Genomic DNA, 54,730 nt, shown 5'->3' with positions numbered 1-54,730 from the left:
ATTTCCACAGTCACTTTAACTCAAACACACGCTAGAATTCACAACGATTCACGAACTTAATTTACAGCTTGAGTCGATTATCTGTCTCTATATCTCTCTGTCTGCAATCTTCTATCCCGTCACTTCTTGCCGGTCTTATATATATAAGAATAGAGGGCGCGTAGAGAAGACTAGAGTTGCCAGGAACAGACATGATCCTTCTAGAATCTCATGACGTGTTACTAGCGTCACGTGACTTCCGCAGTCGGAAGAGTATTTACTATACATTTAGAATGCGTTTGTACAATCTTTTGTCTTTCATTGTCCGGCCTAACTTATGAGTTTTTGTATTGAACAAAAATATTATTGGGAGTGACTTGTGGGGGACAAAAGATAGACTTAAAATTATAATTTTTTTACACTCGTCTGATTTCGAACTGCAATAGAAAACTTAAATGGAATGTGAAGAAAAAAATTGTGTTTAACTTATTGTGATAATTCTTAGGCATATTCGCTTTTAAAACATATCGCTAGTTGTTTTTTTCGTTTTTTTTTTTTTGCGTTTGAACCGTAACTTATAATACTTATTTTACACTCTTGTTGCTTGAGCTTATATTTTCTGAGAGTTTCTCCAATGATCTCATTAAGTTACTAGCTCGAGTAGCCTTCCCCTGGGCGGAAGTTATGTAAATTCATGATTAATAAAAGGTTATCTTAGGATACGAAAAGTTGCTTCCCTTATATGTAATTGTAAAAAACGAAAAAGCACCCATGAAAACAGCAAAGCACAAAATGTGAAGCTGCAAATCAATTTGAATTTACCCAAATCAATCTAAGTTATGATATCTTTTTGTTGTCGGTCGTTTTTTAATTTATTGGATTCAGTTTTTACTACACATTTTTGTCAATTGAGTTTTATTTTGCATTCTTTTTTGCTAAGAGTTTTATCAGACAGTTATAATTTATATTTTCTATAAATTATTAATTAAAGACAAGTTTCGTAATAATCTTTTTACTTTTTAATTAATAAAGTGATCACCTGGTGATAATTTCTGGCAATTTTTACGTCATATACTAAAAACCGCGTTCTTCTATAAACTCTTTAACCTTAGATTCATGCTTACGCGAAGTTTGAGAAAAACTTAATTTAGGGTTAACCCAAGTTTGAACTGTACTTGAAGTTTAACTAAACTTTAAAGAATGACTTAGAGTTCGTTTAAATAAAAATCCGAAATTTCTCTCTTAGGTTAATTTTAAACTTTGTGTTACTCGTGGAAGAATTTAATATGCTATTCATATTGTATATATTTTCAAGTGAAAAGTTTCTCTAGTCTGAGGCTGAAGTCTGTGAAGATATTTTTTGAAATTATTGTGATTTTCGTTTTAAGCTGCGGTAACTTAAGTAAGTGACTAATATAATAATTTTAATAATAGTACTCGTGTGCGTACTATGCACTATGTTATAAACTTGTAATATAAAAGTTGTGTAATTAAAAAAAATCATTTAACGAGTAACGTGATTGTATAGATATAACTAACTTATAACAATTACTTAATGTTATTGTTAGGACTATTGAAGTTTCATAGATTTAACCGAATTTTTCAGTCATACTTTACAATTTACTTTTCTAACAAAGCTAAAGCAACTGCAGTAGTTATTAGTCCTGGTATTTGAATTTAAATATATAAACCTGTTTGATCTGTTAGTGCTAAACAATGTGTTTAATTTTAAATCTGTTTTGACAGCCCCCCAGTATCACAGCGGTATGTCTGCAGACTTACAACGCTAGAAACCGGGTTTCGATACCCGTAGTAGGCAGAGCACAGATAGTCCATTGTGTAGCTTTGTGCTTCATTACAAATAAACAAACTGTTGTGATAAATCATCTTAAAAGCTAAAAGTTGAATTTTAAATTGAAAGCTATTCTTATCTTAACAACTTGGAATATTTTTATAATTACATTTGGTGAAGTATATTGTGACTTTAAAAATATATTTGATAGAATGATGCATCAGGATTTAGTGAACTTGTGGAATAGTTAGAAAGATTTTGAACTTTGGTGTTAATTGCTTTAGTAGTAAGAAACATAGTATGCTAGTAAATAGGTATTTTTCAGATTGATAATTTGAGTAATGGGGCCCTCTTATACTGTTATAGGTTGTATTACTGCTTTCTTGTGTAAACAAGTTAGCAAGCTTCTTTCAACATACTTCTATTTCTATTAAGAAAAGCCGATTCCAATGAGAATAGTTAGTTTGTACAATAGCAATGACTAGTATGTGAAAGATAAGTTTTAATATTGAAAAATGTAAAGATTGGTGTTGTGGAAAAAAAATAATGATTTATTTGTAATTGTTAACCCTATGTGCATGGGTGGAAGTCAGAGTGTGCATATCATGACCTTTTACAGAGTGCCATTCAGAATGATATTTATTTAATTTCAGAAATTATCAACTATTCATGTTTACCCTACACTGCTGATTCAACAACAGTTCTTGATAGAGGATACAGGGACACTGAAAGAAACTACTATCCATTTCTGAGGCTCTAGAGGGTATGCAATATGGTTTTCTAACTGTACAATGAACAAAAGTTTTTTTATTCTTTGTGTGAACATCACCTTGCACTCTGACTTGTCTGAGTCAGACTGACATTATCAATTCACATACAAATCTTGAGTGCAAATACTTTTGTAACACATTAATTTTTTTGTGTAGGACAAACTTTCAAATTTTCTAAAAGTGTGCCATGCACAGTTGGTTAAGCGTCAGAACCAGTGTGAAGGTACCCAATTGATGACCAAGGACAAAGTAGTCCTAGAAGCATTTTGAAGTTTACTTGTTATCCATAATTATGATCTGGTAGAAGCTATTACATAATTCTATTTGAGAACAAAAAGGTTATTGTATCCTTATACAAAAACTGGTGAGGCCTAATTTTATTTACTGTGATTTGGAAATATTACTTGCAAAATATGTCTCCTTGGAATACTGAACTCTTTCCTGATATAAGTCATGTAAGGTATCAAGAAAGGCTTAGAAACTCTTGCACTTTTTTATAATGGAGAAGAGATAGAAGATTTGTGTTAGCAGTTTGAAATGTTATCCTCATCTTAATGGGCAGATTCAATCCACAAGTTTCCAGTTAAAATTAGAGGAGACCTATTCAGATGTTAAAAATTGGTCTGTTGGTGTTGAAAAGTTTGAAACATAGACAATAATTTCAAGGGAAATAGGTTTAATAGTAGAAAAGCTAGATACTGAGTTACTTTTTTTCCTTGTGTGCTCTTTTAATTGTTTAATAATGGTTGGTTAGGTGAAAGTGAAGGCTTTCATTTATCATGAATGTTTTTTGCTAGTTTTTGAGGGTGGCTATTGTGGGTAAAATTCTATTCTGTCAGCTTGCATACTTGCTCTTCTGTAATTGTTAATTAAATTGCTGAAATCCTAACAAAATCGTTAATGCCATTCAGAAAGAAGACATGCTCGTGAGTTTGAAGCTTAATGCTGAAAAAAAAAAACTGTTTAGAGAATATGAAACTACAGCCCATCAAGTTGCTGGAAGACATACCAGAAATCTGTGGAACTAATAAAACAGTGAATTACTCACCACTTGGTAAGTTTATTTGTTAATAGAATTGTCCAAAAGGTTATTGAACTACACACTTTCATTATATATGCTTGTTGACACTATATGCACATTCACTACTGTTTGGGCCAACATTTTCTAATCATACAGAGCCATCAAATATAAAATCAGACCTCTCCTGCCACGCCCACTTGTCATATCCTCTGTTTTAGGATTTGTCAGTAGTTCTCTCTTACGTATATGATTATATTAGTTATAACCAATTTTGATATGAGTGGATACCTGATTTGATTCATTTTTCCCAACTCCACTGTAAAAAGGGTAGAAGACTTTTTATTTAAGTAAATAAATTGTGTTCCACGAGATTAGCAAGACTTGGTTATTTTGTAACAACCAGTTTTTTTCTTATATTAATTGCATGGTGTATTTCCTATAAACTTTATCATTCCCTCTGTAACAGATTATATTGTCACACATCCAGATATAATCTGTGCATGTTGATAAGTGGGCAAGTTGATATAACTTAATTAGATTATCATGTGTAGTGCATACTCTTTTTCTTATGCAATATATATAATAGACAAGAAAGAAAACATGCTTAATCATCTACATACTGTCCTCAGATTTTGCATTTATAATCGAGTTATAGCAGTTAATTGTATGAATTCAAACATTTCATGCTAGAATATTATCAAACTAAAGAAATTTAGTTTAATTGATTTTGTAGTATATAATTTTTATTGCATGTAAATACATTAATTTTTTTCATATAAAGGAAGTGATTTATTTGCCCAAGAGAAATAAAAAAAATTTTCACACACTCAAAGCTGGTGGTAAACTTGAGGTAGTTTCCTTGTCTGTTTGAGACCTACGTGCCCTAGAGTTTCAACAACGTACCGCCTTTAATGAATTTACCCATTTGAATGTGGTGTAGCTTAGGTTTTTTTGTGGTGAAACCCAGAAATGGAAAATAGTTTTTAAACTGAAATCCTATTTTTAGCACATAATGTATGTGGTAGAAGATAGTACTTAATGGAGTTTGTGCTAGTTGTTTATTTTACCTTTTTGCAGGCTTTGAAGCTTCCTTAAGGCTTGCTTTATTTTGTTGCGGACATTTTTTAAATGCTGCAATTAAAGTGATAATTCTTCAAGTACCATATGCACGTATGTATTTTAAAAATGGTAATATTTTCTTGCAAAAATTTGTTTTTACATATGACTGTATATTTTGCGTAGTATTAAGTGTTTCACATTTTACAATGTCAGAGTAAACAATGTGGCTTGATATATTGAAATGAAAAGCTACTTGTAAACATGCATAAAGAAATACCTGTGTTATGTCAAACCGTTATGAGGAAGTATTTTTAAATTTGCTTTAAAATGTATAGCATTCCAGTAAGAGTACAAGAATTTCATAAATACAGATAAATGAATTTCAGAAATTATGAAGATGACTGTTGTCTTCACTTGAAGATAACTGAAGTGAGTACAGCTGAAAATGAAAGTTTTGAAGACTGTTGCTGAACCAAATGTGTCAGTAGATGGAGCCACAACTCAAGAATAAATATGCTCAAGTAAATTTTAATACCTTATGAGTATTAAAGATTTACAACATTGGCTTCCATAATTTGCTTAATGCAATAATATCTGCATATTTATATCTCAATCAGTTATAATAAAGGTACCTAATGTTGCAATGTTTTTTAAATATACAGTGCAAAATAATATATGGTAATAACTATATTCATGATATTAGAAAAACACGTAGGTTCAAGAAGTCTTGATAGAAATCAATAAAAACCCTATAACCCTAGCACTTTCGAAAGGTCCACCTTTCGAAAGTGTTCAGGTTATAAGGTTTTTGTTCATTTCTGGTAATAACTATACATATTTAATTTTTAAGTTAGGAATGTTTATACTATGATGCATTTGTGTGTGTGTGTGTGTGTTTAGTAGGTTCATAAATTTTATTTGTTTTTAAACAGTAACTGAATATTTATTGAATGTATGTTTTAAGTTTTATTACAAATTATGAAAATAATCATGGCTTCAGCAAAGTTTGGAAAAGATAAGATTTTACTGTTGAAACTTGTGAAGAGCCAAATGTAGCTTGTTGTTTGGCTAGTAAACAATCTTGTGATTAAATTAGATACTTGTCATTGCCACAAGGTTATATAAAGATAATCTGTTTGATTATTAGATGGTAATTAAGTTATTTTGTTCACATTATTCCAACTTTGTGTGACATGGAGTCGGCTTAAGTGACGTAGGCCTAATGTACTATTACTTTCCCCTGTGCATTTTATCATACTTTGAAGTATAATATCTCTAAATGAATGTATGTTCATTGTATTTTATGGCAACTCTTACTGACAAGCTTCACCACAGCTGCTGCCTTCTCCTCTGCAAAGCTATACGCAGCATGAACTTGACTGTGTTATCTCATGTTCGAAACTGCTAGCTCTGGCAAACCAAGTTCTGTTTGGTAGCACATCAGGACAGTCCACGAGGTTTATCTGAGCAAGAAACCATGAAAAATATACGGTTATTTTGACCATGTTTCTTCTGCCTCAGGTAGGATTTCTGTAGGAATGGGATTGTGTATCTTTAAAAATAAGTGTGGGAAGAGATTCCAAGATAAATCATTTAATTTAATTCTTTATTGCTTATGAATGGTAATGAAGCTATTTACAATAATAATGTATTAAAATTTTGAAATTTATTCTTTGCTCTTGTACTTCTAAAAAATAAAATATCTTCCAGCTACTCATTTTTTAAATGTATTTCATATAATTATTTCAGAATTACTAATCTTGCATAGTAAACAACTGGTAATTGCCAGCTTTTTTTATTACCTTAATGATATTTGGAATTATAGTTGGAAGAAGTGAAGTTTAACAGGAATTAGAGAAGTCACTTTTATGCCATTAGTGCTAATTAAAATTAGAATAAGAGCAGCGTGGAGTCGTTAAATGTAATGTCTTAAAATTACATTTAGAAAAATTAGTTAATTCTGTTCAAATCTAGAACTAAGACTGCTTCTAACTTGCCCAGACCAAAGTAATTATATGTATTTTTAACGTATTACCCCTCTTTGTACTACGTATCGGTTAAACTATTTTCCAGGTATGCTGGTTTTTTGGGTAAAATTACCACTTAGTAAAGTTAGCCTCTTAGTTTAGAAACAATACAAAGAAGCCTTGTTTATACTCAGTTCACTTTCTTATTTTTATTTTTCCCACTTTGCATGTATTTTGAATAAAGCAGTTAGTGCATGTGATAAATAGTGAAGTTGATGTGTGTAACCAATTTGCATATTAAATTGGTAGATATCTGCTATAATGGAAATGGATGTTTTTATCAAGTTATGCCTTTGCATAAACAATGATTGGCAAGTTTTATAAAAGTTTAGCTTTTGTATTGTGTATATTAGTCATTTACTTAATTAGTCTACAAAAGACCTAGTAAAATAAGATCTCATCTAAGATGCAATAACTTTTCAATAATAAGTAGGTATGTATAAAGCTCTTTCCTCCACTATGCTGATGACAGTTACTGCCGTAATTCAGTCATCTTGTTACAAAAAGAAAACTGTCTTAACATAAGCCCAGCTTGTTTTTTTGGTGTGTTTTTTTTTACTTGTCTTTCAGATATAGCACATAAAAATTAATAAATTTGCCTTTTACCCTTCTTTTTCTCGAAAGAAAATAACTTAAGAGATTGAATTGTATTCCTGTAAAATAATTATATCATTCCTGGAATAATCCTGATAGCCCTTTTTTGAATCCTATCTAGTTAGACAGTATAATCCAAATTGTTCTTCAATAACTCATCCTCAATACAGCTATAAATACCTAAAAGTTTACAAACTAACTGACCTGTAATTCCAAAGCAATTTTTGTCACCTCATTTAAAAATAATAGTTAGATAAGCATCCCTCCAATCATCAGTCACCTGCCCACTCTGTTGACCTACCATTCCTGTTATGTCAGCAACCTAATGGACATGTTATTAACACCAGATCAGTGCTATAGACCTGTTGAACAACTGATTTCAAGTCTGTGATGCTGCTATCCCATTATGATGTGCATTAAGATTTTTACTCTTTAAAATATGATTAACCAATCAAATCAGTACCTATTGGTCTTGAGCTTACTAATGTTGAGGTATGTTTTACAATTACTCGCATCTAAAAGTATCCTACTCATAGGCATAAATGATGGTTTAATTTTCTCTGTGATACACAATAACCAGTTATTTATAAGCACTAAAATGATACTACTTGTTAAACTGGTCTTTGTAAAAACATATGAAAGCCAAATTTTTATCTACAGTTGAGCATCAACTTGTTTAATTATTGGTTTGAATCTTTAACCATTTCATAACATTCATTGTAATATGTAAAACTTTTGACTTGCTAGGAATGGAAAACTTGTACTTGTTTTCTGCTATGCACATGTCTTAACTGTTAGGTTTTCATAGGAAAAAACAATTTTAAATCTTTGAGACTTCTGACATTAAAGACAAATAATCAAATTAGCCTAAATAGATGACACTATGTACTTATTGCTAGTTATTCGCAAGTAACCTAACCTGTTGGATTACCTTTTGTTCGTTGGAATTTGTGACAATCTTATCAGATATTATCTTTTAGTATTGACTAAATCTCTGAAATTGAATATGCTTTATGTATAGAATACTGGCACACTCATTTTTAATATAATTTAGATTTTTTTTTGGAAAGTGTAGCCAAAGTCTGTTGTGTGTAAGATTTCTTTTTTGATTATATTGAATCTTGCATGTAACTCCTCTCACTGAGTAGTAGCATTAAATGAAGTGGCTCTGCAGGTGAATGAAAGCCGAGAAAACAGTGCAGTAATAAACGTGTGACTTTTAACATTATAATTTATCTAGCTAATGTGTTTTAATTATTTCATTGCCCAGAATTGTAATTTTCACAGTTTACTTTGTGAATCATTAGTTGATGGATTAGCTAAAGTCTATTAAGATTAATCAGGTATGTCATGTAGCTGGGCATTAAAATGAATCAAGCATGTCATCCTGCTAGGTGTTAAAATGAATCAGGTATGTCATGTAGCTGGGCATTAAAATTAATCAGGCATATCATCCTGCTGGGCATTAAAATGAATCAGGCATGTCATCTTGCTGAGGTTTAAAATGGATTGGGCATGCCATCTTGCTGAGCATTAAAACGAATTGGTCGTGTCATCCTGCTGGGCATTAAAATGAATCGGCCATGTCATCTTGTTCAGCATCAAAATGAGATGGAAATGTCATCCTGCTAGAGAAGCATCTGTCATTTAAGAGAAGATTTCAGGTGGGAGTTATTCTCTGATCATGACATATCTAGTGGTTCTGAAGGTGAATTATATACGTATTTTGTATATTTCATGACTAACAAAAAAAAATTGCCTAAACAAATACAAATAAAATTTGAATCTTGTGTTCACAGATTTGACATTTTATGCAACTGAAGCTGCTTTATGGTAAACAAGGAGTGTTGGGGAAAAAAGGTTTTATTTTTCTGATGAAAGATAGAAATATCTAATAAAAGTGAATTTATAAGAAATCTTAAAATATTCATCAGTTTGCTTCAAGATTTAAGTTCGTAAAGTTTAGTGAGTGAAATACATTTTACAGTGTCATAGAAATTATATGCACCAGTCTTTGACTTGTAATGAAGAGCCTGTTTTAATTAAAAACATAATTGTACGTGTGTCATAAAAATTATATGCACCAGTCTTTGACTTGTGATGAAGAGCCTGTTTTAATTAAAAACATAATTGTACGTGTGTCATAGAAATTATATGCACCAGTCTTTGACTTGTGATGAAGAGCCTGTTTTAATTAAAAACATAATTGTACGTGTGTCATAGAAATTATATGCACCAGTCTTTGACTTGTGATGAAGAGCCTGTTTTAATTAAAAACGTAATTGTACGTATGTAATATGAATTACTTTTACACAATCACGTTTACATTCATGATCAAATTTCTTCACATTTTCTTGTAAGGTTTATACTATAGCAAGTACCATTTGTTCTACATCTATATATAGTATTCATGTCGTTTTTTTTTTTATATTTAAAATTGGTGGTTAATTTTACTCTTGCTTCATCTATTGAGCTGCTAACTAAAAAATGACTAATAAACATTTTTTTCTTTATTTCCGATCCAAACTTTATCACCGGAACTTTTATATAGATGTTTTTGGAATACTGCCATAATACCTTTATATACCACTTTTATAAAGAGTTAGTAATGTAATTGTAAAAGTTCTTGACTATTACACAGAATACTGTCCTAAAAACCAAGACCTAATAATGCAGAATTGGTTAATTTAAGTTTTCTAATGTTTGAAAGCCAACTTAAACCATGTTGTTGTTTTTTCTTTGTTTAACAGATTCCTTAGCCTGAACATAAAAGTCACTAAATCTTTTTCATTCAACACCATTTTTTTTTGTTTTACTTAAAACAGCTGTAGGAAATTTACATTAAATATATAACAAGAATTAACAATTATGTATTCCAGTATAACAGCCACATAAAAAGCATGCATCTATTAAATCATTATATATTAGAACTAAGAACGTCTATTACTGTATGTAAACACTGCAAAATGCAATTATCTAATAAAACAAAGTAGTCAAATGGGTTGTTTAACTTGTCTCGTGATTTAGAGTTGATATTAATCAACTTTATAAGAACTTTTTCAATATATTTAGGCTTCAGTAGTATTGTAGAAATAATATTTGTCTTGGAACATTTTCATAGATATTAAACCATTCATATAGATATATGTATTTTATTGTTTGATTTTATATATTTATGAGATTACATCAGTACTAGGATAAGACATGAAATTTATCTTATAGTTGTAATTTAAATGTGTTGTTAACAATACAAAAACTGCTGAATTACTGTTAGTTAAGGTAATAACATTAATAGTGTTTGTCTATCAATATGATCATTTAAGTGTGTTGCATAATGATGCCTCTTTCAAGCAGTTACGAAGGTTGGTAAAGTAATGGCAATAAGAAGTCAATAAAATCATGATTCATGTAATACTGAGACATTTTCAGCTAAAGGAACAACAGAATATGAGTGTTTTAGCATGCACACCTATACAAATGGACTTCCCCCCTTTAGATTAGACTTTGTTTAGGATTAGGAGATAAATAAGTACATTCATACACAGTGTATGGTTTATCTGAAATTACTTGCCTATGATTATAGTTTTCAAAAACATATGACTTAGTGGTCAGCATGTCAAATGGGCAGTCTAAGGATCTCGTGTTTGATACATGGTGCTGCATTGTGGGTACATTATAAAAATGACAGTGAGTCCTGCTGTTCAGCTAAGAGTAGCTTCTTCAGGCAGCAGGTTATACCGATTTGGTTACCCTTCCTTTGTCTGGTTTACAGATGATTATACCTAAACTGTAGGGTCTCTAACTTGGTCGTTTAGCCCCTTGGATGCGTAAGGTGTTGTTCAGGTGAACAAATACCAAAACATTTTGAGATCTAATTAATCATATATGACCTACTTTTGGACTTTGAGAATCTCAAAGATGTTTGTTACATTTGACAATAGAGTAGTTAACCTCAAGTTTCTGGATGAATATAGATATGAAGAGGATCTTGATGGTGAAAAACTCTGCAAGAAGATTTCTAATCACAAACATACAGACAAATGTATTGAAATATTTCTGTTGTACTTAATGTTGAAGTATAAATTTCACCAAACAAAGCACAGGCTGTAAATTACAGTGCAAGTTCAATGGCTTAATAGCTATGATTTTATATCAGAGCTAGTTAATATTAACTGTTTTTCTTATTTAAAAAAAACTTTGTTGAAATGAGATTCTTAAGTTTATAATATTGTCATTCTACTTTTGTATAATAAGATTCAAGCAATTTTTATTCTGTATTAAATAAAGTTGAATTTATTGTATTCTTTTAAACACTTTTCACCTTGTGTCTGACAATACACATCATAAAAAGTAGAAATACTGGATGCTCTAAGGTGTGACCTGTAATTAAATCAGTTATGAAAAATAATTTCACAATATTGGATTTCTTAAAGCCACCATGTTTTGATCTAATTGTCATGTTTAGTTGAGTTTATGCAAGAAGCTTTGCATATATTTTGTGAAGAACCTGATTACTGTTACAATATTACATGTATTAAATAAGTTATATAATTGGGAAAGTATTTATTCACAATAACAAATTTATAAATTCTGTTTAGTTGCCATAAATATATATATTTTTTAAACTAAAATTTGACTTTTTGTTAATAGATACAGAAATGTTTCCAGATTTTGGAATGCTGAGCCATCCTATTGGACCGTTTGTAAACCCTAATGTGACTTCTATGTTCACGTGTGAGGTATGTGAAAAAGGTTTTGTTAGAAAGGGAGACCTGAAGCGTCACAAGATTATTCACTCCAGCGTCAGGTTGTGTTTTCCCTGCCACATTTGTCCAAAGATTTTCACCTGGAAGATAAGTTTACAACGACACTTGAAATTTCATCACCAGAATCTTTAAGTTACTGTTTTTTCCATCTCCAGTGTAATTTATCATTTGATTTTTGTAATCCACTTTGTTTCTCACAAATGACCTTCTTCATTAATAAATGTATAAATATTTTAAGAATTAGTGGCATAATTACTGGCATAATTCGTTCATATCATTCAACAATTAAGATCAGTTTGTTTGTTTTTTCCCCAAGTTAAAAAAAAATCTTAACTCTGCATAATGTGGCTAGTTCAAAAATGGGCTAAGTTTCTTTCTTTTTTTGGCTTTTTCAGCAGAAATTTGTAATTTTGATAATGGTAAAACACCATGGTTTTGTCACTTTTAAAAAAATGCTGTTTCTTGAATAAAAAGGAAGTAATGAGAAGTGTATATTTTTGAAACTGGACTATCATTTTAAGATTCAGTATAATAAAATTTTGAGCCTGAAACAAAAACAAAACATTTAAAATTGTGATTTGTTTACTTGTGTATTCATTGCTATTGAACTATTTGATACAATATGATTTTCTTTTTTTTACAAGTTCGTAAAAAAACATCCTTACTCGATTCTACATATTTCAGTGTACACAGTGATGATATCCTGTAAAACTCAAACTGTATCAATAATTTTAAATAAAAATATAAAATGTATATCTTCATCAAACTCATTCCATTAGAAACTTAGAAGTGCAGATTTGAGTTACATCATATCACCCTGAGATTTTAGTAAGGTGAATTTAAGTAGGAATGGGTTTAGGAATGAAAATGATTGCAAGAATTATTTAAAATACTTATAGTATTTGGTTTTGAGTTAGTGAGTACTTGCAGTGAAATGTATTTGAAAAATATAGTGATCATTTAGCTTGAGAGAGCATTGTGTTATACTTGATCAGTTTTATTAATTTCATTCGTAAAGTGGGACTTAAATTGAAGCTATAGTTTTATTTCGTAAATAGTGTTTCTCTTATTATTATCTCCTGTGGTACCAGGTGACTGTACACATCTTGCTATCCATAAAAGTGTGAAGTTACAAGCAAGGATAAATTACTCAGTATCTTGAAAAACAAGATAGAATATTCAAAAGATCATGCAGTAATTATAGTATTAGAATAATACAGTCTATTAATTTTATAAACCTGTAATTTTTTTGCATTCTGTTGAAATTATTTTCATGACTTCTTAATAATTATCACCATACCTTATAAAATTTTAATTTTCTTAATTTTATGGATAATAACATGGTTTGAATTAGTTTGCAGACAAAGAGACATAAATGTTATCAGATGATGTCACTGTCTGATAGATTAATTGGGATTTTTGAGTAACATCCACTCGGGTTTAAGAATTTAAACTCATTTTATTCTTTCCTACCTCGACACTAAGTTATCATTTCATTGACCAAGCAATGACGTTTCATCCTGTTGTCTTTTGATGAGGATTGATACCCTGGATATTTTCTTTTCTTCTGCACAATCATTACTTCTAGTACTGGATATAAAGCAGTTCAAGATTCTAACCACCAGTTTCTTTTATCCAATCTTTAGTATTGAATTTTCAGCTGTTAATAAGCTATAAAAAAGTGTTTATAATTATATCATTGTATTTCAATGCAGTTTTCTGCAAACGTTATAGTTAATCACTACATTTTAGTGTATGTATGAACATGCATTGTAAGCATGTTGCTATATAGGATACTAGTTTTGTAAAGACTACAGTAATATGAATCGGAACATTAAACAATGATTTGTACTATTCACAGTTTATATCATATCTAGATTTCATACATTAAGAGCAAAAGTGGTATTTTAAAAATTATTTAATAGGATTAGCTTAAATTGTAATGCAGGTATTGTGTAAATTACATTTTAAGCATGAGTAACAGGATTTCTTAAAAAGATGCCTCAAAGGTTTAAAATTTATTTTCCTTACTTAGTTTCACACACAAATTATTTTTAAGAAAGTCCAGTTGCTACAGGAAGTAGTCTTAACTATGCATTAGGTTATAAATACATGTAGAGGAAAAATTTATTTCAAGAAATATCCACCTGGTACAATATCAGTGTGTTGGAAACACATTATCTGACAGTAAACCTAAGTAGTGATTTAATTTTTATACTGGTTGTATTAACAAAGACATGTATTTTAAGTATTGCTTCTAACTAGACAGAACTTTAAGACAAAGTAACAAGCAGTAGGATGGGAGGATTTTTAAAGTCATTATTATTAATAAATGTAGTTAATTTTATTGATTCATTATGCTTTTATGATCCTTGATTGCCTTGCTGTACCTTGAAACATGAATTCTAGATATTACATGATGTTTGTTCAGTGTTTTGCTTTAACTACATTATTATATTGGCACAGTAGTATGAATATTTCTTATTTTTACCAAGACCATAAATAAGTGATAAATTTTCTATGTACTTTTAATGTTTACATTATTCGTTTGGAATATTAAGTTTAGTGAATATAAAGGGCTGTTTTCAACTGATATAACCTGGTTAGTTTGTACAACAAAAGCGGTTTCTAAAAATTAGCAACCTATAATAATGCACATGACTTCATAGATTTTCAAGAAATTAGTAGTAATGCTTGTAACTGCTACTTAAGGTAGTATCCTGTAGTAATGCTTGTAACTGCTGCTTAAGGTAGTATCCTGTAATACTGCTTGTAACTGCTACTTGTGACCTCGTATTAATACACATGACCACAGCTTCTAAAAAAGTAGCCTTTAGTAATGCGTATAACATCACAGCTTATAAAGGTTACAAAATAACTTCATTTGGGATGTAAGTATTCATTCAGTTCAAAATTGGCCTGTTGGTTAGGGTGTTGGACTAGTAATATGCATGATGTCATATCAAACCCTGTTGTTAAACATGCTCACCTCATTAGCCATGTGGGCATTATATTGTGACAGTCAATTCCACTTCAAAATTAGGGACTCAAGTAACTTTGTGTTATAATTCAACAAAAAATATACACATTAATTTTTTTGTGCTGTTCACAGTTCATATAACCGTAGGTTTTTCCAGTATTGTATGAAATTCATATGTTGAAAAAAATCTGAACTGATGCACTTTTCACTTGCTCGTGTATTACTTTTATTTTGTGTAAACTTCATCTCAGATTTATTATCACTTCATTTACTTTCATTATGTAAACACTATGTTAATTTGAGTAATTTTAAATATTACTGTTACCCATGATAGTTTGTGTTGATTGAAATCTGCAGATATTTGTGTTTCACAATGTAAATGAAATTTTGAGGTGTTAAATGTATGTGATTATTTCTTAAATCTAGCATTTATTGTCATCATACAAATGGTTATGAATTTTGGTGTACACTTGTCTTAAAAGTGTAAGATTATGGATTTCTTTGCAAACTCTGTTATGACAGTCTTTATTCATATGTAAATCATTTTTTGAAGTACAGCCTCAAATGGGGAATGTTATTAAAAGTAATATACTGCACTCAAACATGACATTTTCTTATCTTCTATGTTGTTTGAAGTTGATAATGAATAAATGCTCTGAAAATTGAACAAACTGTTTTAATTTTGGTGAAACTTTGTTTTTTTTTATAGATACAAAGATTTTTTCGAAGGATATTTCTTGTGAATTGTTTGAAACTTGTGGATATGGAACTGCTAGGTTCACGTGTGACATATGTAACAAAAGTGTTAGTAGAAGACGTGACCTTAAACGTCACAAGAAGATACACTCGGATGTCAGATCGTGTTTCTCCTGTCTCCTCTGTTCAAAAGTTTTCACCTGGAAGCATGGCTTACAGCAACATATGAAGTCTTTTCATCAGAACTGTTGATATTCTCCTTTAACTGATTAAACACATACGGGAAAAACTATTTGGTTAAATATACTAAGAACATTTTGGCATGATAACTATTTTTTTCTGTATTAAATTTTGATTTCTTATTCTTCAGAATGTGTAGTGCATAATGGAGGTATTCAGACATTTTGGCAATAAAGTTAGAAAAAATGCAATCTTTACTCTACAGATAATGAATTAATTATTATCTAAAAGGTGTTTCTTGTTCTAATTTTATTGCTAAAACCTGTTAAATTTAGTTACCAGGTTAATGAGTAACATAGATTTGACTAGAACTGTAGTTTTAACCTTTTCAGTGATATCACTATATAAGATAAGGTAGTCGGTGGGAATGCTATCGCCATATGAGATATGGTAGTTGGGTAAACATTAATTTTTCCCGCCACTCTTTTAATTCATATTGATGCTCTGGCACACTAACTAGTCAGAGTACCAATACAAGTTTAAAGAGTCGTGGGAAAAATAAACCCATATGTTACACGATGATAGCATTCTCACCGACTGCTGTATCTCATGGTGATAGTACTGAAAGAGATAGTTACTAATAAGAAATGTTTTTGCTTGAATATTTGTGAGTAACTGAAGGGATGTTACATATCTGAAATACTGAAAAAAATGAAACTCTTGAATGTTTTATTTTTTTTCTTTATTTTACATTTCTTGAGAAATATTGAGATAAAAAAAAAACTGTGGTCACCATATACAGTTAGAATATGTTCCAAAAAATTATAAGTGTGATTCTTTATGAACTGTACATTTTTCATTTTCCTATTTCTCCTTTAATTATCACGAAGCATGTGGATCAGCTGTTCCAAAAAAATAAATTTCTGTAACATTACTACATTGTTTATAATGCATCTTATTATCTGTTGTTAATGGTATAAAATCTTAAGGGACTTGCCAAAGTAAAGGAATCGTACATAAGAAATATCATTGCTATTTAAATGTGAATTATTCTTAAAGTTAAATATGTATTTTACAGAAAATAGGTAGCAAACATCTCATTTTTTTAGTTGATATTGTATGACTATTGTATACAGGTCTTGAAATTAGAAGTGGGTTATTTGGCAAAATGCCAGTGTTTCCCAAGTGACTATCAGTGATAGTGTTATTTTTTTACCAGTTTAATTATTCAATCATGATTGAGTATTCTCACCAGATGATAACAGCAGTTGGTTTTCAAAAATACAAAATGGCTGCAAGCACATAAGAAAATCACACTACGATAATTGACTGTTAACCTTTCTGGTAGCTTATTGCACATTATACTCATGCATCTTTCAAGGAATTACTCAAGTTTAAAATATGATTTAAAAACAGGACACTCGTGTGGTTTTTATATATATATTTTTTTTTTCATTATATATTATGAAATTAATTATTATTGAAAATGTGGATATGAAATACGATAGTGTATTAAAAAATATTAAATGAAAAATGTAACACTTGTTTGAAATTGATAACAACTGACTAGTTATATCCTGTAGGAGAAATCCCAAATGAAAATGAAGTGTTGTTGACTTGCAGTAAAAGTTATTTGTTTCTAATGGGTTGAGATGCAAGGATTTGATTCTGTTTTCTTTGGGGATGGAGAAGGCTAGTATTTTATGTTCAATCTGTTGTATGTGATAACTGTTCTGTGAATGGTTACTATGTACCTGTGTTTGTTTTTAAGAATAAATTGCACAATACTGTAATATGTAGTGTTCTGCATGTTTAAGGCTTTTAAAAAATGCCAAATTCCAATAAATGCTTAAACACACAGTTATTTCAATACTGTAATATGTAGTTGTTCTGTATGTTTAAGAATTTTAAAAAAAGGCCAAATTTCAATAAATGTTTAAACACACAGTTAATTCATAAAACGTATTCGAGCAAAAATGTTTTTCATTTGCTTCCCATTGAAACATTTATGGTAGTGTTGTTATTGTTTTTTTTAAATGAAAGCTCGAAAATTAAAAGAAATTTCAAGGATAGTTTATTTTTTCCTGCAGATATGAATTCTTTCCAACAACACTACTGCATTGTGTGCAAGAAGTTTTACCCTAGTCAGAAACTTTTTGATTTACACCATTGTGATTGTTCTTCTACTCATTACCCCTTTTCATGTGATTTTTGTCCAAAAAATTTTTTATGGGAAGCCAGCCTGCTCCGACACCAGTATGTGCATCACAGCCAGCAGGTGGAACCAACACTTTCTCCGTACGTCAACAACTCGCAAGGGGAAAATAACTAAAACTTTAGAATTGAGTATGAAAGTTAACAATTGACTGGGCAGTATGTATGGTATATAGACAGAAATAGACCTAAGAGGAGTTAAGCTAATACTCAGTATGTTCGAGAAAGTATATGGAAATGATATAAACTTAGTGTATTGATTTACCAAAGAACCCATTAAAAAAGTCAAAAATTACCAATAAATACTGATGTCTTAAAAAGTATTCAGGCTAAATTTGTCAGATCATTAAAAAAAGGGAAGAGAGAAAGTATATTGTAAACATGTACATTTATTTTTCAGGCTTGTATTAATTTCTCAAAAGCAGTTAGCAAGATTTTGTTGTCTAAACTTTAAGCAAAATTTTCACTTTTTACTCTGGAAATGAAATTTGTGATTTAATCTGAGAATAAATAAGTATTGAATTATTTTCAAATTTAAATTTTGTTTTCTATTTCGTAATGTGTGTAGACAGACAATAATTCATAAATTTAACATATTTAAATAATTTCAGTGGCCATTATAACTTTTTAAAATTGTGTCTGTATGTCACTTAACTCCTTCTAAACCACTGATCACACAAACTTCTAGATGGTACCAAATGAATCGTCTTGGCCCCAAGGTTTGCTCAAATGTAAAACTTTTCACACATTTCCTTGTGGAACCTGGGTATCTCACAAAAACTTTTATAAGGATTCCCCAAAAGTGGACCTCAAATTTGACATTCATTTACATTAGAGTATGTATAGAAGCTGTCCTACTAGTTTGTAACAATTGAACTTGTGTTATAATGGCAATGATCATTAAATTGAAAAAGTGCAAAACAGTAACTCAAACATTAAATTAGCATTGTAGCAGTTCTGTAAATTTGGGCCATAGGCCCACAGGTTCAGTGGTGATTGTGTAATTTATGTTTTTGGAACGTATAAGCATTTATTATAGAAATAATTTTTGTTTTTGTAGTTCAGGTTTTGTGAGAATTTTAATTTTTTTAGCTAAATTGGTGAATATGAAAGTGTCAGTAATGGTAGCATGGCTGTTGGAAAATAATAATTTATTAAAAATTTTGTTATCTTGGCATTTGAGGTAAATGACAATACAGTATTTGCTGAAACATCCTACAATTCCTAATTAGATTGTTGAGATGAACATTGTTTCAGACTGTTGTTACTCCATCTGCAAGTCTTAAATTTCTTGAGATTCATAAACATATCACACTAGCCCCCAAGTGGCACAGTGGTATGTCTGCAGACTTACAACGCTAGAAACGAGGTTTTGATACCCGTGGTGAGAAGTGAACAGATAGCCCTTTGTGCTTAACTACAAACAACCAACAACAATATCAGACTATGGTGAGCCCATATGCAAGTCTTGCCATTCTTGAGATGTGCTGAGTGTGGTTTTGGTTTTGTTTTATACAAGCTTGGCTCGTGTTCTTCAGATGAATGGTATTTGAGTCTTTGTGAAGACACTGTCACTAGTGTAACTGCAACATTATTTGTCACTAGATTTATAACAGGAATAGTTCCTAAAAACTTTCAACCATACAATGTTTGCAACTGCTTGTAATTCCAATTTTGATATTTTTATATGTTTAAAATTCCTAACAAAAAAAAAACTGTAGTTTTAGGTTAGGTTATATTTAAGGATAGGCTACTTAACAATGTACCTGTCTAGTATTCTACCCATAATTCTTTTTTTAAGAGTTGCAGGCTATAAAACAAATGTGATAATATAAGTAAAATTCAAAATCTACTATTAAATGATGTATTTGTATTATGATAACAATCATTCTTGCTGAATCTGCAACTTTTTATGATTAAAGATTGTATATTTTTCATATAGCTTTATATTTGTATTTACATGTATGAGAATCTGTTTAACTGAATGTCTAAAAAAATTAACCAAATGATATAATAACAGTAACTTTTAAAACTCTACAAGAATTTTGTTTAAGTGATTTTTTAAAGTTGAAAACCATATTTCTCATTGATTTGTACTTTTTGTACCTATATTTGAACCTGTTGTTTGATTAAATGTCTAAAGCATTTACCAAAGAATATAGTGGGCTAACTTGTATTTGAAATGTTTCAAACACAAATTGTTCATGTACATGAGTCCACATATATTTAAGTTTCATATGAAGGTTAGCCTTATACTTATGAAGTGCTGCCAAACAGGTACATGCTGTTGTAAAATTATTTACTATTTAAGTGAAAATTGACTTCAGTTGAAGCTTATCAAAAAAGCTGTAGGTCTTCACGCCTATAAGTATACAGATAATTCTCGTAAAATTATTTGGGGCTGGCATGGCCTGATCATTGAAGTGCTCAGCTTGCAATCTGTCGGTCCTGAATTTGAATCTCATCATCGAACATCTCATTCTTTCAGCCATGAGGTTGTTATAATGTGATGGTCAGCCCCACTTTTTGTCAGTAAAAGAATATCCAAAAGTTGGCAGTTGGTAGTATTGATTAGCTACTTTCCCTATAGTCTCTCACTTCAAAGTAAGGGAGAGTTAACATATATAACCCTTGAATAGCTTTGCATGAAATTCAAAAACGAACAGATGAATTTTCCTGTGCACATACCTCAGTGTTCTTTTTTTTTATTATTATGACAGTGAACTTATCATTAAAAAATGTTCTCAGTAACAAATATATGGTCAATTTATAAAAAGATACCATGTGGAGAATCTTTCTTAAGCAAATATACAGGTTAAGAGTTCCTTAATTATCAACTGGTTAGTTTTTTGGTGCAATTACAAGCTTGCCTGTATTTGTTTTGTTTTGCTGTTACAAAATATCCTGTTTTTTTTATTAACTGGCCTCTGTCTTTGTGTTGTTTAAATTCCTTTGTTTCTGTGTTATTGTTTTTACCTAACTGGCCTCTATCTCTGATACTACTTTCAGATCTGTTTTCTTAGTTTTTACTAACTGTTCTGTTATTTTGCATTGTAACAAATTGGTGTGTTTCTTTGTGCTCCAACATACTATATGTTACTAATTGATGGCTTATGTTGCTATAATTATGCTAATTTGTTTGTTTCTCATATAATATGGACTATACTTACTTACTGAATATAATATCTTCACTCATATTTTTTTTAATAGTGAAAGCAACTGGCCTGTGTTCTTTGAATATGTTAAAAATTTAATTAAAAACTAAATTTTTTTACATTATATACTTTGTTTTACCAAATTTATCTCACTTGGAAATGTCTAATAAATTACATTTTTACCTATCTTTAGGAAATATGGGATATTCTTTGACTTATACTGCATTCCCAAGGAAAATTGCAGATGTAAAACGAGACAAAAAGAAAAAACCAAAATGTCCCTTGTGTCAGCGTGAGTTTTTCAACAACCAGTCATTAAGAAGACACATGGAACTACACAGTGGAAAGACCTATGAATGTGACATCTGCCATGCTGTGTTCACACACATTACAGTGTTATACAATCACCGAAGAACAAACCATGACACTAGCTTCCGTTGTCAAGTTTGTAATAAAGCTTTCATGCGAGAGAGAGCGTGGAGAAAACACATGATAACTCACCATTCATATAAGATTTGAAATGTACTTTGTTTTCTTCTACAATTTTATATCATATACAGTTACAGCTAAATATTCTTAAATGTTTTTTATTAATCGACTCTAATATTTAGTCATTTTCAAGCAATTACGTTTGTATACATAATTATATGAAATAAATGTTGTATTCTATAGTTTATAATATTATTGCTTATCATGGACCTTTTTAATAGAGTATGGTGATCACACACAAAACTTTAATATTTTTAGATTAAAAAAAAGAAAAATTTGTTTCTGAAAGAAAACTGCTAGAAACATATATACCATTTATTTTTTTGCTGTAATTCAAGAACGAAGTATAACATGTACCTTCTGCCACTTCTGAACCTCATAAGTTAATTTGAATCATTCACCAAAACCAGTGCAGTATTGAAAAAGTATCATGGACCTTTTGTTTGTTTTCAAAAGTAAATATTTCAGTTCTTGTGTATGACATATTTATAATAATTCAAGTATACTCAACATTGATTGTTCATGAAAAGGGCCTGTAAGAAGAACAAAAATAAAACATTTTTGCATTATTTAGTTTTTAAGACAAAGTAGTTACAAAATGAAAAGTGACACCTACCATAATCATTCCAAAAGTGTACAGTCATCAAACAATAAGTCACGATTGTAGATTTTACTGCCAAGTCTAAGAAATGTGCTGTGTAAAATAAAAACCTGAAGAATGTCCACAATTTCAAAGAGTTTAGGAAGCTAACTAGTTATGAATTATTTTTGAATGTCACGTTTTCAAAGGATTGTTTAGAACACTGACAAGTTGTTTACACTTTGGCAAATTTAATTTTTTGTTGTTTTATCTTTGAAAACAGGTTAAAAATCATAGAAGATTATAATCTTAATGCTACAACTATGTATTTTGTACAATTTTTAATAAACTTAATTTTAAGATGCAGGTTCAATGAAAGTTTTATTTTAAAGCTTAAATGTAGTGCATTAGCTTACATTTATATTCACTTAGTTTCAAATATAGATTCAGGCTTTTAGTCTGCTGTATCTCGTCGTGAAGCTGTCATACTGCCCCACCCATTCCAATTTAGATCATATTTGCTTGTCCCTGTCTGTCTGTCATGATCTTGTAGATGGGATATCTCATGATTAGATGGATGGATATTTACCAAATTTATGCAACAAGTACTACATACAAAGTTCTAGACCTGATTATTATTTGACATTGAAGGTCAAAGTGAGAAATAGGTATTTCATAAACACAATTCCTACTTGTTTCTTCTATGTTTGTTTTAGCTGAACATATAAAGTAATATGCTTGTGCCTGTTTGCAAGACTTCAATATTTTTTAATTTGCTTGAAATGGTGTTTTCCTGCCAGTACATTCTGACACTAATACATGGAAGAGTAAATAGTTTTTGCTTCAGGTATGGCATGAAAACAACAGCTGGTAACAAAAAACTCCAGAGCCTATGGCAAACCAGAAAATAAATGAAGTGGAAATCTAGGGATTATCAGATAAAATAAGTGTAACAAAATAAAAAAAAGTAACAATTCTGTAGGAATTAGTCTGTGTCCCCAAGTTCTGCTAGTTCACTTCACATGCAGTTGCAATGTGCCATTAAATAATGGGTTTATAGATATCAAAGTAAATATACGTATTGAATTCGTTGCTTCATTTAAATTTTTCAAAATAATTTTAAGTTATATGAGCTGAACTGAGAGATTTATGTCATTAATTGCAATTTTTGTCTCATGGGAACTATATTAAAGAAAAATCAGAATTTATCATAGTTTCTGAGGAATGATGTTTAGTTCTTAATATTGTAATCCTTACTTCTATGTTGTCTACCACTAAATACCGTATCAGAATATTTAAAATGTGTATTGGTTTTATATAAAAAAAATTGACAACTGGACACTTTTTAGTGTATATATATATTTTTATTATTGATACATTGGTCTAATAGTATTACTAGAAGGTGAAATAATTATCTTACATATACAATTCTGTTGCAGTGGTTTAAGTTATCTGACATGATTGTGAATGAAAAATTTTTAGGCCTGACAGTATCATTAATGTCATGTTTGATTGGAGATGTATATTTTCCTTCTTTTTCTCTTAATCTTACCTCTACAGGTTTTATTCTGGATGTGTGTAAAAATTATGATTCAGTTTTTGTTTGCTATAATTCTTCCCCCAATGACTAATTATAATGCTGAATTAAAGGCATTCTGAGTATTGAATTGTTATAGACAAAAGATGGGTCTTACCCTGTTGAAAAAAAAAAAGCCTTAATAGTGATTTGTGGAGAAAAAAAAAGATAAGTTTTGCCCATCATATAATTTCTGATGGAAGAAATGGTTTCTGAGCAATGATCTGTGGCAGATAAAATATAGGTCTTGCCTAGCTGATGAATCCTGATGTTGAGCTCCCTCGGGGGCTCAGTGTTAAGTCTGTGGACTTGTAATGCTAAACATTGGGCTTTGATAACAGTGTTTGTAGCAAACAAACAAATTATTGTTGAAGAAAAGGCCATTTAATTAGTGATTTCTGACAGGCTAGAGATAGGTCTTCACCATTTGATGAAGTTTTATGTGAATTTTTAAAAGTTTCCTGGGCATTAAATTGTGTAAAAAAAAATAATTCTAAAATGCTTATATACAAAAGAAATTAATAAGTGGAATACGAGAAAAACATCCATTATCAATCATAATTTTAATCAGTGTTGTTAGGTCTGAAAATTAGTTGTGTTATTGTGTAAGTGCAAAAAAAAGTGAATCTTTTAACAGGTTTTGTAGAATATTCAAAAACTCCCAATTCTCATTATGACTGAAGGAATTCTTTTCTTGGGACCAGATTAACATTGAAATGCATCTTTGCAGTGAATTGTTGTAAGTACGGTAGAGCTTTTGTGGACAAGCATGTTGTTATTTAAGTGTTTGGAGTTAAATAACCTAAGTTTATATAACAATATTTGATAGCATAATAGAGTTCATATTCTACACATACTGAAGTCAGGTAAAGAAAATAACTGGTTTCTCATCAGCACTGGCTTTTAGAAGTTGACACTGACTCAGGTTTTTTTTAATTATTTCTTTCTAGTTTCAAAATTCACACATCTGTTTAGCAATAATTGATTGAAGCACCATCTGTAGAAAGACTTGTTTGAAAATTGGGTTCACGTGATATCAGTTAGCAGCAAGGTTGATGCTGCAAATGGTTGTTTTATTGTTTGGGTAACATATCAGTGAGGTTCATTAAAAAGATGTCATTTTCTACTTTCAAAAATTATGTTGAGAAACTGGGTATTCTTTTTACTTGGCCTAAACTAAGTTTATCTTCAGAGTAATGCATTAATTTTCATTGTTTGCTCCCAACACTGTGTTTCAGAGTACATATTACTGCTACTTTTTAGTAACTGAATCTTACACACACATGTTAAAGACAAAATCTTATCCTGCCCACTGTAGATGTAATGGATTCACTAGATGTATTTAGGTAAAAAATGCAAGCCCTCCTTACAGGTAGAGGAAGTTCATCTTCATTATACAATTGAGTACGTAGTTTTTATTTGTAAAAGCTATACTTGGATTTTTCAAAACCTTTAAGCATAGTTCTATGTATCGTAATTGTCCGTAGAAACATTTATTACAACAAAATTGTGGAAGTTCAAAGCTTTGGCATATCTTTCATTATTATTTCATGCTGAGATAGATGAGTATACAAGTGTGCAAAAAGTAGAATGTGCACTTAACCGAATAAGACTTTGTAGATAGAGAAAAAAATATGCTACAAACCAACAGTAACAAAATTAAGCACTCATTCAGATTGTGATCAAGTCAGATAAAACAATAGGATAGAGAAAGAGTAAGACTGTTTAAGCTTGATCTTCCTCGGGAATGCTAAGGTTTTTAATTCTTTTTTGTTTTATTTAATTATCACTTATTTTCATCTTTTTGAGGTGGTTCTTTTTTCAAAGGCTAATTTTATATATAAAACTTGTTTGACACACACTAATCTTAATTACTATTTCTCGTGATTTAATTTATAAGATTGTACTATCATGTATTTGCTGTCTGCATGAGGAGAAATTATTTTTACTTTTTTTTTTTTTAAGAATGTAATTGACAGTTCGTACTGTGTTTCAAATACAGTTTTGTTGTTCTGTTATAGGTATCATTATTGGAAAGTTTTATCTTCATAGACCTTTTTTTGGTAGTGGTTTAACCTTAATTATAATGTAACATCTTAGAAAAAAAGAGTTGATTAAGGCCAAGTCAAAACATCAATAGATAAATATTACATTTTGGACAATGTGCAATGTTTGTAATTTAATATTCAGCATATTTTGGTCTATGTTTCAGTTGATTTCAGTAATATTTAAACCATGCTGTTGAAAGTTAGCAAATTGCAGTTAGTTAGCTATATCAGAAACAATCAGAGAAGGAGAAAATGTACGTCTTGTTAAGAACTTAATAAAAGTATTTGTCACCCTACAAATTAATTACTTGTTGATTTTAAATAATTACTATCTTGCAAATGTGTTTTATTATTATTATGTTGTATATATATATCCTGACAGTTTTAATGCATTTATTAATGCTTTTATATTTTGGGTTTAGTGTTCCTAGAGTTGAAGATCAAAATCTTTTTCAGCATGATGTTTCATGTGTATTTCTTACACTTATTAATTAATAACTATAATTCAGTTTAATATTTTTCAAATGCATGAATCAATTGAATGTAATTCTCTTTTAGGAGGACGAAGATTTCGCTGGGAAGTTATGGCTGTCTTTACTGAACATGGCAAACGATACATGTGCCCAGATTGCCAGGGCACGTTTTGTTCAACACATTCTCTCCGAAACCATCACTTGTATCAGCATCGAGCTGAACGAAAGTTTCAGTGTGCCCACTGTGGGAAAGCATACACGAGAAATGCAGATTTGAAGGCACATGAAAAATCATGCTCAAACAAAGATTAAAAAGTAAACTTGGTAGTCAACTTGGCCAGTACTTTATGAAGTGGCAAAAATAAAAATACACAACAGTGATGGATCAAGATGACTAATATAATCCCAAGTTGAAAAAAGTGGGGCTTAGCACCTAATATACTTTAAATTTATATACCCTTTCTTGTTTTTTCATCATTGAAAACAGGTACATTTTAAACAAAGGTTTATGTAGTGTTCATATACTTGTAATAAAATATTTAACTTAAGTAGCTACAGAAATGCATGTTCTTATTTCTAAACATGTTAAAAGTTATAATGTACCATGGTTTTTACTTTTATATTTGGATAATAAAATCATATCCAGCTTAATTGTTTATTTTATAATGTGACAGTCTGTCCCACTATTCTTTAGTAAAGAGTATCCTGAGAGTTGGCAATGGGTGATGTTAACTCACTGCCTTCCATCTAGTCTGTGTCACTTCAAAATTAGGGTCAGCTAGCAAGATAGCTCCCTAGTATCTTTGTGTGAAATTCGACAAAGAATCAATAAACTAAGGGGATGGGGATGATTAATATTTTAGACAGATGCCTCAAGCAACAGTAGTGAAAAGTATCAGATGAATGAAGAGAAATGCTAATTTATAACTGGTTGCATGATAGAACACCAGTATAAACTTGTTTCTTAACAGTTTATTACTTGGATAAAGTATCTCCTTAGTGACTAGAAGCAAAAACTCCATAATTTCTTTTGAAAGAAAGTATTTAGTACTGATGTCTTCAATCTTTAAGAAGGAACTTTCATTCATTGTTGAGAATTAATAACCACAAGTAGATTATTTATTTTGTTGTTATTGTGGTTCCAAAGTTTCTGAGGTTTTTTGTGAGTTACAGAAAGTAAACATAATTTTAAATTTAGTAAGACTAACACTTTGAAAGTCTTAAAGTTATGGTTCATTCAACGTTTTGGCCAGTTTGTATGTGTGCTTTCCTTTTGCTTTCCAGACTCTGCTTCTAAAGAAAAATGTTTTGTTTTTTGATTTAATACTGTTGAATAATTGTAAAATTTTTTTTCAGGTAATAAACTTATTGACTGGAAATCCTTTGCTATTCCAACCCCAGAAGGTGAACGTTTTCTATGCCCGATATGCTGCAAAGTGTTCAGAAACAGAGACTCTGCTCGTACACATCATTTCTTCATGCATCGAGATATTAAGCATGTTTGTCCACGTTGTGGAAGAGAGTTTAAACGAAAACAGCATCTTAAGGAACATGAGAATGCTTGTAAAAGAAAAATGTTAATGTAAAACTGGAACAACAAATAACATCTTTTTGTTTTTAACATTCATTTATTGATTATTAATAATTTTATATGCTTTTTGTATTGGAATGACTTATGAGATTAATTCAAGTTTTGTTATAAGAATACAGATGTGAAGAAGTACCATTAGTTTTTAGAATAAAATATCACAAAATTCATTAAATTTTTCTGTAAGCTTTGTTCATTCTGTTAAATAAAAATATTTTATTCAAGTAAGATATAGTGCATGTATTTTTTTTAATTTCATATTTTCAAATAATGTGGGTCTTTGTTTATATATATAGTTTCCACTTTGAAAATTATTTCCTTGTATTTCTGATCACCTGTGTTAGAAACTTTCATTAAAACAAAATATCTATGGTATTTGCATTCCAAAGTTTCTTAATGTCAGTTTATTTCAAAGCACTTCTGAAAGCTTAACTTTTCTAGTAAATTCAAACTATCTCAGCTGTGTTGTAATTATTTTTCATTAAAGTGTAAAATGGGGTACTAAAACTGGTAACTGCCAAAAACTATGAGTTAAACAGGAATTTGTATAATATGATAGTGAACTATTTTATGGAAAATAATGTATGAAAGATTAAAACAGTGGCAAAACTTGCATCTGTTTCTAGTAGCAATAGTACTGAATAATAAGGTGGATTTTTTGTAGAGTCAGCTGTCCTCCATTCCAACTCAGTTTTTAAAACCAGAGTTACTTCCATGAATGAATACATTATTAACTAGTTTGTAAACTATGGAAATTTTTTTATTAGTGATTAACTACAAACAAAATACACATCACCATTATAATAGGCCTAACTATATTTCTTTAATTTGCTGTCCCAAGCTATGCTGATTGATGAACCTTGAATAAACAAAACTGCAGGCCATAGCAGAGGGTGTGGTAAATCAAAGAATGCATTAGGCCTCCACGTTACAGATTCTATTTTCAATTTTATCTTTTGTGAAAATAAAATAAACCTGTAATGTAATTATTAAACAGTTACCATATGGTGAATTAAAAAGGACTCAAAAACTCCAAGAGTATAAATACAGTATTTGAAAAGCTATCATCAGGTAGTCCAATCAGAGAACAATAGATAAAAATGACATGCTTCGGCATGTTATATGTATCACGCATTGAGACTGATTTTAATATTTGATTTTTTAACGTATTTGACAAAAGAATCTTCATTTTGCTACATGACAAAAAAAATTCACATCATATCCTTTTATAGTTCTGTTGAAGAATACTTGTAATTTTTTAATTTAAGGATTTTCATATTTGGTACAGGGCATGTTTTGTTGTCTCATAGCAAAATAAATTTGATTCAGCCTCTTATTTAAATTTTATTTCATACTTATATATTCTCTAATTTTTAATTTCTTTAGGAATGAGATTATAGGATATCAGTGTATAAATGTATTTGGTGTGTGTGTGGGTATTTATGTATACAGGCTCGAAACAACTTTGAAAAATGTGGAAATTCGGGTTATGTAAATTTTCCTGTTTAATTGTACTAGTATCTGTATAAACAGTTGAAGTAATTTTTTTTAACTGTTTGTTGGTTAAGGTTGCTTGTTTATAGTTATATTACAATACAGTTTTGTACATAATTTGTATGAAATAAATTTTGTATTTATGGGCCAGGAAAAAGGGGATTGATTTCTTCAAAAAGTGAGTTATCCAAATCACAACCACACAGAAAAAATTCCTTGTAATGTGGCTTGAAGTTAGTTAAAATATCAGTTGATCTATAAATACAACAGATTTAAAACTACTTTAATTTGAAAGAGCCAGTCAACTGTCATTCTGACATTTTAGTTTTTGATTTTTTACCATTTCTGTACATTTACATTTTAAGTAAGATGGGACACATGATGAATAGCATCATGATTCTAAGAATTCCAAAACTTTGCACTCTTGTTATGGGAATTCCCTGAAATGCCTCAGGAATACACACTGAAGATAAAGAAAATAAATTAAAATAATCAGTTGGATCACAGTCTTAATTTGAAAGCTGAATAAAATTGGTGAGGTATACGTGTGTATAATGTGATGCTGAAGTTTGGCATGTAAAAGTATATTAACATCACCATTTGAGTTCATCTTATCAAAAAAGGTTCAAATTTATTCCCACGTTGTTGAGTTCATGACAAAATGTTCTCTCAATTAAATTCTTATGGATTTGAAGTTTAAAAATATACTGAATAATCATTTTTAAGTTTTTTTTATCGGTATTAAATTTGTTAAGAATCAAACACTTAACTAAAACTATTCTAATATTGGCATAATTCAATTCTGTAAACTTCGAATAACAATTAATGTTTAAATTATGAAAAAAAAAATTTTTTTGTTGAGTTTTATAGAGAGAGTACTGATACCTGTAAGGTCTAGTTGTAGAAGGAAATAGAAAAAACAAAAGAAGAAACAAGTAATTTACTTCTCTTTTTTTTTTCTCTCTCTGTTTTTTTAGGTGCAATTTTACCTCTCAGTGACTTTGATGGCGAAGAAGTAGAAAGGTCGTTCTGTTGCAAAGTGTGTGGAAAGATTTTCTGGAACAAAAGTGGGCTGGCTACACACACAAGTTATGTTCATAGAGCAGTCAAGAAGTTCCTGTGTGCTTTGTGCCACAAGGGCTTCAAACGAACACATGAGCTAAGGCGACACATAATTTCATGTAGACAGCGAGTGTATCATAGTAAAAATTCAAAAAATTAAATGTTTAGATCTTCAGTGTCTGAAATAATTCTAAGGTGAAAAAACACAGGTGTTTAAAATATCATGTTTCTACAATGAACATCTTCTTTGTTATCATATTTTATTTTCTATCTTTAAAGCTACAAATTTTATGCACCAGTAGTTTTGTGAGCATTTTTTTATTAGTTTTAATAGACTTTTCATTTTTTTACATAAGCTGTACATTTTATTGTGATGGATTACTGTACATTTTATGTTATTTGTAAGTAGTGTAGGTATGCGTGGAAATAATTTTAACATTCTTGAATTTTTTTAAACATTTTAACAAATTTTTGCAAGAATAAGAAAAACTATACTTTTTCCACAATAGAACTTTAAAATATCTACTTAAAGAAAACACATTTAGTTCTGACTTTTGCTTTTTTTATAAGTGTTAAAATACTTCTGTAATTAAGCAGATGTAACCTGTATAGTACATATAGTTAAGTAGAGGATCTGTTGCTCACTAGTTTGAAACAGTTTATCATCCAGCTGATTCAGAAGATTTTTAATTGTGTCAAAAAATTATCTGTTCAACTTCAGTGTTTCTAGTTTATGGACTAATGATAAAATGTGATGTGGGTTTGTGATGTTAAGTTGGCTTTCTTTAGTGATGTTTCTCTATAAAAGTGATCTATATAGGAATTACATAGAGGGTAATATAGCACAAGTTGTGAAAACTAGAGTTTGTGAACAATAGAAACTGACAATAAATGTAGTTTATTGAGGATTTTTTACTTTAATCTAAAAATGCTAAAAGATTAGAGAACCACGTAAAAATTGCCATTACCTCTTTTCTACTTACCTTTTCACTTGTTTTATATCATTTACTGCTTCTCAAGAAAACAGTTTGTAATTAGTTACCTAAATTAAGTAAAATTCATTTTACTATTGTTCTCGTCTGTTAGTTTATGCATCACAAGTGTTTTATTATTTTGTCTCCAAAGCTTAATTTTGATAACACATGATGCCTCCAATTTTTTATAATTTTGAACCTCAGTGCTGCCTTTATTTTAGCATATGGTGTTGATCAAGGGTAATGTTTTATTATTACCTTGAAATCAGCAAGGAAAGAAAAATAAAGAGGACCTTGCTCATTATGGTTGTGTGATTTACTGAGTATGTTTTTATTGTTATACTTAGTATAGTGAGGCCCTACACTGAGTTGATAGCAATTAAAAATACTTAGAATATTTCCAGAAAAAAAAATAACAACATATATTCCTATATATAACTTACAGGTGAATTTTAGCCAAACATTTCTAAAACTACTGTGGTGGCACAGAAATTGTGGATATCTCTTAAAAACATTTACAGTACACTTATATTTGTACATGATAGAAGATATTTCTGTGGTCTCATGAGAGTTAAAATCCTAAACGTTGCTTATTGCTGAGATTACTTTCTTTGGTGTCTAACTAGTATTGTAACATATATAAAGAGAGGCTTTTTTTAAAAAAAAAATAAAAGAAACTAAGATATTACTTCAAACTACACTAGTTTGTATTTTGGCAGGAAATTGTTACAAGTTATGTTATGATTTTGATGTCCATTCTTGGTGACCCTGTCATGTGGGTTTTATATTTCATTTGCTAAGCATCAACTTTTATAAAATGCATTGAAACTTTATGTTGTTTATAAGAAATCCACCATTCGTAGTGAATATAACATAATGTGGAATTATCTATTTACAGAGGAATCAAAAAATATAAATTCTTCTCTTGATTGCATTCATTAAAAAGAATCTGCAAGTGATGAAGAAACCCTCACTATCATGTTTTCATAACTTCAGTACAAGTGTACTTACTTTTGCATGTAGAAGTTTACTGTTCTTTAGATAGGTGGCACGTGGCAACCAGAAATCAGAAAAGAAAAATACTCCTTTTTTTAATGCATTTGAAGAACTGAATCTGCCTGTGGTCAAGAAGCTCCTGCTATCAGATTTTAAAATCTACACCTGTAACTTCAATGTAAGTGTACTGATTTTTTTTTTTACATGTAATGGTTTACTGTTCTTTAGGTAGGTGGCACATGGCAACTAGGAACCATGGAAGCGTGAGAAAGTATGCATGGAAAACAATGACTGTTAACACTGACAGTGGCATTCGTTACCAGTGTCCGGATTGTTACAAGCTCTTCATCTCTAACAAAACACTACAACATCACCATTTTTTTCAGCACCAGCACCACAAGGCTTTCAAATGTCTGGGTTGTGGGAAGGACTTCACTAGAAAGTCTAATCTTGTCAGACATGCAACTGTCACTACCTGTGGGTAAGGTTTTTAATTTTCTTTCTTTGACCTTATAATTAAAGTGCACATGAACAAAGTATTAAAGGACATTATCATCCATTTTTGTTTTTTATTTAATTTTTCTTTTCCTGGGCTTGAATGTATTCCTGTTTGATTTGTTCTTACTTTAATGACATCTTCACTGGCAGATGAGTAAACTAAATAATTCTATTATATGATATGTTCTTCTTATAGATTGGACTTTGTATGTAGATAGATAAGTATTGGTGTCCATTAGCTAAAAACACATCATGTTATTCTGTCCTAATCATCATTTTATTCAGTGACTTCATAGTAACAAGTAATTCGAAAATTAACTTGTGAGTGGATAATTGTAATGCTTTGTAATGTTTCTCTTGTTTTCTTCAAATAAAACTATAAAATCCTCCTTCCTACATCAATTTGCAACTGGCTTAATGTTGTATTGAAACCGTTGTTTCTTGTGGTTAGCAACTGTTTTACAAGATCTTCATTAAATTTGTAATAACCTCCAAACTTTTATGGTTTTTCTAAGGACAAGTCAGAATTTGGATATTCTACTACAAGACAACTGAAACCTTGCTGCTGTGGAAACTGGATGCAGATGAGCAATTTGTGGAAATCCATTTTGAACACCATCGCTTCTGCTTCTAACACTTACTCTTCACAGCTTTTTCATAATCACACACACACACAGTATAATCTGCTTTCACAACTGTTGAGTTTGAAGAACATAAACTGTCATCATATAAAATCTGTAACTGAGTAAAATTTGGAAATGCTTTATACATGGATTTATTCTATTTAAGAAATATCTAACTGCGTTTTTGTATTTGTTGTATTCAAAGAGTGTGAATAATAATGATACATTCATTATTTCTAACATCAACTACCTGTAGAGACTTATTTTGTTCTGTCTTGTTATTCCTGTGATTGTGAATAGAATTTGTTAATCTTTCATAATAAAAGTATGCTTTTTGGTTGTACCAACCCTAGGTTATCCTCGCTACCAGTGGTCTAGACTTGCTGTTGAAACTTCAGATGGATTGAGGTACCTTTGCCCTGAATGTCTGAAAACCTTTCGATCCCCTGACTCTGTTAGAATGCACCATATGTACTCCCACAGGTCCATCAGGAGCTTTGAGTGTCAGCGATGTCGCAAAATTTTCAAAAGAAACAGTGACTTGAAGACTCACAATCGGAAACGTTGCAAAGACTGACTTTTATCTCTGAAGACTCACAATCGGAAACGTTGCAAAGACTGACTTTTATCTCTGAAGATTCACAGTTGGAAGTGTTGCAAGGACTGATTTACCTCTGAAGATTTGTATTTACAAATGTTGCAAGGACTTACTTATCTCTCTCAAGATTTGCAACTGCAATTGTTGCAAAGACTGACTTATCTCTCTCAAGTCCTGCAACTGTAATGTTACAAAGACTGATTTTTCATTTTGGCCCCTACTTCAACTATAAACTTCTTAGGGGTTCATGACATTTTTTGTGGTTCCTCCTCTTTTGCTTCTGTACTATCCTAAACATGTAAATACTAGAGACGTACAGCGCATTTATAGAATTGCCAGTTTATCTGCATTTGTGATATACAAAGTACATTGTCACAAGGCAGTTTTATAGGTTATTGACAAAATCTTTGGGCAATATCAAGTATCACTGGTATGGTTTTGTACATTTTGTTGTGAATAAAGGTATACATTCCAAACATACAGTTTATGTTCAGTAGTACTTTTTAAATACAATTAGTTGATCCAGTATGACAGAACATAATATATGTTCTTGAGAGTTATGCCCAACATAGATGAATATTTAAACTTGTGTATAAAATAGATAATGAAATATTGAGTCATATAATGTACTTTGTCATTGAAATATGACATTCTTGTAACCTTCTTACCTAAATGTATCTTGTAAATTAAGAAATTAAAAAAGTTGTAGGATGTGTAAGATATCCATTCCATGCATTATTGGCACATATTTGCAGCATATGGAAAACGTTGTACTTGAATAATATTATTAATTTCATGTCACAGTGTTATTATCATTATTGTATTTTTTAACCACAATACCTTGTTGTGATTGCCATAAGTAACAGCTTACAAATTATCTGGCAAAAGTTGGTGGCAAAGTTTGTTGGTCTGACATAGTCACAGAGTTAATATTACAAGTTCAGCTGTTATTTATAAGCTTTAATAAGATCAAAAAGATATGGTATTCTAATCATTATTTCTTTGATTTGCATATTTGTTTTATCATATTACCTAAATTTATTTTTACAAGTAATACTGAAAAGAATCCTTTGTTTAATGTAAAGTACACTGGGAATGACTTATTGTAACTACCTTAAATAACTATGTTCTCCAGGCTTAAATAATACAGCAACAGGGATCTATGTCCTGCAGTGAAATAATCTGAGAACCTCTCTTGATGTACGCTTGCTATTTATGATTTCCAAATCTACAAGCTGAGGCAGAGAATCTGGACAAAACAACCTAATTCTCTTCTTTTAAATGTATAATAATCTTTATCCAATCAACATTTTAGAAGGGCAATTGTTTTAAGAAGCCAAGGTAGTGACTTTGATGGGAATCCAAGAGTACAAAGTCATGTTTCAGTGTTGTAAAAGTGCTCTTCTCACTTTGAGGCCATGGGTTTGTAATGAGAGTAATTGTGAAATCTCACTATTTACTTAAAATAACCCAAAATTTGATGGTGGGTGCTGTTGACTAGCTGACTTTCATCTAGTCCATCAGTTCAAAATTAAACATGGCTAGCACTTGTGTAGTTTTGCACAAAGATCTAAAACAAACAAAAAAATTTGCTATACGGGATGCCATAAACACATACTCAAGACTTTCCAAGAAAATGCCAAAATTAATTCTGACATTAAAGAAGACTAATGAGTTTTGAAGTACATAGAATCATTTTCAATGTCTGTCAGTGATGTTCTCAAGCATTCATTTCTCTCTTGCACAGATGATGATGATAGCCTCTATTAATTTTATGAATTAATGGTGAAATTCATATTCTTAAATCATTTGTTTCATGTGTATATGATCGCAGAATATGAGCTATCAATTGGTACACCTCGTATGTATGGAATGTCATTTTAACCTTTGAATTGGGATGCCCTTTTAGTTTATAAATGTAAATATATATATATATATGTGTGTGCTCACCATAGAATATTAGGGTTGTGTGTTAAAACACTTGCTATAAATTCACCATTCAACATGTACTCTACATTCAATAATGACAATATCATTTGTATGCAAAGTGGTCCATAAAAGTGGTAATTACTAATAAAGAAGGGATCATGTTATAAGAAATAGAATCTTGGAGGAAGTAAAATGTCAACAAAACAAAGACTTATAATTTCATCTGTGGAAGATCCCAGAATATGCATCAAAGTAGAAGGTAAAGATTTGGGACAAGTAGGGGATTTACATATTTAAGGACAAATGTAACTAATGTGGAAAAGAGATAAAACACAAAGGATGGGAATGTAAAAACACCATTATTCAACCTGAAAGAATTGCATAACACATGGTCTAGAAAATTGCACAAGAATGTAGATGATAGCAGTTTTTTTCACTGGTAGGGCAAATTATATCTAGAGGTTACAGGCTCCGCTGTGTTAATTGAGAACGATCAATCATATGGGTAGTACTAGCGCCTATGGATAAATCAATATTTTCCATTAAGTAAGACATTAGATATAAACATTACTTCATAAGATTTTAAGTGATTTGGTTAACAAGAATACATCTTGAGGTAAGAAAGCCAGTTAATCAATTCGTGAGTGCAACAGAAGACAACTGTCCAGTGTTTTAACACAAGTATGTATACTTTTTTTTTGTCTTTGGCATAAAGAAAGATTGTTTCACTTTGTATAACACATCATTTGCAGTCTGTTTATTTCTTTGCATTAAATTAATTAGTTAAATTCAAATTTACTTTATAATTTATCCTGCTAATCCATTACAAAGCAGACCTACCTAACGTTCTTTGAGGAAATCCATTTAACCAGAGAATACCACAACAGCTTTGAAAGCTAGGATCACCACTTTCTTTCAGCCATTTATTTTGCAACCAAATGACTGTACTAGCTATGGGTAATTGTGGTAATTCTATGTATATTGGTTGGAAGGCCATCATTGGCAGCTCAACTGACTGTTGGAACTGTCTCTCACCTCTAGAGCTTGTTGTGAAAAGCTAGATAAGTACACTTAGTTTTCTTGTCCTTTGATGGGTCAGAGTGGTACAAGATAATACTTTCATTTTCCTCTGGCTATGGTTTTGATGTATGGTCAAGCCAGTGAACAAGATGTTTATCACTAATGTATGGAAATAGCCATTCAACATATACTTCTTTATTGCTGTAATGTATGCCAAGAACTGACTCGTTGGAGTGTGAGATAGTCTTGTCCAGCCAGAGTTGTGCAATTTCCATGATGCTGGCAATGTACCTAAACCACACTCAGTCTCCAAGTTGGTACATTTGTTCCTTCACTGTCTCATCATAGCACTTGTTTTAGTGTGTAATGGTTTTTTGTTTGTTGACATTAAAGTCAACAAAAGTACTTAACTACTCCACATATTCTTGTTGATACTGTAGAAAATCCATTCTAAGGGAGGGCAATACATCACATCAACAGAGAGCAGGATTTCCTGTCTGAATGTCATGTCTAGAGAAAAACCTGTCAATTTCTTTTTCAATTGCATGATATGCCATCAGGATGTATGGTAAATGCTTATTCTAGTCAGTTTGCTTTGGGTTAACAAACTTAGTAAGCATATGCTTCATAGTCAGTGTCATCCATTATGCTAAAACATTAGACTAGGGGTGATAAGGAAAAGTGTGTGTCTTCATCACACTCAACACTACATAACTCTGAGAATAGCTGGCTGTTGAAATTAGATCCATGATTCATGTGAATCAGTTCCAATGTTTCGAACCAGGCTTTACTGATGCATCGACCAATAGATAAATTTTGACCCATTTTGTAAAGTAGTCAATGTTTAGTAGAATATACATGTAACCTCATAATTAGTTTGGAATGGATCAGTCATATTAAGGGATATTCTCTGTTGTGGGAAAAAAAATAATTCTCAGCTGGAGTTTACCTTGTTTAAGCCAACATTTTCTCTAGGTTGCACACACTGTACTGTGTTGACACCAGCACAGAAAATTCTGACTCGAATGTGGCTAGTAGAAGTGTCAACGAAGTGTAGGTAACAGCTTATTTTTCCCCAATCTCTATTGTGCAAAATGGAAAATCTCAAACTCTGAGGACCACTAGCTACAATGCAGGCTGAGAACCACAGCTTGATGGTTAGTAACAATGGTTTAGCACAACTTCCTGCACTTGTAACTGCTTGTACAAGTTTCATAGACTTGGTACATTCCTAATTCTGAGCTGGTTAGGCTTTACCTTGCAGCACAATAAGAATCTTCCATGCAAGATCTGGGTTCTTCAGTTGCTCTTCTCAAAAACTTACAAAGAGTTAATTGTGGCATCCATCTACCACTGGAATCTCCCACTATATGACTTGTCAACACTTTTAGCATAAATGGTTTCAGCTCCAGGGTCAAATTATTCAATGAACATAGTGTCTCACCATGCAGCATAGTTAATGCGTAGTCCAGTTCTGTACTTCAGCTGTATCACTAGACCATACTCTTGCAATTATGTTATTGAACATACAAACATCCCTTCTGAACTTTAAAATTTTATTCATGTATGGTCCACCCAAATAGTGAACTTTCTACCACACAAGTAGTGTTTTATGCAGGCTACATTTACAAACAATTATTTCCTTGTCATACATGCATTTCATGGCTATGGCCATTTTACAAGTATACATGACTACACATTCTACTCCATTCTTAAACTGCAACAACTGCTCTGATTCCACTATTCCTGGTGTCAATATCTAACAAAAACCCAGTCTTATCATGGATATACCAGTACTGAGGCTTCTATTAAACCATGCTTTGTGGACTGAAATATTGCTTATGTTTCCCATTCCATCTGAAGAAAATCTCAACTTTACTGAGAGCCAAAATTAGTGTGGCAATCTTGGAGAAGTTGGCTATAAACTGTCAATAATATGATGCATAATTGAGGAACTGCAGACTTCATGCTTTGTCACAAGTTGAGGCCAATTCCACACTACTGCTGTTTTAGGAGAACGCATGGAGGTAACCATCTCTACCCATGATATTATCAAAAAATTGTACTTCTGTGGGCATAAATATACATTTCTCTCATTTCAGTTTAAGCCTGGAATACCATTTTCAAGTTCTTGGCTACATACTCAACCATCTTGCAAAACAAAATGTTGTCAACATAGACCAGGTACTTCTCCTTTTTGCAGCCCCTTCAGTGTAAGTTTCATTAGCCTCTTTTAAAGTGGTGGATGCATTACGCAGGCCAAATGGCATGGGGGAAAACGTATATGAGCTGTCATCCAACTCGATTTGCTAATATCTAGTTTTAAAGTGTTAAACTAATAGAAACCTTCCAATATATCCAGATATTTATCTTTTTGTGGCAAGAGGAAGGTTTCAATGTATTTACTTATCTAAAATCAATACAGAACCTAGATTTAGATTCCTTTTTTTTTTTTATTTCTCACAATCATTATGAAGGTTGATCAAGCACTCTTTCAAGGCCATCTCTCAGTAATGGCTACATTGTTAGTGTTCCAAAGAAGCATACAAGGCAGTTGTATAATTGAACATGCATCATCTGTATCTGTGTGATGTTTGGTTACTAATGTTTGACTTAATTGGCCATCTGTTCCCACAAGTACACTGGCATGTTCAGCCAACATTTCACTGAGTTGTTGCCACTGCATTAATCTAGATTGTTTGTATAATCCTCAACTAGCAATCTAAGATTTGTTGGCAACCCTGTACTTGCTTTTGAACATTGCATGACAGACACAACTTTTGCTTTACCACTTGCTTTGGTTACTTCCACTTAGCTCACCACATCGATGCCTACTCCAGGGGGAAGTTGGATAACCAATTGCCCATAATTGTAGAACAATACTAGGGCTTCATTCCTCCTCAGAATGATAACTGCCCAAGTTAATGCTGCTTGCTGTCTGAAAAGGAAACAGTTTGTTTCATTTAGGCCTCCATTACATCATCACCCAGCACCAACATATTAAACCATTGAACACTTGTGTACATGGGAACACTCTGACTTACTCTCCCACATACACTTGTGCATGCAGTCCACTGCTCTTAGGACTGGTCTGGCTTCATATAACTCTCTCATGGAACATCAGTTCATTGGTTGCACAGGCAAAACTGCAGTACGTCCATCCTTAGGATGCCAATGCTAGTATGGTATTTCTAGGAAAAACCTGAGCTAATCTTAGAGCAATAAGATAGGTTTGCTTAATAGCAGAAAGTTGAACAAGATATTTATTATGAATTAGTACTTAATTTACATTACTTAATAATGTAAAATACAAGTAAACAACCTTTATTTATTCACAATCACAAATGCAGTAGAAGCAGCATGGGACAGTCGTTTCAACTGTGTTAGGTATCTTTAGGCTAAAATCATCTACTAAACTGTTTAAACTCAATATTCTTGTCTTTGCAGGTAATGTCAGGTTTACCCAGAGTGAGTAGCAAAACCCACATAACTGGTTATTCTCACTCAAACACAGAGGAGGCTGTAACCTCGATATACCACGTGAACTACCATTGGACTCTACCATCTATATGCCTGCACAATGTGCAGCATCACAGCCATACATCTCAGGAGCAGAACAGGTATCTTCAGAGAATGCAAAGGAACAAAGACATTTAGAAGGACATCAGCTTACCAACTTTCTTATCCATTATTTATGTTAAAGCTATACATACTCCAAAATAACTAATAAAAAATACTACATTGATACAAGGTAAAATTGTGTGGTATATTTATATGTCACACAAGAACTGAGCTACCTTTCTTCTATGATTGATTTCTTCTAGACAAATTTGGAGGTTTGCCTCTCCATTCACATATTACATCCAGTTGCCATAAAAGTACTGTCCACTGCTCAGTTCACATGTGACATTGAATGTTTTGTAAATAAAGACTGACTTTTCAATTTGTCACATCATTCAGTTTCTTTCTTGCTTTAATGTGGTCAGAATCGAAATTAAGATTTACTGTGTGGGATATTTCTTAAGAGATTCTCCTGTTGTCTGCAGGAACTACCTCAAAGGTTTATGTATGAATACCACAACCTCAATCATTCCCTGAAGTATTTCCATTGACGACCATTTATGATGTATCTAATATAAATTACAAAGCTTATCAATGCAAAATAATATCAAGCTCCAAAAACAAATATAATTACTTTAATTTTAGTAGCAATTGAGAAGCAATCCAAATAATAAGCCTAATCAACTGGAATGGTGCTGTAAAATACAGAGTAAGGTGAATAATGATGAAAATAAAGCAAGCTATTGCTCAGAATAATACATTATATGATGACAAAATGTACAGTTGTCATTCCAGTGAATTATGGAAACAAATTTATTACTCTGGACAATACATTAACAGAATTATAAAACTTCTCAACAATATATTTAGCAATAAATAAAAAGTTTTGTGAAGATGAAGGCAACTGCAATAATATGGAACATTTCAAACATGCATTGAAATTTCAATTTATATATAATCCGTCATTACCAAATTGATATTGAAATACTACAATCACGCTGGTTGAAGAGCACCGAGTTCAGGTCAGTGACAATTTCAAAAAGTTAAACACAAGGTAACACGTGATCAAGAATGACAGCTGTTTCACAGGAAATGTTTGAATTTAAGACTCCAAGTCAATAGAACCTCTGATAGGTCAAAAGTTCGGTTAGCCATGTAAGGACATATGTCAGAGGTAAAGAGACCACTCCAACCTTTTCTAGGAAAAAGTCGTTAATGTGTTGTATCTTACAATAGGAACAGTGAATGCATTCAGTCTCTGGACGACAAGACTGTGTTTGTCCCAAGCACTTGTGAATGTCCATTCCGTGTAGCTTCTATGGGACAGAGCATATACAACTTTGTAAACTAGGTATCTTATTGTGACAGGCTTATCAATCAGTGAATTAAGTCATCTCACATACACATGTCTTCAACTATTGCTTGGTAAACTGTGCTAACAACCTTTTATCCACTTAGTGAAGAAGTTAGTAATGATCAGCACATACCAACTACATTTCACAGTTTGGGACAGAGGTAAGCAACATCTTTCTGCTCTTTTTTTCTTTTCTTGAAGTGGTCAGTTATTTCTCTATCTAGAGCATTTGGTACAATGTTCACATTCTCTTTCAACATCTCTGCATGAATGTAGGCACAAAAAGAGCATTTTTGAAAGCTCATGATCTTTGAACCCTCCAATCCTTGCATTATGCAAAATCCAAAATATCTCCGGCCTTAGAGCAGTGAAGACCACTATCTGCTTCACAAATCAGCAAATATGTCTTGGTGGTTCATAACAATGGAACAAAACATTATCCTGTACTCATAAATGACTATACAAGTGTTATATGTTATGTACACCAGTACCATATTTACCATATGTGATGCTCATACTTCATCTTGCTGCATGGTAAATAGCACCCATGCAGTTTATCTTCTTGAAGTTTCTGGCTAGCCATTTCTTATGTCCACCTACAAGAATAATTATCTCTTAAATGTCCTATTCCCACTGATGCTGCAAGAGGTTTGACTGCTACACATTTTTAAGATCTAGACATCCAATGAACTTATATAACATCACAGACTGGCTAGACTTCTTTCTATTACTAATCAGATGGTGTTGCACAACATTTAAGTGTCGTTACACAAATGCAACATACCTTTTGGATGTTTGAAGTTTATAATCCATTTCAGTGTTTTATGGCACACTCAAATAACAAACTTTCTAGCATACAAATAGTTTCATCTTTGTTGTATAATGTTGGCATTCAAGAGCTTTTAATATACAGCTCACAGGTAAGTTTACATGTTTCGTATAATCTTGTCCCTAAGACAAAATAACTCTAATTCCATCATCACTGATGCCCCAATGATAAGTTGGCAATCTTGATGAGGATAAGCCAACAATAGTGCTTTGGAGACTGGAATGTTTTCTCACATTCATTCATTCACACAAAATGCACATCAGTCTCAGCACTGCAGGGAGTGGTGTTGCTCTCTTACGTAAATTGGCTACTAACTGTCAATAATAATACAATATGAAAGAAAAGCTACAGATTTTTTGTTTGGTCCCATACTGGGACTAACATTTACCTGTGGCAATCTTTGCATGATCCAGTAACTCCATTTCTATGTACATTTATGCATGATTCTAGTTTCACTTTCAAATCTGCATTGCTTGTATATTGAAACACCATTCTCAGGTTCTCCACAGTGGTCTGAAACATGTAGCCAGAGAAACTAAAATGTGATCCATGTGGATGAGACATCTTCCACTGTATTTCTGAAATGGCACAATGTGAAATATATGGTCTTTTTTCTAAGTACTGAAAGCATCTTAGGTCTATTTTCATCATTCACTTCAATTCTCCATTACCTAGATTTAATGTGTTGAAGTAATTGCCACCTGTCATTGCATCCACACATTCATCTCTTCAAGGCAAAGGAAAGACTGGTATACTTCACCTGACTCACCCAACTAAAGTCCATGTAGAATCTAGGAATTCCCTCCCTTATAATGACTACTGATGGAGACAAGGAATTTCCAAAGATTGTTATTTCCTCTTTCAACATCTGTTTAATATTAGCCCTGGTAACATTCCTGATGTTCCAAGGAAGACTTTTAATGGTTACTTTTTCTGATGTGTCACCAGTGTCTGTGTGATGATGTGACTGTTGTCTGATCCAATATTTACTCTCTTCTACTCCTCTCAGTTTAGATTAGTAGCACAGGCCTCAACTAGCAACCTTAAATTCTTGGTAAAACCATGCATTTGACTTTGACACGATACAGCTGCACCAACACCAGCTACATGGCTAGTCTGTGACACTTCTGCTTCTATTAACATACCAAAGAGCATTACAGATAGAAGTTGATTAATTGTATGTACATAATTACAGACTAGCACCAGCATAGTACCAAAGACCTGCTGTTCAGCAATGCAGCTTGTACTGAAAATTGTTTATATCAGTTTCATAACCAAAGTTGATAGTGACAATTTTCCATGTCATAGCACACCACTCGAGTATTCATTCTTTTGGTCATATATTCTTTTTTCCCTTTTCTCTGGTAGATCTTAATTTGTCTTATTAAAATATTTGGGCCATGGATATATTCTATGATATATATTGTATATATTTTTTTGCAAGGAAAAATGCCCAAGGTGTTGTCTCAAGCAAAAGTTTTTCATTCTCTTGCATTTACAAGAGGCATAAAAAATATAAGAGAAACTGAGTGTGAATTTTTGCATTATGTGCCACATAGCTTGCCTATTTGACATATTATTGAGCATGCTAGATTTCATCTTAAATACAATAGTTGAAACAGTTTTCATTAATAGTTTCAGATTGATATACAACTAAAATCTCTCATAAAATTGCAGTTTGCATCAGGTATTTCACTTAACCTGATTGTCATTTTGATCATCAATTTTTGGCCACTGACCAATTTCAGACTTTTAATCTAACCTATATTAAAATCACACCTAACAAATAGCACAGAAGTTGTAATTTTTCTTAAAATGCTTCGATGGACCAATATGTTTCATTATTATAAATTCTGTAGTTGAAATTTAAAGTAAGCCTATTACCAGTTTATTAAGTTATTTTTGTTTAACATGTTTGCTCCATTTTCACAAGGTTTGGGGTGAAGAAACAGATAGGACAGTTACAGAACATTTGGTCTGGCTTTCAAGTTTAAAAAGTTATAAATAAATTTTGTAATAGCCCTTTAGGTTATCTTTTTCACTTCAAAGTGTTGATGAACTTGTATGTGTGGAAAGTCATATTTCTATAAGATCACTATCTAACATGTATTAGACTTTTCTCATTTGTTCTAACTTGATTGGATTAAGCCTGTATGAATGTTGTTTAATAGGTTTTGCATTACCCACATTTGCATCATGTTGTGTAATATCAGTTCTACCTGGAACATCAGGGAACAAATGATCAAATTCAGGAATAAGTTATTTTAATTGACTTTGTTTTTCAGGACACGAGTGACAAAGTTTATCATCTAGATTGGCCAGAATCTCAGAATTTTTCAGTTAACGTTACATTCAATGTCTCCTTTTTCAGGCATATGACTATCAGGTAAGCTCGTGACAGGGGATGGCGAATCGACCTCCTGCATTTTGCCATTAGTGTCTCCCTCATGGTACTCTTTTTAGCATGATAATGTGACACAACTGTTTATCCTTTTGGTGATCTGGCATTTGTACAACATAGTCAAGATCATTAATTTGTCGTTCGATTATATATGGACCATAATACTTTGCTTGTAATGGTGAACCAATAATGGGTAATAAAACTAACACCTTGTCACCATCTTTAAATGATCTCTTTTGAGCCTTTGAACCATACCAGATTTTCATGTCTTCTTGTGAGACTTTTAGGTTGTGCGTAGCTAATTCTATTGTCTTATGTAATTATGGTTTGAAATCTGACACATACTCTAGCAAGTGTATGTTTGTTTCCTCCCCAGCCAGCCATTTTTTTTTTAAGAGCTTGAGGGGACCAAACACCAGTTTGAAGGGGCTGAACCAAAGGGATTCCTGGTCCACCTCACGAACAACAAACAGTAGCAAGAGAACATCCTCATCACAATCCGTTTTATTCTCTAAACAATAAGCCCTCATCATGGATTTCAGTGTTTGATGGAATCTCTCCAAAGCTCCCTGGAACTGGGGGTGGTAAGCACTAGACTTATCTGTTCAATCCCTACTTCATGAATGAGTTGTTGGAAGACATTTGACATGAAATTAGGTCCCAGATCTGACTGAATATATTTTGGCAGACCAACAAGCATGAAAAACTTTAAAAGTGCCTTGGGGATATTCCAAGCATGTGATAGTTCTAAGTGGTACTGCTTCAGGGACCAACACAATCAATAATCACATGACTAAAAGGTTCCTCAAAACTAGGAGTGGGTTGTAATGGTGCTTTTGGTTTGTTTGAAGTTAAGTACAAAGATACACAATGGGCTATCTGTGCTCTGCCCACCACGGGTATTGAAACCCGGGTTTCTAGCGTTGTCCACTGACATACCATTGTGCCACTGGGGGTGGTGCTTTTGGAATCGACTGATTAGGTTTTCCAATCTTCTGGCATGTATGACAGGTCTTACAGCCTTGAGCAACATCTTTTCTCATTTTAGGACAGTAAAAATGCCACCTAATCTTATTAAGTTAAAACAAATGAGAAAGGAAGTCAAATACACATTAGATAATGATCTCATAGAACCTAGCCAGAGTGATTGGAGTTCACCTAGAACCTAGCCTAAGTGATAGGAGTTCACCGTGTTTGTTAGTTCCCAAATGTGATGGTAGTTTTATAACTGTACAGATTTTAGAAAAGTAAATTTTAACTGAGACTGATTTGTTCCTTAATCCTAGAATAGATTATTGTATTAATAGGATTGTTAGTGCAAAGTTTCTCATCAATTTGATTTATTAAAAGGGTATTGGCCTTTGTCTGACAGATCAAAGAATCAAATCCATACTGGTGAGCACTCCAGTTTTGATGACTCCAGAATTCAATAAACCTTTCAAACTAGTTGTTGATGCTAGTGATCTTGGTGCCATGGCAGTTTTGTTGCAAGAACATGAGACAATTGATCATCTGGTATGTAATAACATATTTAAAATATTTCACAATGATTTAACTGACATTTGAACTTTTTTGGCCAGGAATATTTTAGACTACCTAATTCCAGAAATTACCTCCTTGTTACAGACATTTTGAGCCTAACTCATGATTTACCTTTAGCTGGTCACATGGGTGTCAACAAGACTTTCGATCTGAATAGTGTCATTTTAATTTCTATTTTTGAACTTTGTTTTTATAAAGTTTGAGAATTAAAATAAGAAAAATACATTCAGTTTTTGTTAGCTTTCTTCCACCTATTCTGTTTGTGCACCCATACATAGCAGTTAAGCACTCATGGAAAGATGAGATGTCTTTCACTGGAAGATAAACAGTAGAAGTTTTTATAGAAAGCCATTCGTTTCTTGGTATTATGATATTTGAATAGCTTGTTTTTTGGGAAAATAGTAAGTTACAATTAAAACCAAAGAGGTAGTTGTTTATGCATGCACAGTCATGCAAAAAAAGGGAGGTAAATGATCACTTAGATTGTCAATAAAGAAAAATCTACTGTTATGCAGGAAGAAAATATGCCATCACGATATAGTCTATAGGGGAGCCTGCAGCTATGACTACAAGAACATATAACTGAAAGTACAAATTTAAAAATAAAAAGTTTTAAAAACTACCATATAAATATCACAATTACTAACTAATCTAGTAACAACAATTAACATGAGAAAGTTAACATTTTCTTTACCTAAGAATGCACTTACAATAGATACCTCCACACCCAGAACAGCTAAAAACACATGATGTGTGCTAATGCATGATGTAATCATCTTGTGATATTAGCCCTACACCAATAGAAGGATGATACAACCTCCTTGCACAGTAGCTTTCCATAAGCACTTGCACTAGAATTAACTTATTCTTAGATAAGGCATGAAAAATAAAAGTGCACCAGAAATGGGAAGGTATCTATCAGAAATACATTAAAAGGTAAGGAAAATGTTAACTTCCAAGATGATACCTCACTTTATGCAAAGAACAGCTACAATCCCACATTGAAATGTTGGAGGAACTGGTGCAAATATTAAACCTAAATGAGCTCCCTTCAGAAATCACCAAATGTGACACCCCATGACAAAGGCTCCATAGGGAGACTGCATCTTGTCTCAGCCAGGGAATACTCTTCGCCAGGAAAGAAAGGCAAAAGGGCCCTAAGTGTCGCAGGGATGGGCAGAATTATAACATGACCAGCCAAGCAGTCAAGAAGTATAGTGTACTTAGGGTACATTCAGACCCTATGGTGTGTGTATCATCTCAACTCAACTGGACAGACTGGGACAGGGTGATGAACCTGTTCTGGTGGGATACTGTAAAAGGGAATAGGGTTATGAAGAAAATGTACTTGCCTTTCTGAAAGGCAGTGTGCATTTTGAAGAACAGTGACCAGAGGGAATTGAAATCCTGCATGACACAAAACAGCTAGATGATGAAGGTAAAGGAAAATTAATGAGTGTGTAGTTGCTTACATGAAAGATATTGCCTAATAGTTGGTTGAAGTGAGATACAACAGAGTGAGACAAGTGACAAAATATGAAAAGGTTTGTGAACATCAATATCCGAGGAAGAATACAGTAACCAGAAGACTTGGCAGATCCACACTCTAAGGGCAAAAGGCAAGAGGTCCCTCTATGAAGAGGGGTCCCAAGGTAGAAGCAAAGTGTCAGGAACTCCTAAAAGGAGAGACATGTGCTAAGTAACACCAAACAGCCAGAACTGGACACAACTATTGGCCTGGGTTCGAATGAGCATAGAGATGAGAAATCAAAAGGAGAGAGACAGGAAGTTCTATGAAGAAAGGCCCAGTTCAGGTATAGAAGTATGGTGAGAGAGATTGTGGGAAGCATCGATGGCATCTCCGTCCAAATGATGACAATCACAGGCAAGAAGAAGAAAGTATGTCTTCAGAGAAAGGTGGTATAAGGAAAATGAAGTCAATGACTTGAACAGGGCATACATAAAAGCGTGTAAAACTACATTAATGTCCCATCAGACATGGGAATAGGACAAGGGAGTTGTTGAAGAAGGAAGGATCTGAACAAAGTGGAGAGGAAAAGGGAAGAAAAAACTGGTGGCAACAGGAAAAGCAAAATGTGGTTGATAAAGCTACCCAAGGGGGAAGCTGACAATCCATGGTCAAACAACTATGTGAAAAGGCCAAAAGGTAGGCCACCAGAGGAAAGAGTAGCAGATAGACTAAGGTAAAAAATCCACCAATTCCATTGATAAATGGGCAGTTGAAGGATGACAGAAATGGATAAGAAAAGAGAGGCCAACCCTGCAGGCAAAAGAGGAGACAAATCCCACACTTGAAGATCAAGAAAAGACACTTTTAGGCAGAAGAGAAATGTATGGTTGGAATGAGAGTGGAAATGGGGCAGACAAAGAGGGGTCCCAAATACCAATTGGCAGAGCAGTAGAAACAAAGGTTGTGCCAGTGAAATAGGTGCCACCAACACGACCCGACAAGTAGTGTTATATATCAAAGTGGGGATGTGAGGGAGAAAGTGAGGAGGATGGTAGACATACAGAAAAAGGTAATACCAGTCGTGGTTGAAAGCACTGACTACCTGGGCTGAAGGATGAGGAACTGAGGACCAGAAGATGGTATTGAGAGGAGTGGCAAAGGCATCAATGAGAGGCATGCCCAACCTAGACCAAACCAAATGACAAACCTGAGGGTGGAGAAACCACTCTAAGTTGTGGTTAAGATATCATATAATTGCAATGAAAATATGTAGACAGGTTATTGTAAGCATTACTCGATATATGAGAGAAGTAGGAACAAAGAGGTTAGATGGTGACATTTTTCTCAAAGATAAAAATTTCCTTAAGGAGAGAGGAATGAAGTATTTGTAACATTTCATGATGTTCCAAATGCTTCAAGAATTGAGCAAAATATACATCTCACAAAAAACTCCATGTGTGGCACACACACATATGCAATGAGAAGAAATATTGTGCACACTTTGTGAATGCATAAGAGAGGTTATATACTGATGCTTGACCAAGAAAGTTAAAGTATTTGAAGTATAAACCAAAGATACATTGTAATCGGTATTGAGAAATAGATGTTTATATTATCCATAAACCAATGCTATCATAGCAGAGAGAAAGCTATGAATATGTTTACATTAGCTTCATTAGAGACTGGACATGAATTCCAGAAAAGGAATTAGTGAGAAAGTCAAAGGCTCTGGGTGGAACTTTGATGTAAAGAAGACAAGGAGAGGTACATGCAAACAAGCTGCTGAATTACCATCTTTGACTATGACAATTATTGAAATAGTTTTGCTTTTAGTTCCGAGAATTATGATAAGTCTGCAAAAATTATCCAATTGAGTGACAGATCTACTTTGTGAGTTAGTTGTGTACACTATTTGGAGAATAATAAGGATACCAATAGACTTGGTATAAGAACTCATGTTTTGGGCTAAAAGTTCAGTTATTAAGTCAAACTCAAAACAAATAGCCTACATGGTGTCCTACCCTTTCACACAAGAAACTGGTTGAGAAATGAAAAGTTGATAACCTGACCACAAAGAGACCAGAGTATTAACCTGGAGTAGGGGTACTCTCTTAATGGCATTATTGACCAAGAGATTTGAAACTGCATCCTCAAGATGCTGAAGATAAATGGGATTAGAAGGAGGAGAAAAATAAACTGGAAAAGGGGAAGGAGAGGTTGAGAAGTGAAGATATAGGCCATGGGTGAGAGCCTGAAGAACTCTGTTGGTCAAAAATGGAGACCAAAGGCTGGTGAAGAGAGACAGATGGAACTCCACATGGCCAGACCTGACAGGGTATCCACTGATCAGACAAGTGACGACCTTGACATTGGGAAGAAAGTCAGGATGCTGGAATGGGAAGGGGTAGGATACAACAGGCCTAGGAACAGCAAGAAAAGGGCAAGATTAAAAAGTCAAGAAACCAAGGTAGACAATGAAGACTGATGCCGGGCCATCTTGTCTCAGGTCTAGTGAGTCAGGAACACTCTTGAGGACTTCTAGGCAAAGAAATGGAACCTGACGAAGATCACAGAAATAAGCTTGAGGGAGATATACATTAGCTAGGGGAGCATCACATCCCAATAAGCAACAGGGGAACCAACTAAGGAGGGATTGAGCAGAAGAAGTACAGACTAATTCTGTGAAAAGGAAAGAAAGAAATACCTCCAAAATAAGGTGAAGTGACAAGTGGTAATGCAGAAGGGTCATAAGAAATGCATGAAAATTGGGCACTAGAAAGGAAAGTAGAAATTAATGGGCCCAGCCCCAAGCAGATAAAAGAGATTCTAAAGACTGGAAATCAAGGAATAGAAATGAAGAACTGCTGTAGACTAGGACAAAAGAGTCAAGTAGACAAGAAGGACAATTCATGTTAGTACAGGAGAGCAGTTGTTTGAGACACGAGGTTGCATGAACCCAAATGTCAGGTGAAGGAGGGAAGACAGTGTAATCTGGAGTATGGGTTTTATGTAGTAAAGCACAGGAGGAATTAAGAGAGAAAGAACATACTTGTAAAATCATGCCAAGGAAGAGGTTAGAAGGGTAAGGATTTTCCTCCACAAATAAATCTATGCCTAGAGCAAACACTGGTGGGGGAAAATATCAGTCAAAATAATCATTCTGATCAGGATCAAATTAGTGAGAAAGAACGTTGGTCAAATGGAATGGACGAGGAGACTCAGCAAGCATAAAGGAACCTACATCATGTTGAACAATGGCTGTTATGTCCTTCACAAACAACGAACCCCCGTAGCTACAGGCTCCACGTAAGTAGCATTGTCACTATCACAAGATGGACAAAGTGAAAGTTACCTTCACTTGAGAATCCATAATGGTGGGAAATCATCAAGTGTTTGTTTTTCACCTCTTATAACCTATTTGTGTATATACTTTACATGCCATTTCCAAGACAATTCTTTACCTCTTCACACAGAACAGCTTGATTTCTTCATGCATCTGCCTATGAGAATTTCACACTGCTAGCCTTGAGCTACCTCCCACCTAAAAAACACATGTTTAACGTAAACTGCACTTGTACATGATGTCATCATCATGAGACAATAGCCCTCCATTGATAAGAAGGCAACACAACATCCTTGTGAAGTAGCTACCCCAAAGCACGTGTGCTAGAATTAATTTCATTATTTTCCTTGGCATTGTCTAGAATGGACGTGTTCCAAAATTGTTAATAATTTATTTGAGATTTGTGATAGTGTACAGCTTAGTTAAATTTTGTTCAAGTTTATCTGGTTTAGCATTTCATAAAACCAGCTTAGGAGAGGGTGGGGACAATAAAATGAATGTTTAGAAGGGTAGAATGCCATAAAAAGGTTTGCACACCACTGGTCTAGAGTATGAGTACAGAGGCTACACTGAGTCAAACCATCAGTGTTGAATCCAATCCAATAATTCATTTTGAAGATCTAAGAAATCATTTCCTTGTATCATCTTGAATCTTAAACATCTGTCTACAGCAATTACTGATTCCATAAACCCTAAATGATATTCAAAGATTAAATCAGTGGGGACTGAATTTTTTTAGTAATATACTACATAACACAAAACAATCATCTGTCACTGTGCATATTTATTGTTCTCAAATCTATAAAAAATACACAAAGTAAATAATTTTGGCACATATGCAAGGAAGGTGTATAAATACATCTACTTTCATAACTAGCAAAAGTGCTAAAATAAGTGGTGATTTTAAGACCTATACATAAATTAGATACTTTACATATTTTGCATATAACACTAAGATTTGTAACATCATGTGACCAATAGAGCAAAACACAACTTCAAGATTTTCTTAGTCTGTTAACACATTCATGTGCTATGCACATCCTTTCAATACATTTGTACATTACCAAAGAATGTTAATTACAAGTTTAACAGGGAACATAATTCAATATGGAATGACAACACCTTAATGAAAGTGTCTTCCTATTATAGCTAAAACAATCCATCTTTCTATTTTTTTTTAAATAAATTTATTTAAAATTACATGTAAATGTTCTTTAATGTCTCTCTCTAAATTTAATCTTAAACAAATTTACAAAGAACTACATAATTATATAGATATGTGGCCAAAGAGTATGCAAATTTTAAAATAAAATTCCTTTGTGCAATTAAAATTCATAATGGACTGGTCCAAAACGCAATTAAAGGTAAAACAATATTAAATTCAAATACCCCAGAAGGATACTTATTTTTTCATTCAATATTAACTTCTCATTATGGGTAGTTTTTAAACTGTATAAAATTCATTTTTAGTTTCTTACTACAATTACATTTCTGTCCAGTCGAAGATCTTTCCTATTATGCTTAATAACTTTGTGCTGACAAAAAAATTCTGAGTTTTTTTTTTTCCCTATTACTGATTTTGCACTGGTAAAAAAACATTCTTCATTTCATACTATGATTAATGTTTTTGTACTGTCAAAAATAGTTTTTTTTGGGTTAAGGTTTTTAATATTATTTTAATTTTGACTATTATCCATTCAGATGGTTAAAATTATCCATCATACAGGTAGTATAATTTGGTTAGTAGAACAGAACTGAAACTGCCATAGTTCAGTACGAGTTTAAAGTTCTAAATCAAAAAATAAATTTCATAGTTTGAGCTTGGTTTAATCACCATTTTATTCTACACCACAGGTTAAAGTGCCATAATTTGCTTTAATCATTTTCCTGTTCTATATCAGTAATTAAAGGGTTATAGTATTCATTAGTCAATCCCTCAGTTCTTGATTAGTTTAAGGAACCATACTATGAATTAGCTGCTGTCAACTTCTACATCACAAGATAAAGTACTTTGTAGTAATTACCATCTAACTTGAGAAGCTCAAGTTTCATAGTTTGAAGCATCAATTTTCAGTTTTCAATCAGAAGCTTAATTGCTGTAGTATGAATTTATAACACACCCTAGAAGTTAAATAATGTAACTTGAGTTATTCTCCATCTAGTTCTTGACCATATGCCAGACTAAGTATAGATTCAGGTATATCATGGCCATGAGCCACTCTGCGGTGGTTAATAAGGCTTCCTGTACGCTGGTAAACCTGACCACAACTCGGACAATGCAAGCTCTTTCTTGAACTGTGTTTGAAGCGTCGATGTCGGCTTAATCCTGATGTATGAGCAAACACTGCTTGGCATATGTCACATGTAAGTTTACCTAATAAGTTTTAAAAAAACAAGTTAAGTAGCTTGCTTGAAATAAACTGTATAAATACTTAACAGTAAAGTTGTAATTTAACCATGCAATACCCTACAAGATTAACATTCTTCTTTCACAAAATATGGACAAGTAATATTTCAAACTATAAAAAAGCTGAGCAAAACACTTAAACATTAAAAGAATTACTCCATAACTTCAAATTGCTTTTGAGTTAACAAGGAAAAAAAAGTTATCTATCAATAAAATAAATACAAAATAACAGTATGTTACAATATACTGATAACCACACGTAAAGCTACAAATTAAATAAAATTGGTAAAAAAAGGATCAAAGCTTAAGGCAACAACTGTATTTACACCATCTGTTGGAAAAGCATGTATCCAAACCCGGTCACTAGGTTTGTAAGCTTTACCAATTCCTTTGATTTCCCTGCACATTCATGCATATGTAATAAACAAATGCCAAAATAATAACTTCTACTGATAGAAAATATTAGTAAATATAGAAACAATATATATATATATATATATATACTGAATTAGTAAATACAACTACTTTTAAAAAAGTATTATATGCTTTGATAAATATATAGGTATGCTCATTAAATTAGACTAAAAATGACTTTAAAAAGCAGGAAATATATTGTTTTTACTGTAGTCTTTATCAATATC

General features: G+C 32.2%; 3 long non-coding RNA genes across 6 annotated transcripts in view; 2 read left to right on the top strand and 1 right to left on the bottom strand.

Moving 5' to 3' along the window:
- The first annotated feature begins 1,070 nt into the window (after positions 1-1,070).
- LOC106464677 lies at positions 1,071-21,917 on the top strand. Of its 4 annotated transcripts, none has more exons than XR_001291154.2 (8): positions 1,071-1,381; positions 2,425-2,534; positions 3,453-3,595; positions 5,008-5,249; positions 5,946-6,142; positions 11,893-11,981; positions 15,698-18,914; positions 21,427-21,917. It is a non-coding gene; the product is annotated as an uncharacterized LOC106464677 (long non-coding RNA). The 4 variants fall into 4 exon arrangements; XR_002611807.1 differs by having other exon boundaries at positions 5,008-6,142; positions 15,698-18,162; positions 18,767-18,914; XR_002611808.1 differs by having other exon boundaries at positions 5,008-6,142; positions 15,698-18,162.
- A 9,025-nt stretch (positions 21,918-30,942) lies between these two features.
- LOC111087082 lies at positions 30,943-34,714 on the top strand. The gene is made up of 2 exons (XR_002611805.1): positions 30,943-32,994; positions 33,527-34,714. It is a non-coding gene; the product is annotated as an uncharacterized LOC111087082 (long non-coding RNA).
- A 17,739-nt stretch (positions 34,715-52,453) lies between these two features.
- LOC111087080 overlaps positions 52,454-54,730 on the bottom strand; it is a 32,999-nt gene continuing 30,722 nt past the window's right edge. The window contains exon 3 of the long non-coding RNA XR_002611804.1: positions 52,454-54,056. This is a non-coding gene — a long non-coding RNA (uncharacterized LOC111087080). The remainder of the gene's footprint in view (positions 54,057-54,730) is intronic.

This window comes from Limulus polyphemus, unplaced genomic scaffold (genome assembly GCF_000517525.1).
Source record: "Limulus polyphemus unplaced genomic scaffold, Limulus_polyphemus-2.1.2 Scaffold1715, whole genome shotgun sequence".
NCBI classification, from domain to species: domain Eukaryota; kingdom Metazoa; phylum Arthropoda; class Merostomata; order Xiphosura; family Limulidae; genus Limulus; species Limulus polyphemus.
This window is presented reverse-complemented; position numbering and strand designations above follow the sequence as displayed.